Below are 70,918 nucleotides of genomic sequence, written 5' to 3'. Positions count from 1 at the left end.
AGAAGCTCTCAAACAGAGGAAAAAAAACCCTCTCTTTGTGTAAAAGTACAGCGCGAACCTACTGCTGCTGCTCTGCTAGACTCCATCCATGTCTCTGCTCACCTCTTGAACAGTAGAGGCGGAGCGTTTCCAGGAAAACCCTTTCAAATGCAATGAAAATGAAGGATTTCATGTTTTCACATAACTCTGGCTTTTATCTTGCGTCTACACTTGTTGGTTTGTCTGTAAGCAAGGGGGAGAAAGGGGGTGAGATGGAACTAATTTTATGGATTTTGAAGCCCTCAGGAGAGAGCCAGATCCCTCTGTAAAGATTTATTTATCAACTCAAAGGCAAGCGAGGGAAAGCAGAGTCAGAGACAGGAAAACATGTGATTGTACAGAGGAATTTATGTACAGCTACTCAAAGTCGGTCAGAGGCAGCAGCTGGGCAGCTGAGGGAAATATCAAAAATATAGGTAGTAAGAAGCCAACAAGCAGTTATCAGTGTGGGTAACAAATTATATTATTATATATAATTAAAATGAATATATTTAGCTTTAAACAGATTTAATGATTGGGATTTCTTTGTTTTACTTAAAGTAATCGAGGAAACTCGAGAATGATCTTTCTCTTCTAACTTTTGCTCAAAAAATGACATTTGCCAAATGTCAAACTATTCCTGTAAGTTTTCTCTCTAACAACAAATCTGATACTCAGTAAACTTCAATAATCAAAGCAAATGGAAAGATGCTATTTTCATATTTGAAACAATAGTTTTGACATTTAAAGCCATCGTTCCTGCTTTTATATTTGTCCCTTAAATATGAAGCCACATGGCAGCGGGTTGTCTTCACTTAGCATTAGGAGTAGATGTAAGGCTACAGCTGGCAGCTTGTTACTTTAAGTTTAAGTACATTTTAGAGCTGACATACTACGTAATACGTCAACCTGAGCAAGAAGAAGACTTTTAAGGGGTGTTTCTATTGTTGTCGATTACTGCTTTAGGCAAGTACTTCTAGTTAATTAAGTTTTGAGTTTGTTTAATTATGTCTTGAATTCAATGTGTGCCAGGCGAGCTGTTTCTTTCTCTTCATAGTTAGCATTAAGACTATAGTATAGCTCTTCTCATATAACTGTTGACAAGGAAACATGTGTATGTTTCCCCAAAAGATGCCAAAAGTTTATTCGCTAATTGTAGTATTTCAGTCCCTTCTTCTGTCGACGTAGAGTCAAAAGGCTCTACTGGACATCAGTCCAGACTTTGTTAGATAATTAATTAATAAACTAATTAACATTCTAATGCCAGTGTTCAGGCACACAACAAGACCACCTCACACAGACAGTTTAATCTGCTGCCTGGGGTAAAAGCACATCTGTTTATGTTTTAGCAGAAGTGAAAATTAATCTCTTCTTTTCCTCCGTATTAGCTTTTGTGTGTATTCAGGACTGTGTCTGCCTAATAAACATTTACGCTCCGAGCTGAGTCATGACTGTCTATGAAATTCAAAAGCTATCTTCCTCAGGACATTGAGAAGCAGGGTGTGGATGAAATATATAAAATGGATGACTCGAGGCAACGTGCTGCGAGTCGTGCTGCAGGTGTCTGGTGACAGATGCCGGTCCTCAGGAACTCCTTTGAGAGGCTACTATTTTTCCTCCTCACTGGTGATAAAAAGAACAGACTTTAGACTCTTTCCGACAAAATTAATACTTTTCACGCCAGCATGTGCCACAGATAGACCAGACTCCGCGTGTCACAAGTAGGATTAAAATACCATTTCATCAACTGAAACATGAAATAGGAAGTTAAAGGGGCTTGAGGCTTTCACACCGGCATACGTAGGTGAGGCAGAGCTGCTAATCATATACAGTGGGTGGCCTTAAGCAGACATGTATGGGGCCTACATCGCCTTCATGACTGTATAGTGCCAATTAGCACATGTTAACTGACAGCAATTGAATGTATTCAAGACAAAACTGATCAAATGCCAAGTTTGCAAGAATACAACTCCAAACTACCCGAAGACAAATGATTTATTTATTTATTTTCTCACAAGGCTTGTGGGGATCGGCACATATATGTAGGCGTTAAAAGTCGCCCTTGGTGTGTGAGCTAATTAAAAAGGACACTGTGCTCGATATTCACGTCTCTATAATAAGGTAGTCATAAAATGTCATTAAATGCTAAGAAGGATGGCAGACTCGCTCTCAAGTCTCGTATCTGTTCACTTCCTTCAACCCCTGCCACATACTGTCACATTAATGATTCCTGAAAGATTACAGCATTTCAGATGAATGACATCTCCACCTCTTTATCTTCACTGTTCTCATGCTTGATTGAGTTAACAGCATCTCGCTGTGAGTTTTATTACAGTTTCCCTCAGTAGACTTGGGCCTGAAGTAGCATGTAGCTATAGGCAACGTGAAATGGAAACGGTAACACTGAATAATACACAAGCCACCCACCCACACTTGTTACTGTCATTATCTTTAACAATACTCCCCGCTCTGTAAGAACATCCCCTGCATTGGCCACTCACAACTTTTCCAGCTTCTGTGCCCTCGAGCCCTTTTCTCTCAAGCATGTGTTTCCCTGTAGTGTAAGATGGCCAGCTCTCTTATCTCAGACTCATCTGGTGAACCAGTAAACTGAGTTTCCCAAGATTAGTGTCATATGCGAGATATCTGCCCTTTGTTAATATTGAGGTACTCTTGAGTTGTTCAAGCTTATAATGCAGGAATCAGGAGACTGTTTGCAGAGGTTGTTCTTTACACTCTCAAGTTTTCCAGCTGGGATCCACAGTCTGATTATGAGCCGGGCTAATTACTTCAGTGCTGGAGCCTCTTTGATTAGCAGGAGTGCTTCATTCTAAACAATTACGACTGAAACGGCACAGAAAATTGAAAAATTTGCTGCCTTATTTGCAAAAGCAAACTTAATTCCAAGTCAAACTGCATAAGAGACATACTGTTCTGTAGGTTTGTGACAGATGAAGCGCATAAACTGGCTAATTTAAACCCATTGACTGCTTCACAGCATTGTGTTTAGACTTGTAAGCACAGCTCACAAAGATAAATGCTGCACTGTCAGGAGCACACTCAGACCTCACAATGACAAGATAAAAGGAGGTTAGCTACCTACATGAGTCAATGCATGTAACCTAGGGAATGTTACTGAGACTGTTTGACCTTTAAGCAAAGCATGACTTGAGTGGCAACAATCAGCTGGTGGCAGGGGGAGACCTTTAAAATGGGGACCACTCACTCACTTGTCTTGACTCGCTGAATAGAGCGATCACTCCTCGGAAAGGTCGTGTGGAGAAACAGAATGGAGCTGTACACACTGTAAATACCAGCAGGGAGAGCGACATGAGACAGTGTGAGAGAAAGTGAAAGAGCAGGATACTTCAGAGTGAACCACGTGTAAGAGAGAAATAAAGACAGAGACAGAAGGGAATGAAGACAAGACCGGGGCAGCCGAGGCTGCCTGACAGGCAGGTAGTGATTTACTGCCTTCCCGCTGACTCTAACGTTGTTGTCTCTGTCTCTAATTGACAGTCAATTATCTCCCGATGACAGCCCCATGCAGTGGTGAGCCAGCCTGTGTGAAGGCTTTGTTGACATCCCCAGGGCCACGGCCAAGTTTGCGAAGCCCGACTCCGGTGACAAATCAATCCTGGCTTGACAACATCCTTCCTTTCAAGAATTGAGAAAAAAGGGCCATTGTAGATGTGTGAGTGATACACCTACGCTGCAGGAAGAAGGGGAAAAAAAGGTGCTTTTAAATGAGTAAAAGCGGCTGATTGCAGGGTGGGTGATCGCGCTTGATTATTATGTTTTAAAAGAATGGATAATGATGATGACAAGGAGTAAAAGAAAGGAGGTGCTCTTTAAAAAGGTGTCAGGTCATGCTGCGTTGGGTGGCAGACCATCCATCGGTGCTGACTGAGCCTGTAGGATGGACATGATGGATTTTAACAAAGCTGTAGTATTCCTAAATACAAAATATATAAACTGTTAGATGGTAGGCTCTGAACCATAACTGACTTCTAGCCTTGAGGTTTTGAGTATGATGCATTAGTTACGTACTAGTCAGTCGCTGATTGTGTTGTGGTCAGAAGAATCTAGCTGTTAGGGTTATTGTATAAAAACTCTTCTCCTGGGTCAAAGGGCGCCTATGAAGTGTGGTGGCAGCAGAATCAATGTATTGATGATGTTGCAGCAGCAGGATCTCAAAGTTTATTGATGCACACGAATACCTTGTGTTCGCGTGTGTGGCGGGGGTCTTTTGTGGTCCTTGAGGCACAGCTCTGATACCAAGGTTTCCTTCAATCACAGCTGTTGTTGTAGATGGCTTTTGTTAAGGCGAGGTCTCATCTCCCATCACTGATGAAAACAGCTTGATAGCGGCGTATAGTTGGCTCGGAAATGAAAAGATGTGCTGTGTGCTGCCAGGCAAAGAGAGCAGTTGCAAACACCCTCCCAACACCTGTCCAATCAGCTCACAAGACCCAGCCTTAAATGTTTTCCATCAGTGCTGCTGGCGTTCAGGAGCTCTGTGCTCACAGGGAAATACTAGTAATTGGCTTCTGTTTGCTCCTGGCCTTATCAGTGTATTACTTTCATGGATAACTTGGAACTAATTAATCAGGGTATGGAGGGAGGGGTGGGATTTGCGTTTCCCTCTTGTTCTTGTTCATTTTGCTTTCATTTTCATTCAAACCCTAACTCTTCTCACAGTGCTCAGCAAGCCCTTTTGGAACAGTTGGAATACAGATACGGACTTGGAGAAGTGGCAGAGATAAACGCTTATAGTCCAGTTTATGAGTCTTTAGGAGCCTTTGCTGTAATCCTTTGTTTTTGTCTCGCTGTCACCACTGTTTTGTTTTCATGTTTACAATAAGAATTTGCTTGCTGCCCTGCAGCATCTCCTACTCATCTGAATACAAAATACCTAGATTGCATTAAAAAAAAAAAAAAAGTAAAAAGTGAAATACTCTGTTCAAATAATTGCTTTGATACAATCTAAGAATTTCATTTATTAACGCCGCAGGAAATTCTTTTAATGGACTTCAACTCCCACCAACAGCACACATACACTGCACATGCATGAAACAAATACTTCATAGTGCTTCATTATATACTTCTTCAAATATCAACATGCAATTGCGGTGGTCAGTACTGCGTTATATGTACTGATTTTAAATTAAGATCATATGTCCCATGTATGCACTACATATTGCAGGATATAAAAGATGATCACTTCACGTCAATGTTTGCTGTGCATGTTCTCCTAGCCATAAGCCATGTGTTCTGAATGTGAGTGTGGTAATAAATATTAATGATAATGAATTCTGACCTTAGCCCTGTGATCAGAGCCTCTGCAGGCTTTTCTCGCAGTGTTGACCCTACAGGAATGCTGTGACCCCCACGAAATCAAGGGCCTGTGCTCATACAGCTCGAGTTACAGTGGCTAAAACTTTCTGTATTACATGGTCTATCTCAACATGCACGGATCCTGGGAGGCAAAGTGGACACAAAGCACAGACCACGGCACCACTCTTTGGTTCTTCGGGTAAAAAAAGTAAAATCCAGCAACGTCTGCAATGCCACAGCTGAGCACGGACCCCCAGAAAGGTCCATAAATCCTAAACAGCTTGTAATACATTTCAAAGCTAAGTAAATTGCTTTGAAATCTCCTATTGCTGTTGCGCAGAACCCCTAAAGTTGGCATACTCTTGGCAGAAAGCCTTCCCTCCTGGCTATGTAAAGCTTTAACATAGCCAACACGTGAGATGTTTGTTTGTATAATATCTTGGCCACAAGCTCTCTCGCCATAAAAAGATGAACAGCTGCTGTGAGATTCTCAGGGAGGCTGTATGTTCTCCATAATGTGCCAAAGTACACAAAAGACACAAGTGATGCCTTTTCATCGTAGCGTAGATTAGAAGGGATGGGCACGCGAGCAAAAAGGAAGAACTTACCTGTAATTTCAGTTCACATAAATGTTAAAGCGTTTTGCCCGGACTAATATGGCTCATGAATAATGCTCATACATTTTCTTGAGGTCACACTGGGGTCGAACAAACTCTATTACTGAGTGGGAAACATCCCTCGCCATTAAAATACAGAATTCATCTTATAAAATCAATATGTGATGTATCTATGAATTCAATTTGTAAATGTCAAAAATATATTTGAATGTTTGTGGTCACTGTGAATGTAATGCTATTACCAAATAATTGCATTTGAGTACTTGTTCATGTTTCATTATCAAGCAGGAATTCATGCCCTGCAGAGGTCCTCTATTATTAAAGAAACAGCTGGGACCACATGAAGCATCCTGACACATTTCTTTGATAATGAAATGAACCTTTATGCTTATGTCTTAGCATGAAGTGCTTTCCCTACAAATCTACCCGTTTGAGTCGCAACCCGTGGGAGATTTTCCCCTTCTCTTCTCTCAGCTTCAGAGAGTGCGAAAAAAGGAAGAAGACATGGCAGCCCATTGGCAGGGGGATGCATGTTCATTTCATTTGCTTGATATCTAACTCAGAAGGATGCATGGGAAGTGTGAGGATTAGTGGACAGCATGGAGGTTTGTCTGGCTCTGTTGACTCTGCGGGATCCCAGTAGACTCACTGCACATACACACACACTGGGGTCAGAGGGAGACTGTTGTTGATGTTTGAAAGCATACACACACCAATATGTGGACACGAGGCCCTACATACACTCGCACACACATATAAATATTAATGTGTGCTTGTATATATTATTGCCTGTGCGAGCGCACACATTGTATTTCAGTGGATATACTGCTGTCAGGCTCCCTTAATTTCAGAAGCAGCACAATGGCTTATTTTCCATGCCCTCCTTGATATTAAATGGACCGGAATAGAAGCTTCAGAAAAGCAGATTGACCCCCACCTACACAAAGCACAGTACAAACTCCCACCCAGAGTGTGTGTGTGTGTGTGCTGAGTCAAAAGCACCGAATGAAATAAATTAAATGTACATTATCACAGCATTTGTATGAGGAGCGGAGGAGCTTATTTTATGTTGTTTAAGGAATATTTTCCACTTTGGGTTTATGGCCAGACATTATGAGTGAGATAAAGATGTCTCCTGTGGATTTGAGAAATTTATCTGGGAAATATTTAGCAAATTAATGAAACATTGAAGATATTCACTGGTAGCAACCTTAATAGCAATGCACATCTTTCTTTTTACAATAATAATGGAATGGTGCTGCTTCTAGTGCTGAACCCATTGTGAATGATCTAACTTAGCAACTCCCTTCAGCTTCTTTCAGCTGTCTTGTTTTGGTTTAACCATCAAGCAGCATTTCAGTTCACACTTACCACTCTTACAGTGTTGTTTATAAGCTGCAACAGGATGCTGTCATCCATGAAAAAAAAAATCTAAAAGCCAACTGTATTTAGCAGCTAGAGAAGAGTTGAAACAGTAAATAAAAGACTTTCAGTCAACATGAGGCTGGAAACACAATTTCAAACGAATGTCAGCGTTGTTCCATATCAGCTAAATGTCTAAATAGGAAACATTCACCCATCTGTTAGCTGTACCACTGATCCAGCCGAGGGTCACACCTATGTGCACACCACAAGCACACAACCTGCATGTCTTTGGACTGTTGACGTAAACCCAGAATAAGCAGAACTATTTAGCTGTCAGCTAATAATGTGTAATGCACCAAACTCAAATCAAATGCACAAAAAACGTGAACGCAGGTACATAATGATACATCACTGCGAACACGTGTTTTCAACTGTCTCGTGAGACTTCGCTGTAAATAATACCATGCTGTGATTCAGGAGCAGAGTAAGGAGAAGCCGCAATGCTTTTTCACCACAGGATGCCCTTTCACAGGATGTTATCTGTGTGTGTATGTGTCTGTGTGTGTGTTGTAGCTTTGTGTGAGTTATGCATGTGTGTGGGCTTATGTGTGTGTGTGTGAGAGAGATTCTGAGCACAGCTGTGATATATTCAGCATGGAGTCCAGCTCAGGCTATTCATACACACATCCCATCCAGCTATATATATATATATATCATCTCCACAGCTGGGGGATCCTACAGTCATTTGTGAAGATGTGCTCTAGTAACCAGCTCATCTTCAGAACCACTTGTCATCTGTGTACTCCACAACACTGACATGATGTCTCTAGGGTCTCTGCTGGAATGAAAAGTTTTAACACCTGAAGTCCCACAGAGCAGCCATTTGGCTTTTCTACCTATAAAACCCACAGGGCAGCCGATGGGCTGGAAGGCTTTTAGCTAATATCCTAAATCAGCTGTGAACAGATGCTTTTGTTGTTGTTGTGTGTTTCACTTTTCCATCTTAGGGAGAGATCAACACACATGGGTTTTTTCCTTTGTTGCTGAGATTTATTGACAAAAATAGTACAAAAAATATATATTTTTACACATATTTGCAAATAAAAAGTGAGTGAGTACATTTCAGCAATCACTCACAATCCTGGCACTGCCATGGTATCTCCCTTCTGCATTTGCCACGTGTGTATCTGTAGCAGTCAATGCATCGCAAAGTGTCATGATTGTTCTTGCACTGATGTTTGACCTGACACAGGGCTCTTTTTCCAGGGCTAGGCGTGGAAGGTTGTTGCCGAAGCAATATTTCCTTTTGTGCCTTCTTGGCATCCACAAGACAGTTAGCCAACTCTCTCACGAGCTTCACCAGGAAGTCCACCCGTCTCTCCTGCCTCCCGGTGCATGCTTGATGAAGCACATGTGCGTTTAGTGCTGCCATGTCAATCATGTTATAGAACACGGCGACTGGTCAGCGCCGTGTTCCTGCGCGGACAGTGTATAGGTTGAGGGTGTTTGGCTTCCTATTGGTGGTATTCTCCGTCTGAACCACGCTGTGCATGCTGCTGAGAAGGTAGACGGCCTTTTTCCATTTGGGCGCATACACCGTCAGCGTGGCACCAGTGGTTGAAAACACCTAATAAATAAGACAAGTTGTTATTTTCAGAGCACTTTCACACACAAATTAGAAACACATAAACATAGAACCACAAAAGACCTGCAACATACCTGAGTGGTGGATTCATTGCGGTCCGTCTGTGAGGGAATTTGAGGAATTTTCTGGAAAAATCTTATTAACTGTGCCAACGATGGTGGTTTTTCGGCTAAGCAGTCGTTGCGCAAGTGACAGCGATGTGAAGGAATAAAGCCCATTAGTTCAGGGAGGGCCAAGGACCAATCAACATGCTCTGTTTGCTGTGCATGTTGAATAGTCCATTCTTGAATGCTATGAAGCATGTCAAGGGTAATGAAACACAGGAAGCTCTGAAGGCGACTCGAGATACTTCCCCTGGCCTTGTCCGTTGGCTCTCCATCTGCGGCGTACGCTTCTATTGGGGTGAAATGGAGATGTGCCCCCCACCTGTTCTTCACGCCACACTGTGCCATCTCTCGCTGTCTCTGTCGGGTCTGTGCACAAACGAGCTCTTTTCTTTGGTTGACGACCAGTCTCCTCATCTGCAGTGTGAACAAATTCTAATTGTGAGCAATGGGAAAGTCAAATGACCTCACAAATGCATGCATAGATACTAATAATAATTCCAGTATGTCCTCCTCTGTATCTGTATCTAAAAAGATACAACTAAAGCAGAAAAATGTCTTGCACTTCAGATGGCAGTGAATGAATGTCTGTTAAGGTGCACAAACAAAAAAGTAGGAAAGACAAAACAAAAAAAGGCAGAGTAGACATTTCGGTCACTCCACTCTGCCTTTTCTGTATTTTCCACTTTCTTGTTTGAAAATAAAATAGGAAATAGGAAATAATATGAAAAGAAATCTAACCTGAAGACAGCTCAGACAGATCAGAGTTTTCGTTCCTTGGAGAGGGAGTTCGGACACCACAAGATTCTTTAGGGCACTGAAGTAGTAGGCTATGTGCAGTGAGGTATTTATCCACCTCAGCACAAAAGGAATTACCTCTCACTTGAGAGCAATCTGCATGCAATAGGATATTTCTATGGATGTGCAAATTTACATCCATTGTTTACAACTGGGCGAGACCCTACATGCCAATGTGAAAGATGTTCAGGGAAATGAAGAAGAAATCATCCATTTTTAATCACCTTTGTGGGGTGTTATTGGTCTTTGCTTGTCCAGTCAACTGTTTCTTCAAATTTCTTCAAATTATAATAAAACTTGTATCGATAACGTTCTTCTGAGTTGTGTGTACACACGAGTGGCTGTAGGTGTGTAAACATGCGCGATTGCAGTGTTCTGATTCTGTACATGTAAGGACGTGTGAGTGCAGCTGTACGATGGTGTGGGTGGTTGTGCTATTCAGGGCTAAGATGAAAAGCTTTGAGATGAGAAGAACAAGCCCTTATTATTTTCTCACAGAGATTTATGTGCAATCTTCCAATGTGGCACCGCAGGGTCTGACAACAGAAGCCAGTAATCTCCCCCGTGAATTTAGTGCCAGGGTCGAAGAGTCAACAACCTCGCCATCCACACACTAAACTCCCAAAATGTGATGAATAACCTAGACCACAGCTGAACACAAATTTCATAGCATAATGTTTATGTTTGTCAGTACTGACGGGTACCGTGTGAGCACTGTCAACTTACAAATCTCGATCTGGACATATTCTGGTGACACAAACTCCAGCTCGTCACTTTCTCTGAGGAGCTTGTGCCAACTAAGTTCAGCACAATGAGTGTTGACTTTCAGAATGGCAGTGTATCTGCCATAATTAGTAGTCCGAATCAGCTTGTGGTGAATGAATACTAATTTCAAGTCGATGCTATTTCCTCAAATAATGTGCATGACATGTACACAAACAACAGATGGTTCATAGAGGGACTTTTTTTCCTGTCCGTTACATTCAACAACACGCAAGGACTTTGCAAGGACTCTTTAAAACCTCTAAAAGCAAAAGACACATTTTATTGCTGTCGATATAAATGAAGATGATCTCTAGAATTACCTGCAGTAAAGTAAAGTGTCTGTCTCCGGTTTCTCTTTCTCGCACGTTCTGATTATTCAGCACAGCCCTCCGAACGCTCTTTCAGCCATATACTTTGAATGCCGCTGGGACAATTACTGAGACACAGTGACACAAAAATGTAATTAGAATGTCATTAAATGATAATTAAAAATGCGCCATTCATAATCCCAACGGGGCCACTAGCTCCACATTTGCCATCAGCACAGCCAGCTCAGTGGTCGACAGGGCCCATAAACCACATGCAGACACTGAGAGCTGCTGTCGGCCTCATTTCTAGGGAAAAAATCTTCCACAAGAAGCAAACACCCTGTTTTACTTTGTCGGTGTGTCACATTCCCATTTCTACACATCTTACATGGAATCATATCAGATCTAACATAGTGAGAAGAACATTGAAGGCCCACAAAGCACTTTCTTATTGTGTCCTCATGTGTGCCAGTTAGCCAAAAGCCACAAGTGTTGTGTCTTATTATTGTTTTTAAAAAAAAGTTTAAAAAAAAAAAAAAAAGATGAGGAAGAGGCCGTTTTGTGTCCTTGGCTCAAATACTGATACCACTTTCTTGGACTCTGCAGTTTGACGTATCCACAGCCAAACCTTGAGTTACTGTAGACAATCATTTCAACTCAGTCGTGAGAACATTTCTGTCTGAGAAATTGCCACAAGAGCATGCCGCGCATATGGGCACACAAGTCCCCTGTGTAGAGGATATTGGCAACTGGGGCGGCGCAGCAGGGATCGTACGCAGCTCGTGCCACAACATCTTGCCCAGTCACAGTCGTTTCTTTAAGTCATTGCCACTTACCTGCTCTATTGACTGTTAAACAACAGGCCACAATAACAGTGGACCTTGGAGGGGGAACAGCTCCTGGTCTTCCCATTTGGTGATAAACAGTATCTGCCTCATTTCACACTGCTCAGATCATTCTCCAGGCTCTTATACTGTAGCTACTAGAAACTGCAGCAGACATCACAGTAAAGTGTACAAAACACCCCCCCCCACCCCCCCGATTGTTTTTATTATCATTTTAATCATCTGTTTGCAAGTGATCAATTATTTCTTCTCTATATGGTGTCTGATGTAGCAGTGCAAAAACACTTATGTAAAATGTCACTAGATGTGTGATACTGTGCTTCATAAATGAGTTAGACAAAAATACAATACAATATAATATAATAGACTATTAAAATATTGACATTACATTTAGTAGGCACAAGAAAGTAAGTCACGTCATCTTGGAAAAAATAAAGATATGATCACAGAAACAACAAATTGCAAGAAGGCTTTTGAAGCAATTTCAAAAGTTCACATAAGATGAGGAACAGGCTGAGCCAAGTTGACAGAGCAAGAAAGGGAGTTCTCATCCACGATTAGGCTGAGTGGAAGCAAAGGTGGAAACTCAGCAGAAGGACTTTGAAAGGAGTGTGAGTCAGGTCATCCTGATAAAGGATCATCTGATCCCTAAAATTACAAATAATACGCAAATAATTTCTACAGCACTGCAAAAAAAAAAAACAAAAAAAAAAACAAGGAGAAAGGCTGGAAAACAGCTCCAAAAGATGCAGATCATCTTGCTAAAGCTTCCGAATAAGAAATACATGTAGACATAGAGAAATAATGAATATCTGTCTCTTTTTTCAGGTGCTCAAAATGAGTTTACCTGCAGGTGCATCACAGCTTGGTCACATGTGAAGCTGACCCCCTCCTTAACCCTGTTTTTGTGTCACTGGACTCACATGTCACTAGAGAGGCCAGTAAAACAGTTGTATGTGAGGCCAGGAAACCAAAATAGTGAGTTACAAGATGCTAGAAGTCCGTAGAGCTGAGGTGAAAGTCAAGGGACAATTTCTCTGTGTCATGACAGTGAGCAGCACCTTATTAATAGTAGTGTTATTAAATTTTAAAACTGACTGTAGCCACTCTAACTGTATCTGTAATGTTTTATGGAAAACTGACCCTTGAGTGGCCATAAATGATCATTCACATCTTTGCTGCCACTGTCTCCACTGGTAACCTACTGTACATTATATCTTTTGGGACTGTGTTTCACAGTATTCGGGTTAATTTCCATCCAACTAATTTAATGTGAATTTTCAGTTTCAGTATAAAACAGTTTAGTCCTCTTATCAGTGCATCCTTGAGTCCAAGTGGATAGCATTTGTTCAAGGTTTTCCTGAGATATTATGTTCATGAAAATAGGGCAGATGGACGGAAGGACTGCAGACATACAAATGGACAAACTGGAAAACATAATACCTGTGGACATGGTTGTCATTGGTGTGTAATAAAAAAAATACAATGGAAACATTAGAGCTGGGTAAACCTGTAACCCCACATGGCTCTCTCTGGTTTGGCTGTGCGTCCACACTGAAATGTGAACACTTGTTTTGCCTATTATTATTTTATTATAACCTATTATGTCTGGTTGGTTTGGTTGGCAGTCCTTAACGCATATCAAGTAGGAGGAGAATTACCTTTGTCTATGGCATGGAGAGATGAGATAGAGACAAATAAAATCACATTGCCATCAGAGCTCTGAGATTTGTCCAGTGATTTTTTTATGTGACCTTGGTGTGTCCTTTTCTTGAGCAGTGCTTTACTGACAAACCAACTCATAATAGTTGTATTTATTTAGTTTATAAAAAATTCTGGTCCACTTAGTAAACATATGAATATATTGTGACTCTCAGCTCAGTCTGTATGAATTTATATATGAGGCTGTGCCACAGTCTGAATTTTAAAGGATAGTTCAGCTTTAGGGTAAATACAGGTGGTTGTACAATAGCTTCTTCTGCCTTGTGTGTAGTTGAAATTTGAGTGGCTGAAGTCATCATCTCGTGAACACAATGAATATGTGGAAGAATAACTCAGGCAAATGGGAAAGTAAACAGCCGTGGGTGGTGAGAGTATTAGAGGAGATTATACAGGTGGCAAGCCGCAGGGCTGCCCCAGCCCCATTAGCATCAACACCATCCTGGCTTCGGTGTAGAAGAGGCATGCTGCTCCTAAACCCCGCTTCTGGGGCCCTCATGCCACTCCAGATGTGTGGGTCCGCTGTACTCACCTGTATCCAACGAGCTGTAATAGAGGCTTAGCATCCCACTTGTAGCAGTGAAATGAGGGAGTTGTTTGTGTGGCAGTGGGATCAGGAAATTAAAGTAGTGCATTTATCTCACATTTCATCTTGGGGAATGCACGTTCACTACTGAGGCATATAAAGTATCAGGGTAAAATTTAGGGGAGCCAAACTTTCAGCCGCCTCTCTCTGTAATGAACTTCATTTCTGAACACTAAGCCATCCGCTGAGGGCCAAATGTCATGCGAGCATTTGTTGTGGCATTTGGCCCACTGTGCCATTCTTTTGATGTGCCTGACAAAGCGCTTTGCCATAGCTGAGAGCAGCATGTTATATTGACTTGTTTATATCAAAACAATGTGGTGCTAATTATTTTGCGTTAATCAGTTTTAATAACACCCTCATTGCTCATGCAACGCTGCTATTTCCCACTGTCATCCAAATACACTCACACGGAAGGGAGAAGGGAAATAAGGAAAGAAAGGTCTTCGATTTGCAACGTTTGTGCATGTAGATTGATTGCCAATTAGACAGGCAGACAGCACTCTCCTGGTGCAGGTTTAGGGACAGGTATTGACGCCCCAGGGCCTCTCGCCATGCCTTTGTCTGGGATTGTTTGATAGGGTGCATTTGTGTTACCATGGGGGCATAGAAATGAACTATTCTCTTATTTGCACTCCTCTGTTCTCCCAGAAGGAGCTGCTTTTTGAATGCTAAACAGTGTTTCTACATCTTCAAAAGGCGACACTGGATTGATCCCCCTGAGCAACAGAGGACTTTTCCATCAAATCTGGGATCAATTTACCTCCATGCCACGCCCAGCACACTCTGAATCTGAAAGTGCAACACAGACCTAATTTCAGATCAAGATGTGGACTCCTGGGGTACCTCTGTTCAAGTCTTTAGAGGCCAGACACAAATACTGTAAAGGCATGTACAAGACTATACATCAGCAAAGCAGAACATTGCAAAAAAAACATCTTATCTATCTTGAAATAGCAATCAAGCATGCGTTACAACTGACAAATGCATTCAAATTATAATTCAATGTGAAGTGCTGACTGGAAACCTGCAACATATACACTGTATTCTGTTTCTTACAGCAGCTCCTTAAGGAAGGCAGTGACCAGTGTTGCTGTTAACTTCTGTTACTTAAAGTGTTTCCATCTGTTTGCAATCTGCTTTAAACCGATGCCTTCATAATACCTTCAAGTGCTCCAAACTGTTTATATAGTTTGGGGAAAAGGTGTTGTAGCTGCCTAATGTCAGTCAATTTGTGCACTGAGCAAACTGGAGAGGCTGGAATATTCAAGTGTCTCTTGAATTTGGAGCCTGTCTCTTTTCCAAGAGGTTGATGAACTCTGTTTTGTAGACTCCCATCAGAGGAGTGGGCTCAAGTGGGTTTTTCATTGGCCACTATGTCAAATAGTTTTTCAACAAACTTTGTGAAAGGGAAGCAAAGCTACATTTAGTATGTTGTGCATGGTAACGATTGCACAGTCTAATGGTTAGGGTGGTATCAACAGTAATTGTTTAACAATATATGTTATACTGTGAACATGTGCAGCTGCATACACAACAACACAAGTGGCTGGATTGTGTAGTGGTAAGATCGCCCCCTTCATACTGGGGACTGGGGTTGAATCCCAGGTGTAGACTATGGGTCCTTAGGCAGGAACTCCTTATGTTTATTCTGCCTTTGTATCCTGTACACTTGTAAGTCTCTTTGGATAAAAGCGTCTGCCAAATTACTAAATGTAAATGTAAATGCATGCATATGGTAATTACACTTCTCTACACATTCAAAGATTGACTGCAAATCCTCTTCCTAAGTGCCTATACCACACCTTTCAGGTAAATGCGCAAGAATAATTATCATATGTATTGGTCTGGTTTATCATGACAGTACCTAAACATGCTAAGACATGCTAGACTGGTAAGTGGCCAATACTGTACTTAGCACATTACCATGAGGAAGAGAAGAAGCACTGGTAATCAATTCAAGTACAAGTCTGACATTACAACATTACATTGTGAAATAGTGAGGAGCAATGAGCTTCTATGAACAACTTCTCTTCTGGACTATGTTGCATATCATATGATAATGTGTAATATTTTAGGTTGTATTATAACATTTGGTTCTATTTCTCAAGTTCTCATCCTGGAATAGCAGAAATAATCACTATACTGTAGGTCACTGAACCAATTTTCCCCATTTATAGCCACAGCAAGGTGTCATGGAAGGAATGAGGAAGGATGCTCCTGCTTATCACCCTCCTACTCCTTTTGGTTTAGTGGAGCAGGCAATGTGATGACCTGTATTCAGCCCAGATTGTAACAATAGGCTCCTTTACAATTCAAGTGTTCAAGCTCTCTGCAATTCTCGTTTCTTAGTTCTCACACTGGAATCTGATAGAAGAAATTTTTTTTTTTGTTTTGGGGTGTGTAATGCAAAAAAACTGAGGTCCCATTTGATGGCAAAAGTAATTACACCCCCCCCCCCCCTCCCCTATTTCTTCTATTTTTATTGCTGAGTATCTCATGCCTTTTCTTTGTTCTTCCTTGCTGTTGTTTGGAAGACGATAATGCCTTGGTGGATATGCAGCTCGAATAAATCATAGTTTCTCACTGTAAACAAAGGCACTAGATAGACAAAGTCATGAGGCAGAAAACAAACTGGATGAAAGGAAACATTACCCCTTGACTGCTTCATGGAGAACACATCTCAGAATCTCTGTTTCCAGTTAGTTCAAATAGTTTAAAAGACACAGCAGGTAATAGACAAGACGAAATGAATGTTCACTGATTTCTGTGGGGAAATCAGGTCATAAATACAGGCAGCAGATGTATTACATCCTATTAAGGATCCCATTCTAAATCTGCCATGTGTTTATTAAAACCTGAACAAAGAGCTTACAAAGAAAGACGTTTGGAAGGCAGAGAACAGTTAGCAACAGTTTTAAAAAATAGCTTGCATTAGATCCCCTAGCGGGCTCAAAAGTTTTTACTGTCTATTATAAGTTTTAACTATCAACTCTACCATATGCACACAAACTGTGTAAGAGGGATTGCTCGTTAGATGAGAAGATCAATAGCACTCAAACACTTGTATTACTAATGTGAGGCTACAGTCTGCCAGTTTGCTTAGCTTTTTACAAGACTGGAAAAGTGGAGAAAAAGTTCATCTGGTTCTGTCTAATAGTAATAAAATAAGTCAGTGAGTGTATTTCCCACAATGCCTCTTTATGGATGGTTTAGCTCAAATGTAATGTTCAGCCAGGTATCTATTGACCTGTCTATACTAAATAATAAAATGACATATCTAGGTGTACGTCAAGTGTTTTTTATATTTCTTCCTCAGAGTCATGATTATGGGTATAGAGTGTTAACTTGGTTTCTGAGGGCTCTGAAGTCCGTGTCCTCATATTGTTTTCCTTCGCTTTCCGCCTCCAGAAGAAGAGCAGTGAGCATCACTGAGACGAGTTGATTATAAAACTATAAAGCCACAGAGTGAGAGGCTGACTGAGAACCACAGAGATTATTTAACATAAGATTAGGGCAGAGAGACACAGAGACAGATGTATGATTGCACTGGGATCATCTCATTTTAGCCGGACATCCTCTTGAAATGATAGTTGACTTAACAGAGTGGGAGTTTACTAGCACGGATTGTCTTGACTGATAATGAGTGAAGCGGTCATAGACACAGAAGTCCTGTTCAGACCGGACTAACTGTAGTGTTGCAACGGCTGCTCGCTTCAAATGAAAGACCTGGCCCAAAGGATCAGTTGGTTGTCTGGTGCACTGTTCCCAGAGTTTCCAAAGCTAATAAATCTGGATAGATTGAAGCTACAGCCCACATGGGAAATGTCATTTAATTTACAGTTAATGAAAACAAAGCAATTCTCTCGTCTTCACTCCGAGCTTCTATTTATATAGAAAACAAGCGATTGATTTTTAACCCAAAGATACGCTCGTATGGATGCTAGTAAATGTTAATGTTTAAATAAATATATTATTGTTATTATTCCTAGAAAATGTCGAGTAGCTCAGGCAGCACAAATGTTCTGTTTTTTCTCATCTTCTTCATGAATTGTTAAATGTTCCTTCCTCGAATTGGTCCTCATTGCAAAAAGTGGAGCATAGCAAGATTCTCCTTTGAAAGACGTTTGTCCATGCTATGGTTTCCTATTTAATGGTACGTAAAATTCATTTTATTTACTTTTGGCCTCGACAGGCGAGCATGTGTACAAGAGCCAACATCAACAGAAACCTTGAGGAATCCTAGTCTGCAACTTCTTTCGCTGGTGCACTTTGTTTCAGATCGATTTCAAGATCAATTTGTCAGGACTATTTGCTCATTCTGCCCTTTGAACTGTCTACTATCATTCTACATCCTGCAGTAGCACGCTATGTATGTTTGTACATGGGGCGACCAACCTGTGCGGCAGATGGATGTCTAAGAAAATGTCAAATTTCTTGTTTGCTGTCTATAACAAGGTCATATTTCTCATCAAGTGTACCAGACCCCACAAACAGATGCTATATTGGAGCCACGCTGACTGCATCCTGAACGATCTGCATGAAGACGTGAAAAGTTTCACCCCTCCAATGCTACAGTGCTACAATCCCTGCTGAACCTGATCACTAAAAGAAAAGAGCAACACTGTTCCTGTATAAAACTGTAAAAATGACTTAGTCCAATTAAATGTTACTGAATAAACAGCCCTTGTTTTTAAGATATATTGTCTGACCACTGTTCTGAAATTGGGAAAATGAGGATAATAAAGGTTTTTAGATCTACATGTTGGTCTATTTTGTTTTCGTAGTGTATGCACCAATGCTGATGCAGCAAACTCAGGGCTGCCCCAGCAACGTCTCTTTCTCTCATGCTCCCATTGATATACCACAATTAATTCACATTAACTTGATCTCTATATAGAACAAACACAATGTGCTCAGCAGGTATCCTAACCGACTGGAATCATGACTAATCTTTTAATAGAGTTAGGGGTTAGCCCACACCTTTCCAGTCACTACATGTTTTCACCCCAAAACACATTTTTAATACATCAGAGGATCTCCAAAGGGCGACGTATCCATATCTACTTGTACTACATGAAAAGTCAAAGTCTTTTTTTCCTTCCTAGAGATTTTATAAAACAATATGGTCCAATTCTCCAGATACAGTCAAAGGGTTCTGCTTTTAGAGCAGGCAGATGAGCAAATGCACTCAGACAGAGGGATTCAGGACTCCTCTGCCTTTGTGTGAAATATTACAGACCTGATTGGAAGTGACACAGCTATAATTCAGCATGGTGAGAGCGACCAGCCTCTGCTCCAGCACGCTCACAGACCATATGGGTACTTGTAAGGTACAGCTAATTTTCCCACATTTTCATCAGTATACTGTATCTCTATGCTGATTAGAGCCACCAAATCACATCATCTATAATGCTGCAGCCTGCCAGCACGGCAGTGCAGGGAAATGAGCGCTGAAATAAATTTAATATACAGGACAAACAAAATCACAAGATGATGTTTCGATAGATGCTCAGATAAAAACACTTGAGGTGGATGTGAACAGTTTACAGATAATGCAGAGGTGCATCTTTGTTGGTTCTATGCAATTAAAGCCTATCACACAATTACAGACTATTTAAAAAGAGTGTACTGTAGGTAAAGTGTAAAATTAGGCATATGTTCTTTTTTTTTGTGTTAGAACAATACAATAATTAATAAACAATAGTGTCCTTGGATCAATTAGTTGTTCTTGCTAAATTACGGATTATGTTGCAAGGAATTGCAAATAATCACTTTTGTGAGTACAAATAATCCCGAACCTTGTGCAGGATGTGTGCATAGAGTCCTCGCACGCACAGCCTCACATACATCACTTTAGGAGTCTCACAAGGGTAGTTGTGTAGAATGTTTGAAGGTGAAATGTATTACCCTGAGCCCACATCTAAGATCTTCTTAGTTCGGTAAATTTCTTTAATTATCACAATCCCAAAGCTGCATGAGCTTGAGACGCTATACGACTAAAACGGCTGCAATAATTCAACCTAATATCCCCAACAAAGGACTTAAATTCACACAAGGGACTATTTGATTCATCCAATCATGTTGTTCTATTCAACTGATGTTTTTCTGTTGAATTCCAGCACAGTGATCGTCAAAGCTTATACTGCATAATGGTGGAGCAGGCTGCTCTTACAAACAGTGTATCAGCAGCTCACGTTGTTGTGGACTTCCTCTTAAAGCACTTGATCTTTGCTCCAAACAGTCGGCAGGAAAATTTGAGTCATCTTTGAAGGTGAAAGCATAAAACGCAGGCACCTAAATCAAATGATGATGTGTCTGTGTAACACATTACCCAAGCCACGTCTCCTGTTACTGGCTGACTGGCTGTGACGAGTAGGAGGTGCACCAAGGACAGTTCAGGTCAATTACGCTTTCACCTGCCACGTCCTCTTCTGTCATAAAGATGACAAATCTGTAGGATTCGGAATCATCTGACACGTTTTACTGTCCATTAGTAGTTCTCAAGGGTACGAATACTCACATGTTTAAGTTATTTAGACACTGGCAATCAAAACTGTGCTGTCACAAATGCAAAAGCACCCATTTAAAGTCCGGGAGTTGCTAATGCAGACAGCCAGTTATTACCCAAACTCTAATTTCCTGTCCCTACTTTACAGTTATTCCCCTGTACGTCGCTCTTCTTTTCTTGTGCGGAAACAAAATCTAGCAATTAGCTCTTATCTTCTCATTCTGCTGACAATGGCTCGCACCGAAATGAGTCCACGGTTCACGGTCGCGATGCTTTTAATCACAACCCCGGACATTAGCCATTAGGAGAACCAACAGCTGTGCTTAGGCCGACCCAGCTCACAAAAGAGCTCACATGGTCATTATGGGAGGTTCATTTGGTGAGGTTGAGGTTACTAATAAGGCTCTGTTATAAGCACGGGGAATCAAAAGAGAGCATTAGCAGAGGAGATGGAGGATAGTTTTCCTGTCATTTTGACAAGCATGGGGATCCAGTATTCTGCCCTCGCCCCGGAGGATGCAGAGAAAATGAGCCCTGCAGGAAGATGAGGGCAAGTGCATGTCACAGGTTGGTCGGGCCTGTATTTATTCTGCTGCTTTCAACCTATTTAAACCACAGCTCTTTTTCTACTGTTTTACATTTGTTTTGTTTGGTGATTAGAGTCTTCACTATGGCGCTTGTATAATAGAAACATGCTTAATAAGGCATTACGCGCCCAGTATGGATCCTGTTAATGATTGAAAGTGATGCCCTCATTAAGAGCTGAAATTCAGTTAAAGTTAATGAAATTTTGAGCATTTCAAGAAATACGCTTATTTGGTATTTGCCAAGAGTTGAAGGCTGATACCATTGTTTGTTAGAATGCTAATAAGGGTATATTCCAACATACGGTACTTTACTGATGTACAGTAAAAATAGCAGCAGAGAAAATCAAACTGGAACATTGATTGTTTGGTTCTGTATATTGGTTATCAAGTTGAGCATCTCTCTGTTGCCTTAACTCCACTTGTACACATGAAATGGTCGGATGGATGCTCAGGTGGATGGAGAATGTTTCCTTCCACCTTCTTATCATTAGATCCAACTTTATTGAACTCCATAATCTGGCTGTTCTGCTCGCTGACTCGAAGTTCGGATGTTGCACGGAGGGATGAAGTGTCTGCCTTTCATCAAACCGAACAGGTGGAAGAACTGCAAAAGGCTGCGAAACAAACACACACAAGGGATTACACGGCCGCAAACACAGATTGCCCATCGAGGTCCTTATTTACCTGACCTTTAGTCCTGATTATCGTGTCAACATGTGGTCTGGTGCATCAGCAGCAAGTGGGATCTGAGCTGCAATAACTGTTTTTGTTAATGTGTTGGACAATCCCTCCTGTGACACAGAAGCACACGCTTCCCCTCCACTCATGAACAAAAGAGAATCAAAATTATTGATTCAGTGCAAAACAAAGACAGAATAAAAAAGAAGAGTTAGGGGTTGCCACTCATTGATTTACTTGTCAGTGCAGGTTTCTGATCATTAGCTTTAGTGTGCGTGAGTGTGAGTGTTTGTTTGCCACAGCAGCAGACCTACAGTAAATCACTGCAGAATAACTGTGAGAGGAAATTTATCAGACAGCGGGTAAATAATGGTTTCCACCTCAGGTTTGCATTAACAAAATCCTCCCTGCTATGCCGTCAAGGTTTGAGCATGCTCACAGACAGGTTTTGCATAATTAAACGTACAAATGGCCCACTACTCATGGAAAATTTAGACTCCTCGACTGACGTGAACGCTTCAGAACCCCATCTCACAAGCAAACATACACCTTGAGAGAAATGAATTTGCATCAGCCTTGTTTTTAAAGTCAAGTGCAGAGTTGGACTTTGCCCCTGCGAGTGCCCTGGTTTAAACTCTGCCCAACTTTCTTAATAAAAAACTTCTCCATCTTGAGAAAAAATACGCACATCCTTAATCTCCCAAAACCTTACATGTGTTCTGTGTTCGTCAGCTGATGTGAATCACATCGTGTTCAACGGGTAAAGCAAGCAGGGCAAAGCATATCTGAGGTATGTCTCATAACAGCAAACCTTCTGCTCAGCACAGATTTATGTGGATAGAACTCATTTAGCGTTTTGTCATTTGCTGTTGAATCAACACTGTAGGCTTAGCTGCTGCATTAGCAACACAAGGACATATGAAAATGTGGGAATCAAGATGTTTGGTCAAGTAAGCGCTTACAGGGTCTGAATAAATGGCTTGTTTTACACCCCTTTTAGATCTTAGAAATTAATTGTGTTGATTCTGTATACCGACAACAACTTCTCTTCTAGTTTGTGGGTTGGGAAAAACACATCTAGGTGAGGTTTATCAGACAGGTACATACTTTCAATGCATATCAAGCAACATCTTACCTGCAGCTCTGGGGAATTTGCATGTAGCAATCATTAAACATAACATAACAACAGGAATAGAAGTGAGTGTCATGGCATAACATAATCCATGGCAGCACCTCTGTGGGCTTTTCTCCCCCCCCCCCACCCCTTGTTTCTGCACTGTTCCTGTGCTAATCTATCATTAAACAATTTGTTTCCCAGACGTTATCTGCTTTATGCATTACTGGCTGAAGTGTTGGATTATGTTTATTAATGAACTTATCACGAGACAAATCTGCACTGCACACCCTGAGCTCTGCACTAACACATCGATTTTGTGTCCAAACCAAAGTGTTTGTGCCTCAAGTCATTTTTTTCATCAAAGGGGAACGCAACCCTCTTATGAAGAAAGCCACTGCCACCTAGTGGACAAACAGTCTCCATGAGTGGACGTGTGTATAAGACAAAGAGATGCATCTTCTACACAACGCATGTGAACGGGATTGGTACATTTCTTCTTATGTATGAAATGTTCATTTTTCGTCTGGAGTGAGAAGTTGCGATCACATGTATCGATTGGAAAACGTCTCCTGATTTAAAAGTTTTCAGTCAGAGGTAGTTTTAGATTTCCACTTATCTTCTTTCTTTCTTCTTTACCCACACAGAGGTCAAATTTCAGATATTGTCTGAGTTTATACTTCTGCTCATATCAGAGGGTAATTGGCAACAGACCGCAAGCCTAAAGAGTCCCGCAGGTCTGTTTTGTTTACTGAGAAAATTTGGCATCCTTGAGATGCCTCTCTGCTTTATCAGACTGTCTTTTTGAACCAACTGCAGTATGCTAATCCTTGAAGACTTCAGCTCCCACCTGCCAACCCTCATTATTTTCATGCTATTTTGAGATAAACAATGTAGAGTAGCTCGGTGCCAGTGAGATTTCCTCCCATCATACAGTAATGAAGACGGAGATGGCAAACAGACTCAAAGGCAAAGGAACAGACTCTATCAAATGTTTGCTCATGCCAAGGTCACTTACTCAGTGACAGTTCTTAGACACTCATCACATGACTCTTTAGAATAAATAATACATTTAAAATAAAATGAAAATGCTTTTAATTGCTAGTCAGGTTTTCATGTTCATTCAACTGGGATAACAAAATAACTTTCAGCAGCATATGGCTTTTTACTGTAGATGTTCTATGATAAGTAATGACTCCTACAGCTAAACCTTACTGTGAGTGTTATATTCAAACTTTAGCAGAGCATTTAATTGAAACTAGAGTAAGAAAATAGAAGGAATGGAAAGTCTAGTAATTATGGTATGAAGCAGGATCCTGGCCAAAAACGACACCATGTAGACACCACCTAATTATATCAAATTATTCAATTAATTAAACCATTATTATTATAAAAAGATATTGAGCATAAATTAAATAATAGATGTGAAAATCTACTACTAGTCACATGGAGTACAGTCAAATCCATTAATTATAAAAGCAAGATATTGGTAGGCCAGGGGGACTAGTGAGGGATGCTAACAACACCAATAACACCTCTGAAAAACGTACAAGCTTCTGCAGCTGAGGTGGGAGAGACTGTGCATAGAGCAACTGTTGCCCAAGTGCACTTGTCCACCGGACCAGACATTATGTTTGGTGTAAATCAAACACTGCACATCCTCACAAAAACACCGTCACCACTTTGAAGCATGCAGCACGCTGTTGGGAAACCTCTCACAGACCCTGCAAGGCTTGTGAAGGAAGAGCTTACAATGAATGGTGAAAAATACAGGGGAACCTTGATGCACTCTGCAGGAGAACAGCATCTGGGACATTTTAACTCACTGCACAACCCCACAAACATATGGAAATTAGAGACAACACTATGGGAGTGAAAGTAGAAAACTATGTTTTGGGACTTCAAATAAAGAAAAAACAATATCCACATATTTAGAGGTTTTTGGTTTAAATATGCATGTATTTTCTGTCTTAGCATAGATGGACTAGACATATACAATATGTTTTCCACTTAAATGCAGTGGAGGTTTAAGTTACAAGACATCACTGTGGTATCACCCGATCAAAACCACAGACCCCCACCCCTGTCTTCTCTCTGTACCTCTGGCCCTCCCCCAAACTCTTGGATATTCTTTTCCTTATCTCAAACACCTCTATCCCCATGAATGCAATTAACCCCTTCCCCCTTCACTGTAGCCCATTCCTCCCACTCTGGGCCATTACCTTGATTAGCAAAAGCACAATAGCTAAACAGAGCAAAAAACACAAAACCAGTTTACAGTTCTTCAGCCACCAGCTTGGTTTGTCCTGCTTCTCTGCGGTTACACAAAGTGTTTTTGTTTCCCCTTTGAGTTGGGCCTCATGTCTTTTGGGTTGTAATGTGCTGCAGAAAAGCATTCCACTTTATCCCAGCAAAGAATGAAATCAAGATGCAGCTAATGGGTCATGAGATTAAATGTGCTTAGAAAGAGGCTATTAGTCTCACATGAACCAGAACAATAGCTCACTGACATAGAAAATTATTCAGGAAAAATAACAGGAATTTTACTGTTGCTCCTGTGATTGCTTTTAGACACCACTAAGCATTTAACTAGTTGTCAGGATTGGCTCTTGCTAATGATCTGACATAAGAAAAGCACTTGTTAAGGTCATATTCTAAACATAGTCACTAAAATGCATCATAAAATACCCACATTACGAAGCCTGACAAAGGAGAATATGATGCGAATAAAGTGGTCGATGCTGGTCAATAGTTTATTGATAGACAGTCTATTCAGTACATATTGTCTTAGCTACTGACTTCAAGCAACGTGGGCTGCCAGTATCAACAACAGAAATAAGAAAAATAAATACAAAAAGTACAAATTCAACTGGAGTCTATGGGTTTTACAGTTCTGAAAAAACATGTCTGTATGGAACTAGTACAACAAACAGCAGCTTATAGGGATGAATTTCTGTGATAGCTCACAGAAATAGGTAGTTTTGAAATGGAATGTACAAAACTAAATCAAGTATCTCCATTTAAATTTGGCTTTTAAGTTGTTACCACGATGTGCATAACGGTCAAGACAATACATTCAACAGTGTAATGGGAACCATTTTAGTGCAAATATCATGTGACAAAACTCACTGTCCAATGTTTACTCGAAAATGCCAACTAATACAGCCAACTAAAACATCTGTGCACCAAGTGAAACCCTGAGGTGTCCATTCAATAATCAAAAAGGACAAATATGGGAGAAAAAAAAAAAAACTGGAACCCGGCTTACAGAGGATGTCTGAAGCAGAATCTCTGAAAACAAACACTGGCTACTCTTTACATTCAAAGAATCCAAAAATATTCAGCAAATAATCTTCCAGGTCCATATTACATGCATCAACAAAAGAAAAATACACATTTAAGCAGTAACAATCATACTACAATGAAAAGTGAAAAAATAAAGGGCCCCCCCAAGTACAATGCATAGCAAGGATTAAAAGAGAATGCAGAAGAAACGGCTTCAAACACGACGCCACCAAACAGCTTTGAACTGCCTTTTGCCTGGAGGACAACATGCAGGGTTTAAACACACTCAGAACTCAGTTTCTTTTCACACACGTGCAAATGTCCAGGAGGGAGGAATGAGCTGCGATGGCGGGGGAGAGGAAGGACGTGATGCATTTAGATGCTAAGCCAGTGTGCTCAGCAGTCTTTTAGAACTTAAGCAGTGTGTTTACAACAAAAAGCAGACGGATGAATGTGTCTCTGGGGCCATGAAGTTATTCAAACAGTTTTTAATCTTACTCCCAAGAGGCCTTTTTTATGTGATAAAAAAAAAAGATTTTCTGCTTTTACCCATGAACCAATGACACCCCATGATGCAAAGCACGCTTCCACATGTAGTACGTCGAGCGTGGAGTTAGGGGAAAGTAAGACCTGAATTCTTTAAATGTAGGGAAGGATTTCTCCTCGAAGCGTTGCTGTAGGAACAGCTTGGCCTTGGCCTTGAAGTTGGCCAGAGCAACAACATCCATCGTAAACATCTGGTCGTCTATGGGTGCCCTGGCGTGAAGGGTGTGCTTCGAATGTGGGACATCAAATGAGGGCATGCCAGAGCTCTCTAGATACCCAGCACTCTCAACAAATGGGGTTGCATGCTGACTATTCGTCCTCCTTTGCAGTAGGTTGTCGTCTGTAGTGGTGCTCTCCAGACTCTCAGGAAGCTTGGTCTGCTGGACAGATACTTTCTTCCTGCCGTTTTGTCTGCTGCGCCACAGCCAGAAGAAACAAGGAGACACGGACGGGAACTTGAGCTTGAACTTTGTCAGGGACCACTTGGATTTCTGGACGTGCATCTTTGCAGCATCTCGCAGCTGTTTTCTATTCCTATACGAGAGCCTGAAACTTCGATGTTTTTGCCTACAGATCCTCGTTCTGGGCATGACAGGCTGGTGGATGTGAGGTAGAACTGGCGACAGACTTTTCGGACTTTGGCTCTTGTCAGCATCTGAGCCGTCTTCACTGCTGCCAACACTGCCTTTGTAACCTCTGTTGAACAACATGGCCTCTCTCCTCCAGTTGTAGTAGGTCGATCTGGAGATGCCTGGGAAGTTTCTTTTGAAGATCCTGAAGGGCAGGGAGGTGTTCATGGCAATGCAATTCTGCAGGGACCGCTTAGCTTCCTGCATGTGCGCCACATTCTGGGCCCGCTCCAGATCCAGCTTGCCAAGACTGAGGCCAAACATCCTGGCTACGCTGTCGTGGTGATCCAGCTCATCCTGTTTTGCATCAGGTGAAGACCAGGCCTCATGCTCTGTGCTCTCCCCAGGACTAATCTCTCCGGCTGAAGACGATGTGGAGAAGTGCCCCCCAGATTTCAGGAGCTCATGCTTCCAGTTGTAGTAAGAAGACCTTGAGATCTCAGGGAAAAACTCTTTGAACTGGTGCAGAGGGATGAGTCTGCCCTCCAAGTAACAGGCCTGCAGGAAATACTTTGCCTCGTACCTGGCTGCAGACTTTTTGCAGTGCTCCTGTGTCTGCCTCTTCCAGCGGTAGAAGGTTCTTTTTGTGATGTTGTATTTGTCCTTTAAGTTTGTGTAGGACATATGCGAGTCCTGGTTCAGTAGTTCCTCACTTTTTATAGGCGACCCCTTCTCCTCACCATCAGGACTTCCAAATGAGAGACCACTTGTCTGGACTAGTGCGACAAAATAATTGGGTCTGAACAAAGACTCGGATTGCAGCTCGCCTGACCACATGATGTGGAGAGTACAGGGGTCCGAATCTTTAGGCCATGTCCTCGGACGTATAAGTCGGTTGAAATAGGGCCTGATCTTGAGGTTGAACATGGGGTAGATGGAGTAGATGTTAAATTGAAGGACTGATGCCAGGGCGTAGACGTGCCACATGTTAGCGTAGGAGCCAGGGAAGCAGGAAGCTTTGACATCCGCATCAAAGATGGCCTCCAGTACCGTGGCAGGCAAGTTGAGCATGTCTTCCGACTCTTCAGCACAAAGACTGAAGCGAACAGCCTGGAGCATCATTTTAGAATCGATCATCCCAGACAGGTAGTATCGCTTCCACAGCACCATTTCCACTACAGTGCGCACCTAAAGGGGCAAAAACAATGAAATCTATTTTAAAATCATAAGCACAGAGGTTTGTTTTCAGTGCAACAATACACATTTAGACCGTAGAGACCAGAGCTATAACAGTGCTCACCTGTAGCTCCATGCTGAGTCCAGTGTGGCCCACTAGCAGCATACTAACTGCATCAAAGAGCAAGTTGCCTTCTCCTTTGCAGTTTAGAGGCAGGAGGTCTCCCGGCGCATCCGCTGGGTACAACCCATGAGCTGTGTCGTCAACACCTGCCCATTCCGGAAAATTCTGACAGGGCGACCTGGGAAGCTGGAAAGGAGCCAGGACCTGTTCCACTTCCAGGGCCACTTTGGTCAGAGTGTCCAGGCCAGAGCTCTCTGTGGCCTCCTGGAGCTGGCCCAGAACAGAGAGCACTATCTCGTTCCTCTGCAGCATACCTGGAGATCTGGCGAGAGCCGGTGGGAGCTGGTGAGAGCCGGGGAGAGCTGGAGGAGAGAGGAGAAGAAAAGCAGTTAGCGAAAGCAGGGGAAGAAAAGATGACCCTATGTAAAATAGGTAAAAACAAGCTTCTCTGAGAAGTGTAATAACATGAAACTCTCAACAGGGAATATGGCTGGGACGTGTGTTCACACCTTTGTTACCAGCACACTGGGTTATGTATTTGAAGCTGCAGCTGCTGGTGCAGAAATCATCTCTCCTCAAAATACTCTAAATAAACTCATTTCTACTGTTTTTACATTGAGTCATTTGACAGAATCTTTTCTTTCTTTTTTTATGAAAAGTGACTTTTTGAAACAATGAGGTTGTGTTTGAGGTTAGGCTTAAACCAAGTTACATTTAAGCAAAATGCAGTTTTACATAATCAATTCTCTGAAAAGTCGTGTTTACAGGTCAGTCATTATAATAATATGATGTCCTCCTCTGTGCAGCGTTGCGTTCAGGCTCTGGCTGATTAACTGCTTCGGACTAATTAACTGAACATGTGGATGATCGGTGAAGTTTAGGTGCTTGAAAAAGCTCCATCATAAGAGAAACACAGTATTTCTCATTAACCGCAATTGGAAACAATCATCTTCTTACCTGAGCGACCAGAGACCGAAGTGTGTCTCACAGGAACTCACTTGTTTGAGGCAGTTTCGCCGATGATACTGCTGATCCCTCTCTGTCCCTCTCTGGGAGTGTTAGTCCATTGTGTGCGTGCAGCTCCAGAGTGTCCTGTCCTCCGGTGCGCACAGGAGATTTGGGGAGCGATAAGGAGCACCTCCCATCAGGAAATTGTCAATCGTCGGTTGGCTTTTTTGTCTCTGTTTCGAGAAACACCTCCCCACCCTACCTCCCCCTCCTCCTCCTCCTCCTCCTCCAAGTGGACTGCAGCCAGGGTCAATTTCAATGTGAAGTGTTAACAAAAGCCAACGTGTGAGGGGCAATAAGAAGACAGAGGCTGCTCTGTGGGTTCACAGGTATTGCTGCGTTTGAGGTTAAATCATCAGGTTTTAGTTTCTCTTGGTCAAAGCCAACTCCACATGTCCACAGTTCACCTTCAAGGTTATGACTCAAGTATTGTTGACATGAAATAAAAACAGTTGTATTCGCCTCAGGATTAAATAATCTTGATTAGTGTTCTTCACCTCTAAACTTTTACATCGATCAACTTTCAGATCTCTGTCTACTGCAGTTACTTTGAGTTGATTTTGCGTTAAACCTTTAGTGTGTGCGTGTGTGTGGATTAGAGCGGGCACGTGCAGACAGAGTGCAGACACACGGGGACTGGAAGGCTCCTGGGCTTCAGGTCTTCCTTGTTTCTCCACTGTATCACTTTTAACACCTCTTCTCCTGCCTTTTGCAGGATTTCAGTAATCAAGCCCTTTTGTTCCAAACACGCACAACAATCCCAGAGACTATCCCCCAACCCCCACCAACCTCTACTGTAGGCCCTACAGCTTTTTACCTACAGTATACACACATTCACACACCAGGGGACAAGAGCATTTGGTCCCCACTGATCTGTCCACTTCAAGCACTTGGCAGACAAACTGGTGCCTGCGTTCACTGGGGATCGAGACTCTGACGTAAAGCTTATCAACTGCTTGGATAATGAGTTTGTAGTTGTAAGTCTGTGTGTGTTGCTGACAGTATACATTGTATACTGACACAGTGAATGGCGTGTATTGCCACACACATGTGCTGCAATCTTTGACCTCAGTGTTTTCGAGGTAAGAATGTGCTGGAATTGTGAAAGTCAAGCAGCAAGTTCAACACAAACAACGTTACCTCAACCATACCGTAAATGTGAAAGTGATGAGGGTTACATAGTTTGGAAAGAAGAGAAAATGCGTCCAAATTGCATCAGAGCTTCACACTGAAAGAGAGAGGTCACATTCAGATGTATCTGTGCACCAAAGAATGCAAAGTGAAACAGCTCGAAAGACACTGATTGGCAAAGTCTTTTATTTCATTATGAGTCCAAAGCCAAGTGAATAGCTAGAAGTTCCCCCTTGTGTGAATATGCTACATCATTCCCAGTTCTTTGGTTCTGACTTTTCTGAATTGAAGAATTAATTGAGCATAATAATGAGCACAATCATAGCTTTATCTTCATGATCTCTAATACTATTTAAACTAACTGTAGAAAGCATGGTGTGTCTACTTTTATCCTGAAAGATAAAACCGTGACAATGAACATCGTCAAACCTGCTTCTGTAAGTAACGAGATTCTCACACTTGTCCAGGAATAGCTTATCCTCTTTATTTGTCTGCTCTATCTTTTGTTGTCATTTCTCTTTTCTGTGTTTACCATACCCAGACTCTTGGCTGAGGGGGTAAAGAATCGACACACCTTAGGTGTGTAGACTGGGTGTGCTGCACTGCACTGTGAACACAGTAGTGGGCTGGCTGCAAGCATTTAAAATGCAAATAGGGCAACACTGGGACCGGCTCCGGCAGTCTCTCACCTGCTGTGGCTGTGTGTGCTGAATGTGTGTGTGTGTGTGTGTGTGCTGGCAAGGCAAAGAAGAATGGAAGAATGAAGCCAGCAGTGTACTAATAACAAATTTTAATTCAACACGTTTGCACAAGCAGAACGACACGATCGTCTCTAAGCCCACATTTGGAAGTGCAGCTTGGCCACATAAACGTTTAGCAGCGAATGCAAATGCGGCATCAGTGTGGGGTGACTGGATGTGTGTTTTATACAACTAATTCACTGCTCTTTAGACATTGTGTTTTGGGCTTTGAGCAATGTATCCTGCTAACACTGCACAAGATCCACCATTTGGCATGGACATCAATTCACAAAAAATCTGAAGCTGCAGTAATTTACTTCACATGTCAGTCAAACGGCCATTTAAAAAAAAACTAATGTGATTTTGTGCCATTGAGTTGAGTTATTGCCGCCATCAATTTAATGAAATTGAAATGTCCAGGTTGTTAGTTCATCAATATGCTTCCATCATCCACATTTCCATCTTTAAAGCTTTGTTATATATCTATGTACGTCCACAAGTCTTTTGTGGACGTAGATGAGTTGAACTTGTTCTAAACACTCATGAGGTAAGTGACAATTAAAGTTGATCCTTTACATATACATATACACTGAAAGTGCTCAGAACATTCACCGTGCGTGATGTTTAAAAGGATGATACGTCTGAAAGACATGCAGGAAATACATGCAGGCAAATTACAGATTTTTAAAACTGCAATGTAGAAAAGAAAAAGAACGGAAACCAGAATGTATCGAGTTAGGCAGAAACATGTAATCAAGCTAAGTCTATATTCTCTTGCTAAAATGCTAAATGGTTACATTAAAAGAAAGGGATTAACTACAGTAAGAGAAAACTATTGATTTAGTCTGGATTGTTGTAATACATGTCACAGTAGGATACAGCACATTATCGATATAGGACACAGGCGTATTCAGTGGACTCGCACTCTTGGACCCACACTCTGTCGGAGCCGACTGGGAGAATAATGTCAGCATAGATGACATCATCTGTATTTACAACCTAAAGACACAAACAGTTTCATTAAGTTTCCACATCTTCACACCAAAGACGCTGCTCTATCTGTACTTGACTTACATTATTGGGGCTGGACTGAACTGAATTGAGCTCATCAGGCAGCTGGTCATCTAATGTAAGAATACAAACACACACTTTTATGTTTTAATATGGTTTGTTTTCACATAATTGAAATCTTCAGTGTTAAGCTGGAATAGAAGCTTTTCGATAAATCTATATGATCAGATCATTACAGTCCCCAAGAAACACAAGATGTTACATTTAACCACATGATCCTACATTTGCAATATAAAACTGTGAAAACTGTTGATAATAATATGTATATACAGATAATAACAATATATACAGATATAATATATGAAATTACCACATTGTCATGTAACGTAAGAGCACAGCACTACAAGGTTACAGTTATGCAAGGTGACATAAATATTAAGAAGTGACTGTATGTGTGGTAATGTTACACAGTAGTGATTACAACAGACCTTCCTATAGCTTCAGGAAGTTTAGGACAACTTACTTGTTCTTCTTTTATTCATAAGAAATACGGCAATCACCACCATCAAAACAACACAGCCCACAACCCCCGCAGCTCCCCCGATCACATTCTGGTCGAAACCTGAAAAGGCAAATTACAGCCGTTTAACATGCTGAACTAATGCTAATCTGTCCAAACACCCGAGTGTAAAAATAACAAGTTGTGGTTTAATGTGAAGTAATGAGCTGGACTATTTCTTTGCAGGGTGCTGTGCTTTCCTACAGTTTTAAGCTAACTGAGCCAGGTTTTGAGTCTTAGCCAGAGCTAGACTGACACCTTCTGACTCCAGTTTAAGGGACGAAATACGAGTGGTGGCATCAATATTCACAGTGAGCCCTTGTAAAGAAAGCAAATAAGCATACTTCCCTAAATACCACGCTGCATGGATTTTCACAGAAGAGGCAAATACACTAACTCAGTACTCAAGAAAACATGCAAATACACGTCTAAAAAGCACTCCAGGTGTAAGTGCCACTTCAAATGCATTACTCAGGCTGAAGTATTCAATACATGCTCGAAAACTGACAAATTTCTATACAAGGGAACAAGCACTCCACTATAATAAAATAAAAAAAATATTAATAATAATTTAGCTATAGGAATAACATTGGACCTTGATGTGCAGGTTCTACGCTGAATCGTCTTCCTCTTTGTTGAGGACCTACAAAGAGAAGAGCATTCCTTATTAATTGCTGTGCATTTCCCACGTAATCCTCTAACGGTTCAGATCAATTATCACACCTGACGTTCCTATTGTCAGCTCCAGTGAAGTGAGAATTCGTCCAGCCACAGCTGCCTGGCACCTGAATTTCTTCTTTTCATTTCTTTGGAGGGACGCCGACAGAGTTATTTTACAGGACGACTGCTGTTTTATCTGGAGCTTGGAGTCGGCCCGCACCACAGCGCCAGCTTCATCCACCCACAGCAGGTTCACACGCTGCTGTTGCTGTGTATAGCAATGTCCCTGCTCCACGTAGGTGAGGAAAACACACTCCAGTGACACTGTTTTGCCAGGCATGAGGTCCAAGTCTGGGGCAACTGAGGGGACAGAAATAAAGAAAAGGGTCTTCATAACACAGATTTCTTGTTATATCGCCTATAAGCTTTCTCATTGTCAGCTAAAATCCTACAAACTCTTTATCAACTTACACAGAACGCTTTAATCTTCACACTGCAACACTCACCGTTGTGAGGAGACGAGGCATTTGTCTTTCGTTGGCAGCGATGATGTCCCACATCCTCTGCTGTTAGATCTTTGATTTGGAGATTGCATTTCCTGTCCTCCGAGACAGCTCCGTGGATCTCTCCATTACTGACTATAGCAACGTATTCACTTGTTTTGTTTCCACTGATCTGCCACATGTGAAAGCAGACTTCTTCAAAGTCTGCCTCACAGGGAAATGCAATATCATAAACCTTTTCTCTGAATTTCAAACCATCTTTTCCGTTCACACCTGTAAATTGAAGATAAAGAAGGTCAGATTATTCTACCATAGAATAAGATTGCTATTATTAAAGTTACAAACAAAGACAGCATTACTGTTTCTCTTACTTGTTCTGATCATAGAGAGCAGCAGCAGCCTCATCACTATGTCAGTGGTTCCAGCCATCCTGTAACCTGTTCACTTTGCAGCAGTTCAGAGTGATGTTCACGGTCATTACTCTTAAAATTAGTCAACTGTGATGTCATGTCCTGTGTTTCCCCACATTCTCAATCTGCAGATTAGGAAAAACTTACTAGCGGTTGATCTGACTGTGTGTTTTAGTACAAGGCTTCAGGAAATGGCAACAGGATAAACAGGAAACTATTTGTGTTATTTTATGTATGGCCTGTTCAGTTTCATAAGTTACTGCAATCATGTGTGACTAAGACAATTATTTTATTTATTTATCCATAACTAAAATGTACTTTACAACATGCAGACTGATTGTACTTTCTGTGTGACTGGGATTTCCATGCTGTGGCAAAATGAATGAGGTTTGTTCTCACAAGCCCCTGAAACCTTTTGCATTTGGATGAAATGAACCTTTGAGGTTTCATTGCAGTTACCACTGCTCATCAGCAGATGGCGCTGAGGCTAACTCACTTAAAACTACAGTAAATGCTTATGTCAAAAATATTTTTCACATATTTTATATAAAAAAGGGCTTTTCAGTAGGTTTAAATAAAAGTTTTTATCTATTCTTTGAGAAGAACTACTTCGGGACATTTAACAGTATTCAGGACCCCAGTATTAAACCCATAGTTTTATTTTTTTAACTTATTGTGGCATTTCATTTTGTCCTACTTACTTTTTTAAAGAACTAAAAATCAAAACACTGTTCCTGGCACCATGACTTATTGGCTGCAGTTCACTCAACAGATGCTGACCAGTCAGAGCCGCCATTGTCTGGTTTCTTCTGCAGCACAGAAGATATCCCAGTGGAATAGACCACATGGCGCATCACATGTTAATAAGTTATTAAATACTTAAAGCATGGGGAAAGAGTGAGCTACCTAACACCTCATAAGATGCTGGCATCTTGTATAGTGTAGACAGCAAACATAAGACAACTTGTAAAAACGCTGAATTACATTTGTTCTGCATCTGTGCAACTTCTAATCTGTGCCAAAGGTGCTGTGTTTGATCAAAAATGAAAGTGTGGGGATGCTGAATTGATCAGCGCAAGTGGACACAAAACAAACGGCGGATGAATTCTGTTTTATTTACCCATTGTACAGATCTTCAGTGACAATTCCAAACAAATAGGTTATGTATGACTATGTTACAAAAATATCAGGTCTCAGTTGTTCAGTTAATCTGTAACAGTTCAAACTCAAACCGAACAGAGACTCTAAAAACTGCCGTAACATGAACACAACTACTGTAGACTGATGAAAATAATACACACACCCACCCACACACACACACACTTCAAACCCATCACATTAATACAGTTCCGTCCTGTACATATTGCATCTTATGACATGTTTCACATCAGCTGGACGTAATAGTAGCAGTCAAATGGCAACCACGGAGTTTCAGATCTAATCTTGATAGCTCAGGGACAACAGTCACTGTTCAAGCTGTGAAACTGATGATTCGACACGAGTGACTCTCAGCTGCATAGTGATCGTACTTTTGCTCCATTTCCCACATTCATTTGATCACCATCAAACTGCAATGCAGCCTTGGAGATTTTCAAGTGCCTTAGCAGCATTGGTGTTTTCATTTTATGAACACTTTTAATGACATGCCTAGCATGCATTTATGTCTTTACAATAACTGTAACATGCACAGCTTAAATTCTAGCTGACACTTACAGAAATAAAATAAATAATGGTGGGACAAGTAAAGTGCCACGTGTAGCACCATGTTCCACGTCTAGTTGAGGCCTTTAATAATACAGCAGTAAAGGTATAATTTGGTAAAATGAAATATGCCAAATAAACATGCCTACAACCCTGACTGACATTGTGACTGTGCATTCAGTCCCTGAAGAGCCCTTAAGACTAACTGATTGTTGTCCACAATGCCTGGTAAATAGTACGTGTTTTCAGTATGACTGGATATTAGCTGCAATGTATTAGTTTTGTTTTTTTTTTTTTTGGTTTGAAAACAGACACAAGTGATGAGATCGTCACCTTATCACATGCTACATTCTTTTTCTCACATTTTCTTGGCTCTTCAGAGGATACAGTTGTGTTACAAACAGGCGCTTTTTTTTTTTTTTACAATTATTTATAAGGCAGGAAACATGTTTCAATAAACATAAAAAAGAAGTTACTCAAAATCAACATATATAAACATATATATACACACACACACACACACGTGCAGTTAAACACTGCATATTTCAAGGTAATAGAGATACCAGTTTTAGTGTCTAGAGCGAGAACACTACACAGCCACACTATCAGTTCCCTGGATCATAAGTTTCAAACTATGTCTTATAAGACAACTCATAAAAGCAGTTAAAAGCTCCAACTGTTATAATCTTACTAAAGGTTTACACCATCCCTTTACAAGCTGCAACTTGAACAGCAAACTTAAATTATTGCTAAAAATACATTTTCCTTTGTTTCCTTTTTCATATCAAATGATAAACAAGCATTTAAATAAACCAGATACTTTTTTTCAGACTCAAAACTGGGAATGACTGGTCATGTATTGTCTTTCCATACTCTTGTAAAGTGCCCTGGTTTAGACCTCTTTTCTGTCACAGGCTGGAGGGCTGGGCCTGCTGCTGGATCTGCGTGTGGTGGCTGGTTGACTGAGCTGGCTCACAGTCTTGCGGTCCTTCCTCCGCTCCCCGAGCATACATGAGGACGAGTGTGACGGTAGCGAAGGTAGCTGCATTCACAGGGAAGGCTCGTAGCAGCGTGGAGGTGAGGCCTCGTGTAAACACCATGTAGCCCTCTCTCTTTATGCTCTGTCTCACACAGTCAGCAATGCTGCTGTACTGGTTGACTCCACCCACCCCATCTGCCTGGAGCCGTGATTTGATCACATCAACGGGGTAGGTGGAGAGCCAGGAGGCGATACCTGCCATGCCTCCGGCAAACAACAGTTTGGGAATCATGTAACGATCGTCAGGCTCACAGCCAATGCTGCGCGTCAGCACATCATAAGCCAGGAAATACACTCCGAAGCCAGGCGTCTCACGGATAAGTGTGGTCACCATGCCTCTGTTAATGCCCCACAGACCCTCCCGGTTGTAAATGCGTGCCAAACAGTCCAGGGAGTTCTTGTACATTTTCCTAGAGGATTTCTTCTCTCCAGTACCCTGCATCTGCATGCGCGTTTTAGCCAGCTCCATAGGGCAGCAGATGACACACTGGATGGCACCTGCTGCAGCACCAGCGAGGAATTGGTTCATAGGTGTATCCCGTCCCAGCATACGCATGGTGTTCCCCTGGACACCAAACACTATGGCATTGATGAATGTGAGGCCCATCATAGGGGATCCAATGCCTTTATACAAACCAAATACCTGTAGAGAAGATCACATTAGTCGAACCGTTTAAACACATCACTGTAGAGATCTGTGAGATGCTGTAAAAGACTCCTGTTACTTCATCACTATAACACAAACACGATACACAATCCAATAACTATATAACCTTAGATATTACATCTGCATGTCTGTATCTGGGTAGGAATGATTTTAGGTGCTGTGAACCTTTGAGGAGAAATGATCTGCAAACTGCAATTAAATTAGATTCTATAATTTACCTTGGTACTTTAAAAACCTTATTAGAAGATTTTAGATGATTTGTGGATTTTCTTCTGTTCATTTTTGCTGTCTGTGAATATTTTTTGTCTTATTTTTTGGCCTACAGTAAATACAGCATGATCTACCGTTTGTTCTCCACTGAAGCCTACAGCCTTGTTTGTTGTGTTTAATACTTTAGATTTTCTCTGCTGTTTAATTTATAATTTTTGTAACTTGGCATTTCTTTTGCACAATTTACTGATTATCCCAGCAAACACAAGTAAAGGTAAATAACTCCACTTACGGACTCCTGACGTATAATGGACTGGAAACAGTGAAAGGTTCCACGATACAGGGGCTTATCGATACTCTGAACCTGCAGTCTAACCTGGAATAAAAAAAGACATTCTTCAGTTAAATGCTCAAAAACACGGGAGTAACAAATTATGAGCAAGTCTGCCAGCTTCATTTAATGAGCAATTTATGACATAGCCACTTGATGACAAACATTCAGCACCAACAACAACAGAATTAGGTTTACATACAATTACACATAAACAATTTTATAAAGACAATTTCAGATGTAAGAATTTGATTTTTTTAATGGTATCTAATATAAGTGTTTTAAATAGGTTTTAAAAAGTCTTTTCTGTGCGTTTCTGTGCATTAAATGAAAATAATACCTTAACTGTGTCAAACGGGTGTCCAACCAAGACGCCAGCAGCACCTGAAGACAGTAACAAAAGATTTGTTGAACAATGATTAGCACTTTATTACACTTTAATTATAAACAAGAGGAGGCCTGTATGAGCAAAATCACTTTCTTCTACGTATTTCTACTCTCCATTAAATGATATGTCACTGGAGCATTTAGGTACCAAATATAATTATTATTTCAACCTAATCGTAGACCCTAATAAACAACCCATTAATTTATTATTTCAGTGATTACTTTTATTTCTTTTCAGTTAGTTCAGGGTAAGACTGCATTACTGAGCCAGAGCCAGTTAGTGTAGTCTTTAGTGTGGCATTGAATGTTACATAATCTGGGCTTATGCAGCACATACCAATGTTGTGATTCCAGTTTGGGCTTCTCACCTCAGTCTATGTTGAAACCTGATAATATTTTCCAGACAGGCCACAAACAACACTACGTATTACCCAAAAGCCAAAGTAGAAAACTAGCATGCGAAGAAGTACTAATATGATTTATGCATAACTGTGATGTTCCATAATATATCAAATAGTTAATATGCCAAATTCACCCAAGACCGACATTTCTACTCTGGCTATTTGTCAGGGAGCAGTCTCTAAAACTACATCATAAATAAATATAAATACTGTATAACAATAATACAGAAAACATTTTAAAATCTGATCTTTAGTTACCGGCCCACCTGTGTCACCACTAAACAAACTGTAAAATAACCTTTGATAACATTTGCTTTATCACATGACCCATTACAAAAGTCTATCTGGAGTGACTCCCCGTTGTAATCCAGGAAAAGAACACAAACAGGCATGGGTTTCACACATGTGAGCGATCATTGACCTCAATTCACTGCTATAATCTGAGACTAGGAAAAACAAACAGAGGAGGATCTTGCATCATAGTTTAATAACAAACAACTCTTGTGTCGCCACCCATCTTTAATAACAATTTGGACAATTCTTTACAGAGGTTAAACACAAAGCACTGCTTTCAAAACCCTTATTCTTCGAACACACCTTTGAACACTAAACCAATTCTCGTTTGACCGTGGTTAACCCACTTTCCACTCTGTGAGAGGGTGGGAAAACACATGGTGTGTCATGTCAGTTACTGGAAAGACAGCATGGGATTGGTTTATAAAGGGGTGTGCACTGATTCACTATCTGTTGATAGGGTGCATGTGTATGAAAACTTTATACAGCCAAACCGATCTAGGTTGAAGCCTCAGGTTGCAAGTGTTGCTTTCAGTTGTCAACAGGGTGTAAGTTACATTGAAAGAAACCTTTGTGTGAGTGAGGTTTACCTCAGGCCAGCGACTTAGTTATGTATTAAGCTGTATAACATTGACAAAACTACAATGAAGTTCACATAATTATTATTGATTCCAAATAAAATCAGCCACTCGTCCACTTTATACACATAAAATGTCAAGGTGTCAAGTAGGTTTTAACGCATTTACAGGATCGGCTTTACTGTGCACACCAGCCGTGGGATTTCCAGCGTGCACATGTAATCATGTGATAGAGTTGCATCACTTTGTTATAGTAGTGCTGGGCATGTTTGCGTCGTGCTAGCATAGAAAAACAAACCAAAACAGTAGCTTTTAATAAGGTTATATGTGAGTGCAGGTGTCTCGACCTACCTCCCATGCATCCAGCCACGAAGTCCATCACCGCCCTTCAAAGTGACCCACCTGAAAATGTTGTCTAGAGCTGAATGAAACGGACTCAAACACTATGTGAAACCGTATCTTGCTCCTAAACCGTGTCCCTCGTTGTACACAAACGTTGATGACAATGAACTAATGGACTGTTAAATTCTATTTAACGTCAACGTTAGCTAGCGCCGGCTAGCTTGTTTCGAGCCCACCTCAACGTCTGGATTTATCTTTTCTCTCGCCCTTACTTCGTTTGTCTGTTTACTCTGTCGCTAATAAGACTCTCCTGTTCACCTCTCGACCTCCGGGAGCCGTTGTGTCGTTCGTCACGGCGGACACCCTCCCCGCCGCAGCAGCAAAGAGGTTTATTTCCACACGGCAGCAACCCACCGACGCAGGAAGTCACCGGCAGAAGGCGGCGTTACCGGCGTCTGGCCGGGTTTCCGTCCAATCAGCGCGCAGGGATAACGCCGACACCCCGCAGCGTGTACGTCACCCGCGTCGACCTGTCGCTATAGATGTGTTATGGAAAACTACCGCGGATGTATTGCGTCACACATGCTTGAATAATTAATTGTAAAACGAGGACATTTTATATGTAAAATATAATGTTAAATAATCAACGCATTCGCGTCTTACGGCCCATGTGCTTTTTGTTGTATAAATACTATTTTCGGGCATCTTCGCGTAAAGTCGGTACCAATGTCGGACTCGGTGACACTTCGGCGCTGTGGCACTCGCCGGAAATACGTCACCCAGGCGGCCACCTGACTGTCAATATTCAAGGTTGGGGTTATGTAGTTTATGCTAGTAAAACAGGATCATATCTGACAAGTGTCTGTTGGTCGGTGACCATCTGACAGGATGCATATCGTGGATTTTGTGTCTGGATCATTTGCAGGTAACTGCTAACGCGAGTAGAGCTAATATTAAAAGCATTAGTTGGTCGTATTTGCGAACTACTGGATGTACATGGTGCGATAGGCTAAATAGGTGGCAGCATATGAAAAGATCAGAGGATGTTAACTTGAAAGTGACTCTTAAAACTCGTGTCGCTTCTTTTCTTATCCATGGTATGTTAATAAGCATTCATTATTTTGTAGTGCATTTAGTAATACATACAAATAAACAAAAGATCCACCGGTAACAACACAAATAAGAGTACAGTTATCCCAAAAAAGAAGCAGGTGCAGTGGCAGTTTCAGTTTTACATTAAAATTATGTTCAGGAGGTGGCATAGGTGAAAAAGAAGAAAACAGTCCATGTGTACCCCAATGTACCAGGTGTGTTAGATGATTTCCACTATGTCTCTCTGTTCAATGGCAACTGGATTTGCTTTAAGTGGAAGACATTCATCAACAGAGGAGACGTGCAAAGGCATCACCTACAAACCAGTTCTGTCTTGACACTCTGGGCCGTTTCACAGTCGCCAACACTTTGTTTCAGGTGGTCCACACGACACACATGAAAGCCAAGTGGAACAACAACCCATGGGCAACCATCAAGGTATTAATGAGTTAAGATCTCATAAGCCTGCTGCTCCAGTCAGTCAGAACTGATGAAGCCTTTTGGACGAGAGGTGAAACATCTTCAAGAACTTAAAGCAAGCACAGTTGCCACTGAACAGCACCTTTGGGATAACCATGACCTGGATGACTGAGAATCTTCACACGTCAGTCAAGGCAATACGTTTTTACTGATGAGAAAAAGGAAAACAATAACTCTCCCTGTCAACTGCACATGATTAATCATATGTAAAGCCTACTACAATAAGCTATCTTTCTGCTGTGTCTCTCTTTTCTCTGGAAACACACAGGAGCATGTGGTGTTGTCGTGGGTTATCCTCTGGATACTGTGAAGGTATGTAGAGAAGAGTAGTCTATCTGAAAACAGTCAAGGTGGATCAATAACAAATAGACAACATCATATTCTTAATCTTTCTAGGTCCGGATCCAAACCCAAAAACAGTTCACTGGAATATGGCAGTGTGCTGTGGCAACATTTTCAAAAGAGGGGGTAAGTGGAAGTGGTGTGGCCTCCATGATACAGTGTGTGCAGCTAAATGCTTTGTACGCCTGCTAAAATGTTTACAGATATTTTTGACAAGTTGTAAAAAAATAGAAACAAGTGTGTTCTGTAAGAAGATGAGGTTGACTGTCTGAAGAGAGTGAACCATGGGCATGTGGCCTGATGACTCCTCTGGATGTCACGACTATGACTAATGACTTTACTTTTAAGTGGAGATGAACACAGACCACAACAGAAAACATCAAATAAATCATGGCCTCATTGACCAGCATAAAATAAAGTATCAACTAAAAGGCAAGCATTCACCCAGAGAACTGAGCTGTAATCAGGACATTGAACAATGTGTGGACTACCGAATATTTCATCACTGAAGTAGCTGGTAAATCAGGGAGCTAAAAGTGCATGGAACATATTGACGTTTATGAGACAAAGCAGAATAAAAAATGCAAAAATCTGTCACAAGAAGAGATGCCACGGACATCTGAGCAGTTGCTACTGCAGCTGCAGCCATAAGAAAACAGTAAGGCGTGCTTATAAAGTTGCACACAGCAAATAAAGGATTAATAAAAGCTGGCGGTGTGACAGCTCACAAAATAGCCAAGAACAGGAAGTTGCTCTTGGAGTAGTAATTCATCAAAAAAGACTTCCGCAAAAGCTCTGGCAATTTACCATCTGGGTGGGACTTCATTTCATTTTTCACACTTTCACCTGCTGCTCTTTGTCCCTGGATGACACGATGTCGTGATTTGTGTGACACCAACTGGCCTCTATTCTTTGTAAACTTGCTTCTGTGTAACCCCAAAAACCACAATGATGGACAGTGTCGCATCCATGCATAAATCAACTAAAATGAGAAAACTTAGCTGATGGAAGCCTGAGTTTGTGATGAAAAATGGGGGCTGGTAAAAAGGCTGCATGATTAAATGTCTGCAGTGAATGCAGAGCAGAAATTAATAATCTAGTATCACATCATTAATCTTGAGGTGATGTGAAGTCACTAGTTAATAGTTGATCTTATGACCAAGCTACTAGACGTCCTAGATTTACAGTCTTTGGGTCTTAAGTAAGAACTTGCAGCTTCTCAGTCATCAAGTGGAGAGCAACACAATCACCCACCCAACATTGCAGCAGAGAATGGTCAACACTAGACATATGCTTGAAAAAGTTGCAGGCCTATCGCAGTGAGATTTCCCGATAGTTCGATAGAGTAGAGCTTTAATTTGTTGATCTTACACACTGCTGACATGAGGACATCAGACCTGATCAGGTCTGACACCAACACTGCCATTCTATGCATCCTTCAAAGAGAAGGCGTTCATGCAAATAAAGAGGCAAGATCAGGGGATGCTCGCTGTTTATAGATCCACATACTGTATGAGAAGAGATTGATGAAGGCAATGTGCAGGTCCTTGGTCAGAGATGAATGTGTCAAATGTGCTGTGCATAGATATTAGATATGACATCTGATGTCTGGACCTGAAAGCCCACAGAGATGGGTATTTGCCATAGTCATTGTAATATGTGCTGGCAGGTAACATGTGCTTGAATGCTAGAGATGTGGTATCAGAACCAAAAATATGTAGTAGTAGTCACATTTGAAGGCCTGCAGATGTAGTCTGTGATTTTTCTACAAATAAATTATACACTATATCGAGGTCATGTTTCTGTCCAGTTAATGTTTTCTTTTTTAACCAGTAAGGTTTTGGTCCACTAACCTGAACATTCAGATCGTGCTTGACATGCAGTGTCGTAAGCAGAACAATATGCTATATGTAGAAATTAGTTGTTTCAATTACAGAGCACACAAGACATTTATTATCTCTGTAACTTCAGCCCAGGATACCAGGGCACATTTCTGATATGGTCCAGTAGAAACATATTGACCCTTCTGATCTGGACAAAGCACAGCCTGGAGAATCATAAAGACAAAGTGAGCTACATATTGTTAGAAAAGGAGCCCACATCTGGTAAATGTGTCACTAATGGTTAGGTAACAGTGTCGAAGGTAGAACAAGATGTATGCTTTACAGTTCTGACTTTCTTAGAAAAGTATTGAGCGTACCTGCACATGAAAGCCTCGACTTACAAGAAGTTAGCTTCTGATGGACATTTTCATTTCTAATTAGTAAAGTGTAAGATGAGGGGCAGGACACAGAAATGTCATTAGTTTTCACAGTTGTTCTTTTTTCTTTTGTATGTGTGTGTATGTGTTTTATCAGGTGCATGGCTTCTTCAAAGGCATGTCCTTTCCCATTACCACATACTCTATGACTTCCTCTGTGGTGTTTGGCACATACAGAAACTGCCTGCAGTGTTTCAGCCAGGCGCAAGGAGCAGATTGTAGACCAAACACCAAACTAGAAGTCTTCTTGTCTGGTATGGCGGCAGGTATAGCTCAGGTAATGGAGACCATCCAAAAAGTGTTGCATCATGTGGCTCAAACATTTCACCTGTAAATGTCATATAATTTGATTTTCATGCTTCGGTGCTTTGAGTTTGAGACACCTGATGCAAAGACTATCCTATCTGCCTGCAACAGGTATCAGTGATGTCTCCAGGTGACATAGTGAAAACGCATCTTCAGTGTCAGACACAGTCCAAACGAGGAGGAATCAACATGACCAAACCCATGTACCACGGTCCAGTTCACTGTTTACTGAGCATTATCAAACTGGAGGGTTTCATGGGGCTCTACCGAGGAGCTCTCCCACTTATGCTGAGAGACGGGCCATCATACGCCACTTACTTTTTGACTTATACCACTATCTGTGAATGGCTGACAGACAACAACAAGAAACAACCAGGTGAGTAAAGTAAAATACTATGTCAATAAAATTTCCTTTATGGTGCCCTTTAACCTCAAATAACATCTTGTAATTGACTAAATTTAAATCTAAGTGATGCTTAAGTGGTAAACTAGTCATATGCTTGACATGAGTGTCAGCAGTGCTGTCAGTGATTTTCATCCTCTTCAGATTGCAGTGTCGTGATGCTGGCTGGCGGGATAGCAGGAATGGCAGGCTGGACTGTGGGAACACCAATGGACGTGATAAAAGCCCGACTGCAGATAGACGGAGCGAGGGAATTCAAGCAATATAAGGGTTTTTTACACTGCATCGCAGAGACGGCTCGGACGGAAGGAGCTGGGGTTTTCTTCAGGAGCTTAGGCATCAACTGTCTGCGTGCATTCCCTGTTAACATGGTTGTGTTCGTTACATATGATGTTCTCACTGGTTTCCTCCGAGGTGAACCAGGTGGTGCTCACCCGCCTCGGCTAGGAACCAAATAGTACTGACTACCTCCAGATCATTTGTCTTATATTTATTTTTCATATTATTTTCATTAATTTTTTAACATCTCAAAGACATTTAAAGAATAATGTCTGTTGCATTGCAGTATTTGAAGGAATGTTTTTTCCACAGCTATCGTTGAGTTGTCTGTTACATATCTAACATTTACTTAGAGAGGGTACATCATCCTAATATGCTCAGGGCTGATCTGGTCAGTAACGGCACTGTTTGTAGGAGAGACTGGACCAGCAGGAGTATCACCACTAGATGGCATTGCGGTCCAACATATTACATTTTTTCTTTCTTTGCTGTCTTTATGATAAGTGAACAGTCTGCATGACTGATGAGACTACCAGCTATGTTTGACTGTATTCAAGACTACTGAATGCCTTCAATGCCAATTTCATAGATGAGCTTCAGTACGCACAGTTTAGCAGCCATGACGCACGTCTGCATATTATTTTCGTCCACTGTTCGGCAAAGTGATACACCTGGACATCCTGACTTAAACATAATATCACAAGATTCTAAGCCTTATTATCGTCCTGTATCAGGATGACAACATTCTGCATATCACTGCACAAGCAGATGCAGCTCTGCCTAACAATTAATTCATAGAAGAAAGTTACCAGTAGTAGAATAGTTTCGTAGTTCTTAAACTTATAAAATATTTATTGAACTTTGTTGTGTCCCAGAATGTAATTCACATTGATCATAACTACTACTGACGTGTTCAGACAATACAAGTGTGTAGGAATTTAGATGTGGAGGACAGGTTCTTTAAAAAGGAATGATGAATGATATGCGTCTAATCATAATGAAAGTACTCGCTGACCTTGAACAATAAAGGGAGTGAAGGGTAGATACTTATTGATTATTTATTTATTTATTTATTTATTTTGTTAGTGCTCAAATGCTACTGATCCACACTTCACTCATTGAAACTGTTTTTTAAGTTATGCAAGACAGTGTTGTATTTGCAGCTCCAAGCATCTATGCCTTAATCCAGGGGTTCCCAAACCTGGTCCTCATGGCCCACTGCCCTGCTGGTTTTCCCAGCATTCCCTGCTGTACCCATTACCTGGATCAGGTATGTTAATCTATTTTTAAGATTGTATGTAAAACGTCTCAGTCATCCATGGATATGTCAAATATTATATAAATGATAATAATATAAATCTCAGATCTATATAATGAAATGTTCCTATTTTGTAGAAGTACTACATATTTTAAATACACATCGTCGCCTGTAAGTGGAATCAGGCACATAATTCAGAGAGTGCAGGACTTCAAAGGGAAGTTTTTGAGCAGAGCACAGTGTCCAGAAGGGAAAGAAAATGAAATGTACTGTACATATGAATATGATGCCATTATGGGGCATGAGAGGAATATAAACACACATAAAAAAATAAAAATCTATGGAAGTGAGTAGACTAACTAAAGGCTTTACATTTGAAATTCTATTTAATGTGGGTATTAGCTGCAAACCAGATCATATTATAACATAGTTTCACTACATTATCACAATAAACATTTAAATACAGGCAAAGGTGTTCTTCACAACAAAGACATTGTATTCAGATGAAGAAGCCACAGTGTGAGTTTTGTGACTGATAATAAAATGTTTCTATGAGAACTGTGCTACTCTTTGGAGTTGTACTGCCATCTAGTGTACGAGGACAAGACCTAGATTTAAGCTCTACAAACCTACATAGATTTCCATTTCCATTTCAAATGTATCTAAAAGATGCTTGTGATAGTTCACAATACTGGGATTTCTATTGTTACATATATTTTGGTGAATTGCTAACTGTGTTTGTGTTTGGTGTCTACCATGCTGCAGGGTATATAATTAATATATATTATATTTGTTAGATGTTTATGTAAAGCTATATATTACAGACTTAACATGTGTTTCCACCGTACTGAATAAAAGCACAAATTGATCCTAAAACAGGAAAGGAAATTCACACGTCTGCAAACTAAACAGTTTTATCTGACCTGTGGTGGACACTGCATGTTTTCCCCATGGTCAAATCAAACCTTACTTGAAATTGATTTCCAATTACTTCAACTACTGGTGAAGCTTTGATTGATTTAACTGATTTTATACTTTAAATATCCCCTATCCTGTGGTGTGGATGGCAGATTGGTACAGTAACTGCACAGTAAATGAAGGTAGACATAAAAATGGGTAGGCAAGAGTAACCATCTGACTGATATTGAATGCCAAATCCAAGTTTCTTGAAGATGGCAGGTACCACTTGTATTCCTTGGCTTCCTTCAAATTTAGAGTTAGAGGCAAAACAGACAGACAAACAGGCATATTGTTGTTAATAAAATAATTAACTGACTCAGATGAAGCCACAAGTAATAACAAGTAGGATCCAGAAAAGCATTTTAAGAGCTGGTCGGCTAAGCTGTCAGATCCAACTGGCCCACAGCCATTATTACAACAATAACACCATCTCTCTTTCTTTTTGGGTTCGTCTTGTGTGAAATGACAATTATGAACTCCACATGAGATGCTGCATGTGTTAAATTAAGGGTTTCATCTGTTTTACATGTGTAATTGTGTTGGAATTGCTTGTCCCGCCATGGGTGCAATAAAAACCTATTATAAAGAACTCAACTGTAATGATTTAATTGCATTATGTACAGATCCACTCATTGGTTAAAGTGGGGTTGTCCTGGGTGAGACCCCAGGAAATCTGTTTTCAGTCAGATTTGTGGCAGGATGTTGAATTAAAAATAGTCAATAAGAACAAACTAAACACAAAACAGTGTCTTTTATTATATTTATAAGCTGACAACTCCTTAAGCTAAAAACATTCTTCAATAGAATTCCTCATTTAATAGGAATAATAATTTACTGTAGTGTTAATTAGTGAATAGTGACCTAAAGGTATAATTAACTAATAGTTTATGTATATCGTTTGTATCTCTCGAGCCATGGGTAAACAGTTTGGCGGTCTGTGTAACAGGGGGCAGGGCTTGATGAGGCTGTACACTTTTATTTCTGTTCCAATCCATGCTGAACTTATAAACTAGGTTCTTCCACAAAGGGGATACTTGCTGAAATTCTAGGTATTGTCTGTACTGTGAAAGAAGAAAACTCTGAATGTTGCCTTTGTTAGCTGCTTTTAATTAAAGCCTGCATGTCTTTTGCCCTTATGCAACAACAGCCCACAATTATGCAAGCATCTAAAGATCTCATTGAATAACATTACTGGTTGGTCGTGAAGCCAGCGACACCTTTTCACATTTTTAAAAAATGGATTTCCTACACGTTTGCAATGCTTCAGTATTGTTGGAATTGCTCACATGTCAAACTTCTGGGGCTCAAGCAGCAGCTGGAGTTTACGGTATTTGTGTCAGGTCTGTTTCTGACCTGGATTATTGTTGATCTACAGCAACAAGACACCAAACAGATCATGCAACAGATTGTTGGGAATATTGTGTCGGTGGCATTTTAATAAGCAAATAGGTAGCATCGATTCTAGCACATGATTCACGTCAGAGGAGTCTTTTGCATCTTTTAACTGTGTCCAAGTAATCCAAATGTGTTTCTGTGTTGTACACTGAGGGATCACAGTCTCAGCTGCCCTCATTAAAAGTTCTTAATTATTAAGAGGCATGTGCTGTGGGCAGTTGTGGAATAAAACGGGTGTCCACACTGAAAGACGTTTTAAATTAAGCAGCAGAATTTGTGTGGGTGACTCAGTAAATGATGGTTGTTCACATAATGTCAAGAAAACTTCATTTTGTTGTCAGAATCGGTTCTCAGTAACCACCACTTGGGCCCCCTTTCTCCAATTGCTGTTTAGGCTATTTTGGGAGCTCTGCTCTCCCCTGTTAGTGACGTGTGCTGCTGGGTAAATTTGCAGCTCCGGCGGCCTGGGCCTGCAACCTCAGATGGCATCAATTGGGAGAAAATGGAGGGGTGGGAGGGATGAGACGGAAGGGTAACAGCGAGGATGCGAGGAGAGGAACAGAAGGGGGAGGAAGCAGACAGAAAACAGGAAAAATACAATTATTGCAAGATGACACAAGATGAGTAAGGTTTGAATAACAACTGGTGCTGTTCAAACAGAGCACAGATAGCTAAGATGATAATGTACTAAAGTACAAATATGAGAAACGGAATCCTTTTCAAATTGGATTAAAAAAGGAAGAATCTTTTTGCACGGAGAGGGAGAGACAAAGGATATATTCATGGTTGAAAGTGACCTCTTGATGACGATTAACAAGTGTAGGGAAAAGTGATAGGAGATGAAGGAGCTGGAGGAGTGGGGGCGCTGTTGTACTTCATACTCTGCAACTAATATGGTAAAAGGAAGGATATTGGTTAAATGTTTTGGTGTTCAGTCATTAGCCTTAAGTGTTCTTAACATGCTTGTGTTAGATTTCTTGCACAGAACACTGACTAATGACAATTAGGAGCAGCAGAAGGTGACTGTAAGTGAAAAGAAAAATCAATATTCAATTGCATAAAGACAACAAACTGTGCCACTGAAAATAAATCCTCACCTTTTTTTTTATTTATTTTTGCATTTATTAATTGCAGCTTTATTTATATGGGGTATCTGGGATAAAGATGAGCAAACACATGGGGATATATTGAAAATATCAATAATATTTACTTGGAGGAACAAATGTCTAATTTTAATGTTACTGAAATTTATTTCACTAATGACGTATTATTACGGTAGGTAAGCCCAATCCTGTGCAGTTCAGTATAGTATGCTGTGATCTGTTGTCACGGCTATTAGCTGTGAAATTAAATCTGTCTAAGCTGTTAAAATAACAGTGAAAGCTAAAGTAGTTGCTACCAGTTGCCACTGAACAACATTTTTTCGGGATCAACATTGCTGACATAAGCCACAGAGCCTATACAAACATTAACTTTTCCTTGTTTTTAGCATTATTGCAATGGCTTATTCACAGACCTTAATAGAAATCAATGAAACAGTTAGAATTAATTCAGAGTGCTGCTGCCAGTGTCCTCACTAACACCAAGAAAGTGGAGCATATCACACCAATCCTTAAACCATTGCACTGGCTTCCTGTTTGCCAAAGGATAGATTTTAGAATTGTACTAATGATTTATTAAGCACTTAATGTTCTTGTGCTCAAATATATTTCGGACTTACTCCTAAATTATAAAGCTTGATTGAGGCATTTGAGGTCAACTGGAAAGGGCTTACTTGTTGTTCCCAGGATCAGAACCAAGCTTAGTGAAGCAGCTTTTAGGTTTTATGCCCCTCAACTATGGAATAAGTTGTCTGAATATATATGAAGTATCAATGTGCTGCACCTGTGATAAGTTACTTTAAAGGGGGTGAATACATATATAATCACTTTTACCTTTTTTAATTAATTTACATTACTTGGTAGAGATCTGTTTTCACTTTTGTATTATATAGTACTGTAAATTTTATTTTTCATTTTTACATTTATGAGTTTCTTTCTTGTTAAAAAAAAAAGTGGTAAAAACTTCAAAGAGAGATGCATTTTAGAAGTACTGTACACACAAATGTTGTTGTGCATAGTCTACAGTAGCAGTGATAAACCCTGACTTGTGCAACCTAAGGACATGATTAACCCTCATTCCAGAAATAACAATACATGTTGATTTGAACTTTGACAACACTCCACATGAACAGGCCAACGGTGATTTAGGTCACCAGTAATACCAACCGGTGACCAACCTTTATGTATTGTAAGCACAGTATCTGTAAGTGCTGGGGAGCTTGGGTACCCACTGACAAGTGGAAGTATCCCAAATATTACCACACCATTACCCTATTATTACTGTCAGTCAATGCATGTGGTGATGAGCCCAAGATGCTGATGCCAAATAGGTGCATTTGCATGTTTCAATGTCCAATTATCCTCTGTGGCCACTTTCAGTAAAATTTCAGTCAAAGTCCATTTTTAAACTTTTTAAAAACTTCAAAATATGATGGGACTGATGTAAATGTATAGTTAAGTTCCTATATAACAATGTGATGAGATGAATTGGTTTCTTATTTTTGAAGTCTTTCAAACATGAACTCCTGGGTGGTGTTAACCACCGCATAAAAACAAGCAGAACATTGTGGTTTGTTACTTAGAATAAGATCCATTAAAACTTATTTAGTAAGATTCTTACTTTGATTGGTCTGCTAGGTCTGGATATCAGCTGAGGCAGATTTAATTCAAAACAGAAGCGTTTCAGCTTGTCTGGGTGACTGGATAACCATTTGAGGTTAAGGTCACCCATAATAAGCGGCTCAGAGGATCCACAGGTTGACCAGAAAATTCCTAATCTCTCCCAGAGCTTCACTAATTACAGTGGTCAGGCAGTAAATACTCATAACAGTGATGTGAGCATTTCTTCCAACACAAATGTCCTCAGTAACCTACTCAGACTTCCCAGGCACCGAAAAAGAGTTAAGAAGGCAAACAAGGATGTTTGCATAAATCAATGTACCACCTCCTAGTCTGGCTGTCACATCTAAATGCGACAACAATTACGTTATCATCTGTACCACTAGCACTAAGCCCTGGAGATAAAAATGACTGGCGAGGTTTTACTTAATATCACATATAGGAATTACATTTTTGGATGCAAGCTTTCTGTGATTAGGTGTAGAAGCCCGAGTCTCTGATATATTGTATCTGTAAGTCAAGGGAGAATTGAATTTCAGCTTTAGAAAGTCAGAGAAGAAAAGTGCTGTGACTATGAGATTCCAGCCATGTCTGCTACAAATTATGCTTATATGCCAGAGACATAAAAATTCCTAGAGTTGAGGATGCAGTCCAACATAACTAGCACATGAACACAACACAGTCTGCAGCACAGCACTCAATATCCTTATTTACCTAGCAGTACTGTACAGGCAAATTCAGTATCACAAACACCAATGTTAGTGTCAGTGAGGACAGTTCTTGTTTAGTAACCTCGTCTGAACTTGTAGCCAACATGTAATGTTTGTCCCTGTATTAAAATAGTTTTAATTATTTTACAGCATGTGCCAAACTCTTTTGAATTTGGTTGAATTGAGATCTGTCTTTAAAATAATCAATAATTGTGATTTTGATCTGCTCTCTCAACAGCATGCAACAGTTTTCCTTCTCCATCTTCCATCATTAATATCTTCTTTACTTTTTCCACGTTTCTGTCTCCATTTCCACTTTGTGTCTCTGCACGTTTTAGTTTCTGAAACATAAAAAAAACCTCAGTTTTAAAATATTCCAGAGCATCAAGCAATTTACCAGCTGGCACAGTACATGTGGATTAACAAATCAATTACACAGGAATACAGTTTATGGGGTGTGGAGTTACAGTATTCTGTTGTCTTTCATTTGGCAGATTGCTATTTTGGATTTGGACGTCAGATCTGTGTCCAAATGATCAGTCCCTTTTGTATACTGCTAACTAGACAGTGAACTACTTCGTTTTTCTAACAGCAAATACAGCGAACCATAAAGCAACTGTACTGTAAGATGGTTTTCTTTATGAATATCTCGAAACGTGGCTAAGGACAGGGAAAGATTGTGGTCTTGGTTTAAGGTTTAAAAAGTCAACCAAGTTTAAGTACAAGGCAAAATGTGTTCACACTGTAATTTTTAACCAAATCTCCAATCTCTCCTTAACCTAATTAGGACGTTTAGGTACAGAATGCCCCAACAATAAAGAGGTGCTTGTTAGAGTAACCAACCGCTTTTGATTTCCCCCTCTCTTATGTATTTCAGACAGAAAAAGGTCTGCATTTGACCATGTTTATAACTTACGGAAACTAATGATCTGACATCCAAACACAGATTGTAGGTCGGCATTTGACCAGATGTATGTAGATGGGAAAAGTGCATTCCATAGGCATAAACAAGTGCAGCACCATGGATGCTTTCGAGGAAAGACTGCCTGCAAGTATGCACCCAACTGATTTATTATACTCTTTCCCCTCTCTGTGACTGCAGGCTATTTGCCCCACATTTTATTGTGGCTGTTAGGAACAGCTATATAAGTGCTTTGCTTTTATATTGGTAGATTTTCAGGAAAAACCACAATGCAGCTGCACATAATTTTGGAAGCTACAGTAAATTACAGTATGTTTCCCTCAAAAGGGTTTTGGCAGAGCAAATTATTTGTACTGTCTGATGTCAGAACACTACAACGTACTGAACTATAAGTTAAGCTAAAATAATACAGTACAGTATGCTAATCAGGGTTTATCAGGGCAATAGAGGCCTAGTATTAAATCTTCTTAATCTGGCCTGAGGCCCAAACCGCTCATGTGAAGAATATTTTATGTCATTTTCCTGAACTCATTGGATCTAAACCAACGAAAAAAGACCAAGCGCAACAGCAAACAGACAGAGAGGGAACCCACGCCACCTATTACCTCGAAACTGATCACTAATACTAAAGAGAAGTCCTGATGGTAGCTGGAGAAGCAGCTGCTACAGTGTGTGTCCCTGCCAGTCTGTGTTTAAAGGGGCAGCAACTTGAAAAAGTGACCTGATTTGAACCAAGCACGGTTCTGCAGAGTGCACGAGGTAACAGGGAGAAGATGAGTGGGGAAGAATGATTCGCGAGACAGGATCACGAGCAAGCATCGAGGGAACAGAGAAAGCACAGAGAGAGAAATAAAAGAGCAAGCAAGGGACAATCACGGTTAGGAGAGGTTAAAAAGAAAGAGGAGAAACAAAAGAAGAAAAACAGAAAAAAATAGTAGGGGAGAGGTGAATGGAGAGAGCAGTCACGCAGCGCTGGGAGCAAGACTTACCGCAGCCTTGATGTTGGCATCTCCAGTCGCCTACTCACTACAACAGCCTGGTGCTATGTTGGAGGGTTCAGACCAGGCCAGCTGCACACAAAAATGCAGGAGATTCTTGCCTCTGACGACACTTTGGCAGGAGAAGCCAAGGGGAAGGAAACCTAAAATATTCAAACCATGTGTTGAGCCAGATTTTGGCAGTAGATAAGTGCCACCTTTCCCCCATTAGTTAGGGCATTATATGCAACATCGCAGTTTAAAATGTGCTCAAACTTTTACGGGATGATGAAATGATTACAGTTTCTCTGCAGTGAAAACTCAGTGACGTCAGACTGTATTTAACTTCTGTATCATGTCAAGAGAAGTTACAGAATAACATGTATGTTTAAGAGGTTATACATAATTCATTCTTTTTCTTTCTATTTCTTTCTGTTGGCAAAAATGTTTTAATGAGCGTAATGGGGTTTTCTGCAATGTTGCTGCAAAGCTGGAGCTCAGACTGAACATGCTAATTGCTTTTATATGTTTATTTTTAATATAGGAGGCAGGGTTGAAAACATAAAGAATGTTGTGTTATTGTTCTCGTAAGAACGGCATCAGTATGTTCCATTTTGTTCAAATGCCTTAAACAACCTCGTTCAATTTTATCTGACAATGACTTTCAGGAAATAAGACAAAGGTCTTTGTCTGTGTTCCTGTTCTTTCAAGGAGAAAAACAGTTTTGTGACACATTTTGTTGTTTAGTGTGGAGGTCTTTTCTTCAACCCCTACTCTCTGCAAAACATGGATGAGTAATTTGGGACTTTTAGTGGGATTCTGAATAACCACTAAAAGCGAATAAACTTTGAAATCTTTATCTATTGCAACTGTTAGCTGCAAAAATGTTACAGCTTTTCTCACATTTATCTCAGATAGACATGCTGCATACAGTTGTATCTAGTCTCTTATCTAGAGGACCTGTATTTGCAAGATAATTAAATAGAAAGAAACTTAATTTGTATTGTGACATTTACAGTATTAGATTTTGCATTTCTAAGAAATTTACATTATTGTTTTTTATATATGTATTTGAAGTGAGCTTCACAAGAATTTATTCATTTCTAATGCCAAAACATCAGAATGCGTTACATAAATAGCTCTACCTGATACCTACACCTGCAAAGGTGTTACATACAGGTATGATACCGATTTCTTATGAATGAGTATCAATGATCTCACAATTACAAATATCTGTACTGTAATATACTCCTCATGGTGAATGATAACACATTACACGTTTTAATTGACAGAAAATAACTTAATTGCATGCCAGGTTATTGCACAAACCTTCTAATAAAGGCCACATTATGTTTCTCCCGGGTTGAACCCTCATGCCTGCACTGGTTCCTGAACTGTAACATCTGACTCATAAGGTGAGGCTGAACAAAGTGCACGGAAAATGTACACAGTGCACTTTGTTAGCATGGTGACAGGACCACAAACAGGTGCCCCAGGCAATAAGTACAAATTGGAAATTTGATGATGAAACAGTGAGAACTTGACACAAACCTACAGGTTAAACATACAGTCCCATATTAGGAAGCTAATCACTCCTTGGAATTAGGTAAATGTTCAAACGGACATAAACATAACAAGTACTATATAAAGTCAATAAGCCTCAGGATTCACAAACAGAGCGCAGGCTGAGAGTTAACTTCAAAAGGGTCAGGTGAGGACAGGGCAAGAAAATATGAACCTGTGCACGTTTACAATGTTACATGGTCAGGTACAACAGTACAACCAAACCCATACCTATATATGGACTGCTCTGACCTGTGCATATTACACACATAAGGTAAATCAATGCAGTAAAATACAGTTTAAAGTAAAATTTAACCTAAGTTGGGATATAGCTTGAACTGTATCAGACAGTTCTGTGTCAGTTCTGAATGTGATGAAACAGCGATCAGACTTAAAGAAGAGTTTTGCCTAATCCTGTGGCAGAAATCAACAGGCAAATCAGGTTTTTCTCCACAGGACATTTAAATGTGCACCTGCTCATTTCCAAACGAATCAGCATTCTGAAATGCAGTAAACAGGAACCAACACACAGTGGACGAATCCTGGATATTATCTAAGCTGTAGCTGTACAGTGTATGCTGTGCTGAGACATCACTGGTTGCTTAGAGGTTAGCTGTGTTATCTCATATTTAAAGAGGCCATATTATGCATCATTGCAGGTTCATATTTTCATTCTGAGGCTCTGTTGAAATCGTTTTAGACAACATACCAAAAAACTGCTTAATCTTCTTACAATGGGCTTTTATTCAGCATCTCTTCTGACCCTCTGTTGAGGGTCTAACATGGGTAATCTAAGCCCCTGCCCCTTGCCGGTGGATCAAGAGTGACTGAGCACCACTCTGTCTACATGTAGAAAGTACAGTTTTACAATTTCACAGTTTTACTCCTTTGTCAATCAAAGCCTGAGATGTTTCAGCTGGAATAAGATGCAGAATATGAAATATGCAAATGGACAAGACAAACAACTTCAAGAAAGATTAGCAAAGTTAACGCTGACAGACATAACCAACCTCTGTTGCTCATTTGCACGCAGTGAATCACCTCACAGCATGTTACATTGACAGAAATACTGACATGGACATTGACAGATTGTGAAAACAGTTATCTGTGAACTGCTGTGAACAGATTAAGACTATCCAGATTTCTATCCGGAGGAAACTGTTGTCTTACATTTTCTTCTTTGCGAAAAGAAACTTTTTCCTCCACAAAAGTCCAATACTTTCTGCGTCTCTTACAGACCGCTCTCTGAACATACACGAGTATGGCTAGTCTTGAGCAGAACAAGGCTTCACTGCTCGTCAGACTGGGTCGATGTGACTGTATTTTGTGTGGAAATAGAGATCTATTTATGGACTGATGATCAGCGTGTGTATGTATCGGGGGCCATCTGGAAATTCTTGTGACAGAGTTGACAAAGTAGACACAAGATTTTGTTTCGGTGAGGCCTATTTTACACAAATTCAGCTCACATTTTAGAGCTTTGTCATTTTTTAATATGTGCACACCGCTACAGTGAATGTACATCTGAGAATTTTTAAAGGTACAATATGGCCCCTTTAAATCTGCTGGGAACATGTTCTCCCAGTGTGATATTCTTCCAACTCTGCACTGGATGTACTGTATAGTACAACTTATGAATAGCATATAACACTAGAAATAATGTGTGAGCTCTTACGTGCATTGCCTGCACATATCTCAACATTACTTGTTAATGTTAAATTGAAAACACATTTATTGCTGTTCACGTCTACACTATACACTGTATCACACACTCTAAAATACATATTCTACAGTTCATCTGGGGTAACAGATAAAACTGCTTTGGTAAACATGGCACTGTGTTGCACTCTCAGTGAAAGAAGGACAAGATCTGGTGGGAGCCCTGGAGGTATGTAGGGATTGGGGCGGTTTGGTGTACTCACGTGAACTCTGTAGTTCCAGCAGAGCTCAGGAGGACATTGGGCTTCTTGACAAAGAAGCCTTGTATCCTTTTGGAGGACTGTATGAGGCCACAAGCTTTTGTTTCCCTCGGCGCAGCTTAGAACTGCTGTTTGAAGCAGACCTCCACTCAACATCAAAAGTCTGGACCCAGTTAGCTACAGAATATGTCGGATCTTCACCACATGCTTCTATTTCGTTGTGATGCGCAATTATTCATTGTTGGCAATAACAGCATTAGTTAAGCTGCTTGTGAGGTCCTCATGTAGATTCCCATGCATTTTTTTCTTGCTGTGCTATCTCACAAGGATCAATAGTATTCTTTTTAGACTGAGCTATCAGCTGATTGTTCTGAAAATTAACATCTCTGGTTTGTTTTTATTCCAACATCACATGTACAATGGAGTGGAGAATGGCTTCTTCAAACCAATTTGTCAATGAGTTGAAACTGATGAACTCATACCCGTTATTCTGTGTCCCATACAGAACAGACATTTTGATTCTGATGATCAATTAAGGCGACCATTTTATTTAAAATAATACAACATATATAGGTAATGCCACACTCTGACTTTCCCACAAAAGACTGACATTTGATTCCAGTGTGAAATGTTGTTTTTTTATCCATGCTCATTCCACAATGTTAACCATGTGTTTATTATTGTAGTCTTGGCAATGGAAGTCCTATAATGCTAAGGAAGTACTTGTATATAGGAAGCCAAACCACGATCTTTTTAGTAAAGCTAACCAAGAATAGCGAGTACCCAGATGTTGTTACTTCAAGACACACCTGCCCCATAAGGGTGTTGTGCTCCTGTGGTTTGGGTATAGGGACAACCAAATTACAGGGTTGTTTAGGTTGGAGGACTTGGTGCTTTTAGACATTTGATGTGTTTTGGATTATTATTGTATTGTAGAAAACACGACAATGGAGAAAGAGCTCTTTGACACTGGACAGTTTTTTTCTGTCCACATAGCCTTGACAATCACAATTTCATTGTAAAGCAGTCCAAGGGCAGTCTTCTATGGAGTCCACTTTCATTCAGAAAGTAATATATAGTGTAACTGGACGTGATTTTGCAGGTCTGCTTGTACGTCTTCTGAATTTCTCATTTGATCTTTTTCATTCTCATTCTTATTTGAAGCTATTGTAAATTAGCTGCACCTACACTGCAATGCACTTTTCTGCCTTAATGGATTGTTCACACATTCATATTCACACACCAGTGGCATCAGATAAATAAGTAAACATTTTTGGGTTCACTGACATGACCAAGAGCACGTTGACAAGAGGAACATTCAACCCTGCAATTAGTGGACGACTGGCTCAACCTCCTCAACCACAATCATGCATTGTCGTCATTACCTTGCCCTCGTAATAGATAACAAATGTTGACTCTGCTCTTTAATCTCCAAAGTGCTTGTGTTCTAGGTTACTAGTTGGTGCTCTTCTTCTCTGAGATTTGTCCTTAATTCTCCACCTTAGGAACATTGCTAAAATTAGGAACAGCCTGTGTCAAAGTGATGCAGAAAAACTAGTCCATGTGTTTATTACATCTAGACTGGACAACTGTAATTCCCTACTAATAGGATGTCCTAATAACTCCTTAATAAGCCTTAAGTTAATCCAAAATACTGCAGCCGGAGTTCTGACTGGAATTAGCCAGAGAGATCATATTTCTCCTTCACTAGCTTCTCTAAAATCCTTCTTCTCACATATAAAGCACTCAATGATAAAGCTCCAAGTTCTCAAGTTCTCTCTACTGTCGCCTAGTGCTTGTTTGATTAAACACATTAAAAATTACTGCTATCATTCAATAAAGAATTTTATCATTGTTCTTGATAAAGACTTTTTCATTATTTATTAATAATTAAAATTAATTAATTATAATTAATTATTTTCTCATCATATTTGATCATACTTTTGATTGTTTTGGCTATTGTTGCATATGGACAAAACATTGTTGTGATTCTGAAATAAAAGAGACATTAACCTACATCATATGTTATATTAATTATTCACCAATCCACTCATCTGCCATTTTAGTTTGAATTGAAATATTTTTTAAATACTTACACCGCAAACACTGAAATATGTGTTATGTTAATGCAGATGTAACTTATACTCTGTGTTATGTCAGTGATATGGTTTTCTATCCATCCACCCATCTTGTCCACTCAAGGGTCATGGGAGTGCAGGAGCCTATCCCAGCTGTCATCGGGCGAGAGGCGGGGTACACCCTGGACAGGTCGCTAGTCATGAATCCTAAATTATTTGTCTTCCACATTAGCTCACTTGGTAGAGCATTGGTTTCAAAAGTCGAAAGCTGTAGGGTTCAGGTCCTGTTAGTGAAAATTTAGGTTGGGGCAGCAGTAGCTCACTTGGTAGAGCTGATGCCTATATATGCATTTGTTTGCTGAAGAGCTTTCGAAGAACTGCTGTGTAAGAGCACATCTAAATTTATATGTTGTACCATCTAATTTTGCCTTTCCCTGGTGTTGGTGAGCAAAGATAAGTGACATAGTTCAGGGAACTGCTCTGTAGTTTTGGTTGCATGAGGGACATATAGGTTAATATCTATATAACTAGTTTGTCATGATAGAGAGTGTGCATTATCATGTTGCAATAATATAAAAGAAACTTACAAACAGTTGTACATTACCCGAGTAAATAGACAAATATAGTATCTCAATATCAACTCGTTGACTGATGTAAACACAGGATTTTCTAAATTATTAGAAAAGGCTTGAGCCACTGTGGCAGCTTGAGGAAAACTGGGCCAGCTGAAAGAGCAACTCAAAGGAAAGGACAATGTGACCAGCAAACCAAAGAAGGAAAAAGATGTGAAGTGGACTATATGTGGGGCACATGATCTTTGCTCAGCCACAAACAGGCTGAACTCAACCAGAGCAAGAGGCAAAGAAAATATGGTGTTGCTAAGAAGACACACTCTGAGAAGGGGGGTATTTTGTAGCTCATTAAGATTAGCACAGCAGATGAAGAGAAGCCCTACAGTTATAGGCTGTTTAAACAGGCCATTTCATTTACTATAATAAGCACATTACGCTCTTTTTATTTTAACTTTATTCTATCTTCAGTTTGTTTTAGACTGACATTAAATAACACAGTCTCAGGAGCAATCATTCAAAAGGAAAAATGTGAGAAGAATGAGTTTCTGTAGCTACGGCATACAACTATAAAGCAAACAAAAAAAAAGACACGGCAGCAGGCTTGGCTTATTAAGGTGATAAATAGAAAAGCAGAAGGAAAAGCTTTCGCTTTATGAGCCCAACCAGTGATCAGCGCTGTGGTACTAGATGTGTAGTTCCATCAAAGCCTTCAGGGAAGAGCAGGATGTAGCAAAATTTCTGACAGAACATCATGGTTATGTTCTCACTGCAAGGTTCAGACCAGGTTAACTGCTGCTAAATCAGTAGGCCACATACAGTGCGTGCAGAATTTCAAAGCTCAGAGAGGACAGACTGAATCTGCAGAGTCCCATGGCAAAACATACAATCAGACAGTTATTTGCTATTTATTTGGTCATGTGCATTTTTTGGTAATTGTTACTGTGTGACACGGTAACATTTCGACATAATGACAACCACTGGTAATTTACACCATGACTTTCTGTTTTGAAAGGTGAAGTCAGGTCACATATGCCAGACTAGCCTGTGGTCCATGCAGGTATGCAGTTAACATACTCTACCCAAAGGGTAGAGTCGACCAGACATTCACTCATACTACAATGTCTAGACACAGCAGGCTTGCATCATAAAACCGATGCTGGTGTTTTGCATGTCAGCAAACAGGCAGTAAAATGCTGCAAAACTATCACTCAACACCTTCAGCTCTTACAGTTCCTGTGAAACTACATTTACATTTAGTCATTTGGCAGAAGCTTTTATCCAAAGCGACAGGTACAGGGCAACTTACAAGGCAGAGTAAGAGTAAAGAGGTCTTGCCAAAGGCCCACAGCCGGGATTCGAACCATTCGTGTCCTGCATGGAGGGCGGCAATGTTACCAGCCTACTAGGCCTAACTGTCATGCTTTGAGAAATGCAGCTGTAAATTCACTCTTTATATGAACATGAGAACAAAAGGAGGGACCTTATTATTCCTAATTGTCACCGTTATTCGCTTTTGGCACAGCCAAACACAAACAGCAACACTGATTGACTCTGACTAAATTAATTTATTTTGGGGGGTTAGTCCCACTTGCATTAGCCTCGCTCGATGAACCTTCATCTCGCTGACCTAATTCAACCTCTGCTGCATTGCTCAATATGCCTGTTTGTCTAACTGCTGTATTTGAACATATTTTGTAAAGAGCACCCTGCCAGAAACAGGCCTGCATTTTTTTTCATTAGGACCACCAACCCAAGCCTCATTAGGGAAGAAACACAAAAAACCCATAAATTGCAGAGAATTGGAGCTCTGCTAAATTACCTCATACACTCTTTAGGAACAAAGACAAAACAGGATGCACAGGAGGAGGGATGACAGAGCATCATTCACAAGCTATAGAAGAGCTTTTTTTCTTGTTATCTTAATTTAAGATTAGCTTCTTCTGCATTTCAAGCAAATATATATATATATAAAATAATACTTTTAATAATAATACAGACATTTCAATTAATGTATGTAAATACATTTTAAGCAATATGGATACAGCATAACTTACTGAAGCCTGAGAGCCGTCTGCACAAAGGCATCATTCCAGACCACCAAGTCTTAAGAAACTTTGATAAAAAGGTAAAGGGATCTACCAAAAGGATTTGCCTGTGATCACTTTGTTAAAGACTCTTGTTCAGATTGTGATGGTGCGCTAACCTGTTGAGTCAGAGAGCCAAACGGCGGGCAGGACTGTACGCATGCAACAAACACAGTAATGGTTCAGTAACAATAACAACTTGTTGCTGTTATCAAGACATGCATGCCAATGCTTTCTGAATGCTTTCTGCAGATGTTGATCAGCTGGATATTTCAAGTTGAATTCTGTCTCTGAATGTTAGCCTCAGGTTATCACACGCTTTTATCTCTATGATAGGACCTATTACATATCATAAAATAGTGTCCCATACTAAGGTCAAAGTCAGGTCAGAAAGTGGAGCTTAAAAAACAAAACCTCTCATAATTCTGTAGTGTCAAACTACATATGTTGAATCTGTAACAACGCCGACACGTCAGATGTGAGAAATTAAAATCTGGCCCAACACTGTCAGATTGTACTGAAAAGTTAATGCAGCTGCTATGGCTTAAAAGACAAAAACATTTTCCCATAGACGTAAAGTGTGGTGCAGCTCATTTAGACAAAGGTTATTAGGTTTGAATGTCTTTTCCAACCTACTTGTCATAGATTCTTATTTTGCACGTACCATTTAATTTGTGCATGTCTTTAGCTGATCTGAAAAACACGACTGAAACAAAAAAGAAAAATGCAATTAGACTGATTTCAAAAACAATGACAATAGCAGTTCCACTGAGTGATGACAGAATTATATGTTATGAATTGCAAATAAACATTTGTGTGTTTTACTCGCCACCCTGGATAAATATGAAACATGTGCGTAAATGAAACAGCATGGAGCAGAATGGTTTTCTAGATAACTGTAAATCTAAAAAAGGAAGGAAAAAAACAGGCTTTGTGAACCGAAAGTGTGAAAACTATATTTCATATTGTTTATGGGAAGAACTGTATGAGTCAGTATGACAGTGAAACTGTGAGAAAAAAAATAACAACCCGAAAATCGAGAGAGTGGAAAGTAAAATATGTACAGCCTTTGCCATCACCTAGAAATCTTATTACTGCCATAAGCAATTTATGACTTTTTAGCGCTAGTCATGAGCCTCTGTGTCAGTTTAAATTATTTGGATACTACAATAATCAGGTCAGACAACACTAAATAATTCCCAGTTGTTGCCACTTGTCTAAATTAGACCAGACCACATGCCACTACCATGAATAGGTGGCTCCAGCTATACCGACCATCTGTAAATGATTTGATATTTATTTGATTAGTACTGTTTACTGTTTTAATTATTGTGACACCCATGTGGGAATATGATACATTTTTACAAACACGCTGTACTTGTCAGTTTTTCTAGCATTTATTCTGTGTGGGAGAGAGAAAGATCGAGGCCACGAGGGACGGTAACAGCAAGGCTGGGTTTTCGTTAACCACACAGCCACTACTGATCGCAATAATTAACTTTGGATTAAAAGGTTTGACAGTGGTCTGGCAGGTTTTCTTGCAGTTCTTCCATTTTGATACAAATCACGATACCAAAATTGGTTTTCTTTTAGTCCTACATGACCATGTAAAATGTCTTTACTGTTGTTTTCAAAAACCCCACAATTAGGTGCCCTGTACAGGAAGGGCCAGAGTCGCCTCCATCTGCTGAGGAGACCGAGGTCCTTTGGTTTGCAGGGCACTGCTACAGACCTTTTACGACACTGTGGTGGTTTCTGCAGTCCTCTATGCAGTTATGAGCTTGGTGCGGGGCAGTATGTAAAGAGACAGGAAGAGACTTAACAAGTTGGTTAAGAGAGCAGACTCCGCCTGCCCACTCGATGCCATCGAGGAGGTGGCGGGCAGAATGATGTCGGCAAAAATGACAGCGGACCCATCCCACTCTCTGCAACACACGGTGGAGGCTCTGAGTAGCTCCTGGTTGTACATGGTTATTATTTTAGGCACATTATCTTAGTTAATACTCTTGACTTAGATGAAGATCAGATCACGTTTTATGACAAATGAATCCAGAAATTCGTAACCACATAACTACAACTGTGAGAATTAATGGAAATGTAGAGGTTCACCATTTCTATTTTTCCTAAATACATTCGTAAATAGTTTTGTAACACATGGAGGTTTTCAACATGTAGAGTAAACACACTATACTATTGCATTATAATATTCATTGTTCAATATTAATTTATACCATGGCCTGGTTTGAAAAAATGTTTGCAGTGACCTGAAATACAATGTGTTTCCTTGGATTAAAAAAAAAAAAACACATGGTATGTCTCTAACCTTGTGCTTTTATTCTCTAAACCTATCCACAGATTCAGTCACACTCTTGCCGTTTATAGGCTCCACATTCACCCCAAACACCTGCTGGTGCCTCCAGTGGAGTTCATGAGTGTAGCCCTTCATTCACTGGAAAAATGTCACACCTGAACGTAATCCAATCATTGACTACACTGGCTACTCCCACAATGCATTTCATCACATTTTATCAAGGTGGTAATTTAGCCATGTTTGTATGTTTAGTACAATAGAATCAATTCTTCTCACCCTGTATGCAAATTTAAATGTAATTAATTAATGAATTATCTTGCGTAACAAGTGGCTTATGTCGCTCATTGGTTTACACTGAGGTTTGTTTGAATCCCAGATGCAGTCACTGCCTTTTTTTGTGCTTGGAGCCAGGATTTTGTAAACAAGGAGCTTGGGGTGTTGCCTTTGACTCACTAGCTCAGACACAAGCTTACAAACGCATATTTCCGTCTTGCTATCAACTAAACTATAAAAATGCAACTGCAATCCAAGGTTACTTTGTAAACAATAAGACACAAAGTTGTGTTTGGTAACAATGAAATCAAACTTAAGTTGTAATGAGTATTTTTAGTGAAGTACTGTACTTAAGTATAATTTTAAGTTGCTTGCATGCTTTTTTTTATGTTACTTTTACTTTTAATATGACAAACTAAGAAATTAGTATGCATGTTATAAATTATGATGTACTATATCACAACTAGATTATGCCACTGAATAAAACACCAGTCACGTGTTAAGATCAGTGGCATGACAGTCAGGTGTGTGTCTGTGGGGGCTCTATCTCCTTTAAAGACAATTCACTAATAAAGACTGATCTTGAAAACAACACTTGAACTAAGAAGTTGTTAATCCTCACTGTCCTGGAGAAGGTTAGATAAAAATTCTAAAGAGTTTGAACTCCACACACGACTGTGAGGCAAATTGTTTAAGACATTACAGTGTCCTAAATATCTACAAAGACTGACTCAATCTTAAATTATAATTCACTACAAAGTGCTTTACAGTTCTTAATGACGTGCTGTAGTGACGCCCCAAAACACTTACGTCAGCAATCCTGAACTGTTTTCCCACTGCAATTATTTGTGTACTTTTCTGGTTCAGTTCAGGTGAATTGATTACCCGCTGTGGTGGCACTGCTTGAAAGCCACATCAATAAAGGACATCACCATCAACAAAGGAAATAACACTGGGGTCATGTCATGCTCACAGAGTATCTTTTGGGTCCAAAAACTCTGCGTGTGAGATTGAGGACAGTGGGAAAAAACCAGCAAAGAATGAGGGACAACAAATGATGGGATATTGCTACAGGAGCAAACATGTTTTTGAGAGCATGTCCTCATTTCATCTGCAGCAGGCCATTACATATTTTAATGACTCAGATGTTTACATGCAAATTGTCCTGGCAGAAGCATATGCAGTTAAATGTTAAACAAGAAAATACCTCCATATAACATTTTATTGCAATGCAGATAAAAGGTACATATAGGCTAATATAGTGTGACAATAAAATTTTAAATGGAATCTATTGTTCGTGAAATACATTTTATGTGTTTTTATGTAATGGATTCCCCACGAAGCAGAGTAAGTGGTTTAACCATCTGTAGAGCTGGAGCCAAGAGGAATGAGAGTAGGTTGAGGTTAGGACAGGATAAGAAGGGAAAGGGTAAAGGAGGACGAGACAAGAAAAGAACGTGAACGAAAATGTGACCGGACACAAACCAAACAGAGGAGGACAAGAGAGTTGAGACGAGGACAGGGGACAAGAAAGGAGGACAGGACAAGCAAAGGTATGCTTTCTCCGTAAATGATGACAGGCTCTTTGTGGATTCACGGTTGTTGTGGCTGAGTAATTTTCCGGTGCATTTGCAAAGCACCTGGTAGAACATCCTCCCTCCAAGGCCCATTACATAACACGGGCATTAACACAAGCACCTAAACTCTGCTATTAATTAGTTTGTTACAGTAGATGAACAAGAATTACTTCAAATTTCAGTTCACAATAGCATGACGTCAGTCATTTAACACTCCCACCCACCCACCCCTTTTTTTTCTTTTCTGCTTTGACCCTGGTATCTTACAAACTGCACAAAAAAAAAACTGCCATTTTAATTCTGTCCTGTTGCAGATGAAGATTTATTGCACAGTGGGTGTTAGCAGCTGTAGTCGGGTGGAGGAGTATGGGTGGTTCAGTGTGGGCCAGAGCTCAAGGGATTCATAAAGTTCAATCAAGGTAACACATTTACTCAGATGGAGTGAACTGAGGTCAAGTGCTGATACTGAATAAGCACACGTCTCACATCCTGAAAACCAGAACAGTCTGCTCCCATAAACATCACAACAAAACAGGGGCAGAGGGTGTTGTAATGTGTGTCTGATGCGTGCATGAGTCATCTGCAGCCTTATTTTTGAAACACCGTCTTGTACACTGCTAGGAAAGTTTGGTATTTGACAGTTTTGCTATTGCAACAAAGTTATATCTGCAGCATTTCCGTCTCATTCAACTGGTTATTGCGTAATGTAAAGGGATCTCTTTTTTACCTCCAGGGGAGTGTGAATTCCTCATGGCACAATTCCAGGAATGAACAAAGGCTGTGTTAAAGCTTCACTGACAGGCTGTATTTTTGACATTGATGTGATAATCCCTAGTAATAAGGATACAGTGTTCTAAATGTACATGAAATCTATAAATATGCTGTTTAAATTATTTACAGCATATAATCGTGAGCCTCAAATTTATTCCACTCATTGTCCTCTCTACCTCTTCAATCAACACAGACCACTGCTTACAGTATATATATATATATATATATATATATATATATATATATATATATATATATATATATATATATATATATATATATATATATATATATATATAGACACACACGGAGGTACATTCCCCAACAATCCAGGATACCACCTGTTCCCATGATTACCAGTTTGTCCCAGCCTAGATATCACACAAAGCATGCAGCATCACATGAATTGTGAAATGTAGTAGTAAAATTGTGTCTAAATCCAGATGTGTACTTGTGTACAATGAGTCAGCAAGTCAAGCTCCAGTACAATATGTTTTAATCTTCTCTTGACAGTCAACACCCAAACCTCAGCAGACAGAGAGACGTAGCGTTGTCTGCAAACAGGGCTGCTGCTGTGACCAGGCTTTATTGGAAATGTATATTTTAGTCTGTTTATGAACAGAAAGGGCTTGCACAAGAACATACTAATGGAAAACTCAATACAGATAAGGACAGCTTACTGGGTCTAACTTATCCGTCATCTAAAAGAGCAGACTCCATTTGTCACACCCTTCCCTTTCATCTTAACTTCATGCTGGCCTGTGACTCTCTAAGTGTACCCTTTTCTCTCTTTATGGTGTGCAACCTGTTACAATCGCAAAATGCACTGTGCCTGCTCTGCATGTTAAGACCGTGAACTATACGTGCCACATGCTGATAAGATTATTTCCTAGAGACATGCTGAGATAGTAACAGCTGTTAGAAGAGGTTAAAAGAGGTAAAGATAACTTAAGCCCCGGTGATGAGCATGTGTGTTCCAGTAGTTAATGAATGATTAAGCTAGATTGTACTCATATGTCTGCTCATGAGTTTTTACCATCTTTACCATCCAGCATTAACCATGCTGTTATGTTATGGCAATGGAAATATTTATTTTAATACCACCTCCCACCTTGTTCAACCATATCTTGCCAACTGCAAACCTAAATTGACCTCTCTGCTGACAGAATGGGGGGCAGCATTATATTTGGTAGAAGGAGAGTGAAAAATCTCTAAAAATAATAATCCACTGAGAATTAATGTTTGGAAATGTTTCACTCTAAATCATTGATTCTCTGTTCCTGTAACATTACACCTATTACTCAAATGTCAGTTGCGAAACTTGACAGAAGTTTTGTTCTCACTGTCAGAGAGAATTTCCAGGCAACCTCTGGGACGCTGAGTTACGAGATGACACGAATGCCTCGGCTGACATGTTGTGCAGATAGTTAAGGGAGCTACTTCAGATTACTTTGAATTACCGGTCGAAAGGGGGTTGCATAACAAGCAACAAATACAAAATGTACTTGGTGAAGTTGTTGAACCATGGGAGGGATGTTCAGAATGGGCAAACACAGGAACAAACAAGCACGAACACATTCACACACTGATGTTGAAAGTGAAACAAATCCCAAGAAATATCACACACCAGGAATAATGAAAACTATAATAATGGCTGTTTTAGGAGGATGTGTGTACACACACAGTTTCCATGTCATGTGGCATATCGTGACACGTATTATGGCCTGACATATTGGCAGCATTTCAAAAGGGAAATCCATGTTACTGTGGGGCACACCACCTTTATCATACCCCTGATAGAGACTTGCCCCATATGAACTAGGTCTTGCATCATACCATACATTAGAATGAATGTATGAATTAATATGAATCAACAATTCAGTCACACTGCCCTGATTAAGCTGTGCTTTGCTGTGTTTTTCTTAAAACCCTGTGACCCTTGACAGGGACAGTGCAGGTCTAGTGACGTAGATGGGGCAGATGTTTGTTTGTGGGTCCTTTTAACAGGTCTACAGCCAAATCAATAGCACTGCCTATAAGCAAATTTTAACAAAATGTAATAAGAAAATGTAAGTCTGATAAATAATGAAATGTTTAATCTTGTTTATCGCAGTTTGTTATAAACTGGATCATTTCTATATTATTACAGTCTGAATTAGCCTATATAGGACCAAGTATGTCACAACCACAGAGCAGGACAGAGAGGAAAGACAAATTAATCTCACTGACATTAATCTCTGCCTTAAACAGGATTTTCTGGGAAAGGTAAAACATTTTATTATCTACTGAGAGATTCAAGCTTCTCTCCATAACTCATTTGTTGGTCATTAATTAAAAAATCACTGTGACAGGACATTAATGACTTAAGATAAGCGAGGTTAAACTGAATGAGCTAAAGCGGTGACTGAACTCCAAACAAACAAAACAAGTTATAGTTAATGTTGTTTACATAGATGCTCACTCTCTGTTCTATTTTACAGTGCAGTGGAACCAATTATAAAAACTCTGCTGCTAATTTGAACTGTGACATAGGTAGATCGGGGGCATAACACCTGCACAGACACACACACACGTGCACATACTCTCTTGCATAGAGTGAATTAAATTTAAGAGTTGCAGGCAAAAGCTCCTAAAAATCGTGTTCTTCCACCCAGCTGTGCATGTTTGGCTTGAGTCCCTCTCCACATAGGACTTTACATGTACAAAAATGTGTTTGTAAGATTAAAGAATAAATTCTTGCCTTTCACTGTGAATGAATATATATGTTATGATATGACAATGTGTTGTAATTAATAAAAGTTCAGTGCCTAATGCTGGGCGTGTGCTTAAGGGGCTACAGTACTTAACGTAACTCGTAAGGTTGTAGGGTATGGTCCATTAATGCTCACCCCATTAAGCAGACTGTAGTGTAAACCTTATGTATTGTGTGGTTCCTTTTTGTAACTGGCAACAAATCAGCCACGTTAGCTTCTTTTAGACTCCGGAGCAGGAAAAAGT

At 40.2% G+C, this 70,918-nt stretch overlaps 3 protein-coding genes across 3 annotated transcripts; 1 reads left to right on the top strand and 2 right to left on the bottom strand.

Annotated features, from left to right (window-relative positions):
• Positions 1 to 25,809: 25,809 nt before the first annotated feature.
• vrtn (vertebrae development associated) lies at positions 25,810 to 29,009 on the bottom strand. Its single transcript, XM_026341587.1, has 2 exons — positions 28,698 to 29,009; positions 25,810 to 28,585 (listed from the first exon to the last, which is right to left on the bottom strand). The coding sequence occupies exons 1-2, from the start codon at positions 29,007 to 29,009 to the stop codon at positions 26,828 to 26,830; spliced, it is 2,070 nt and encodes a 689-aa protein (XP_026197372.1). The 3' UTR covers positions 25,810 to 26,827.
• Positions 29,010 to 35,814: 6,805 nt separating this feature from the next.
• slc25a29 (solute carrier family 25 member 29) lies at positions 35,815 to 41,101 on the bottom strand. Its single transcript, XM_026341906.1, has 4 exons — positions 40,679 to 41,101; positions 39,008 to 39,051; positions 38,629 to 38,712; positions 35,815 to 38,102 (listed from the first exon to the last, which is right to left on the bottom strand). Exons 1-4 carry the CDS (start codon positions 40,704 to 40,706, stop codon positions 37,329 to 37,331), a joined length of 930 nt encoding a protein of 309 aa, XP_026197691.1. The 5' UTR covers positions 40,707 to 41,101; the 3' UTR covers positions 35,815 to 37,328.
• Positions 41,102 to 41,459: 358 nt separating this feature from the next.
• On the top strand, positions 41,460 to 48,602 carry slc25a47a (solute carrier family 25 member 47a). Its single transcript, XM_026342227.1, has 6 exons — positions 41,460 to 41,594; positions 42,510 to 42,553; positions 42,638 to 42,709; positions 44,941 to 45,120; positions 45,261 to 45,525; positions 45,697 to 48,602. Exons 1-6 carry the CDS (start codon positions 41,558 to 41,560, stop codon positions 46,008 to 46,010), a joined length of 912 nt encoding a protein of 303 aa, XP_026198012.1. The 5' UTR covers positions 41,460 to 41,557; the 3' UTR covers positions 46,011 to 48,602.
• The last annotated feature ends 22,316 nt before the right edge of the window (positions 48,603 to 70,918 follow it).

Source organism: Anabas testudineus, chromosome 24 (genome assembly GCF_900324465.2).
Source record: "Anabas testudineus chromosome 24, fAnaTes1.2, whole genome shotgun sequence".
NCBI classification, from domain to species: domain Eukaryota; kingdom Metazoa; phylum Chordata; class Actinopteri; order Anabantiformes; family Anabantidae; genus Anabas; species Anabas testudineus.
The sequence above is the reverse complement of the archived record's forward strand: the minus strand, read 5'-3'. Positions and strand labels throughout refer to the sequence as shown.

What these genes read in the sequence shown, in the direction of transcription:
- slc25a29 (XM_026341906.1), bottom strand. Translation starts at nt 40,706, where the DNA reads ATGGACTTCGTGGCTGGATGCATGGGAG. An exon ending in CGTGGCTGGATGCATGGGAG is followed by an intron (nt 39,052 to 40,678) that starts GTAGGTCGAGAC and finishes TACTGTCTTCAG; the next exon opens with GTGCTGCTGGCGTCTTGGTT. An exon ending in ACCCGTTTGACACAGTTAAG is followed by an intron (nt 38,713 to 39,007) that starts GTATTATTTTCA and finishes TTTTTATTCCAG; the next exon opens with GTTAGACTGCAGGTTCAGAG.
- slc25a47a (XM_026342227.1), top strand. Translation starts at nt 41,558, where the DNA reads ATGCATATCGTGGATTTTGTGTCTGGATCATTTGCAG. An exon ending in TGTGTCTGGATCATTTGCAG is followed by an intron (nt 41,595 to 42,509) that starts GTAACTGCTAAC and finishes GGAAACACACAG; the next exon opens with GAGCATGTGGTGTTGTCGTG. An exon ending in CAACAACAAGAAACAACCAG is followed by an intron (nt 45,526 to 45,696) that starts GTGAGTAAAGTA and finishes CATCCTCTTCAG; the next exon opens with ATTGCAGTGTCGTGATGCTG.
- vrtn (XM_026341587.1), bottom strand. Translation starts at nt 29,009, where the DNA reads ATGCTGCAGAGGAACGAGATAGTGCTCTCTGTTCTGGGCCAGCTCCAG. An exon ending in GACTCAGCATGGAGCTACAG is followed by an intron (nt 28,586 to 28,697) that starts GTGAGCACTGTT and finishes TTGCCCCTTTAG; the next exon opens with GTGCGCACTGTAGTGGAAAT.